Source organism: Lepisma saccharinum, chromosome 4, assembly GCF_977018435.1.
Source record: "Lepisma saccharinum chromosome 4, izLepSacc3.1, whole genome shotgun sequence".
NCBI classification, from domain to species: domain Eukaryota; kingdom Metazoa; phylum Arthropoda; class Insecta; order Zygentoma; family Lepismatidae; genus Lepisma; species Lepisma saccharinum.
Genome location: NC_139232.1, coordinates 114,541,131 through 114,613,219, shown reverse-complemented (window position 1 = coordinate 114,613,219; position 72,089 = coordinate 114,541,131). Strand labels below are relative to the sequence as shown.

General features: G+C 36.2%; 5 protein-coding genes across 6 annotated transcripts; 1 reads left to right on the top strand and 4 right to left on the bottom strand.

Moving 5' to 3' along the window:
* Positions 1–13,249: 13,249 nt before the first annotated feature.
* On the bottom strand, positions 13,250–24,478 carry LOC145987348 (uncharacterized). 2 transcript variants are annotated; one of them, XM_083121870.1, is made up of 4 exons: positions 24,072–24,365; positions 21,277–21,374; positions 19,806–19,940; positions 13,250–13,558 (listed from the first exon to the last, which is right to left on the bottom strand). In XM_083121870.1, the coding sequence occupies exons 2-4, from the start codon at positions 21,341–21,343 to the stop codon at positions 13,293–13,295; spliced, it is 468 nt and encodes a 155-aa protein (XP_082977996.1). In that variant the 5' UTR covers positions 21,344–21,374; positions 24,072–24,365; the 3' UTR covers positions 13,250–13,292. The 2 variants fall into 2 exon arrangements, with proteins under 2 accessions (XP_082977996.1, XP_082977995.1); XM_083121869.1 differs by lacking the exon at positions 24,072–24,365 and adding an exon at positions 24,389–24,478 and having other exon boundaries at positions 13,251–13,558.
* Positions 24,479–25,519: 1,041 nt separating this feature from the next.
* Positions 25,520–31,458, bottom strand: LOC145986813 (uncharacterized). Its single transcript, XM_083121261.1, has 3 exons — positions 31,311–31,458; positions 30,685–30,750; positions 25,520–25,838 (listed from the first exon to the last, which is right to left on the bottom strand). The coding sequence occupies exons 2-3, from the start codon at positions 30,734–30,736 to the stop codon at positions 25,660–25,662; spliced, it is 231 nt and encodes a 76-aa protein (XP_082977387.1). The 5' UTR covers positions 30,737–30,750; positions 31,311–31,458; the 3' UTR covers positions 25,520–25,659.
* Positions 31,459–41,226: 9,768 nt separating this feature from the next.
* LOC145987063 (uncharacterized) lies at positions 41,227–44,515 on the top strand. The gene is made up of 2 exons (XM_083121520.1): positions 41,227–41,881; positions 44,502–44,515. The coding sequence occupies exons 1-2, from the start codon at positions 41,227–41,229 to the stop codon at positions 44,513–44,515; spliced, it is 669 nt and encodes a 222-aa protein (XP_082977646.1).
* A 7,801-nt stretch (positions 44,516–52,316) lies between these two features.
* On the bottom strand, positions 52,317–62,757 carry LOC145986809 (uncharacterized). The gene is made up of 4 exons (XM_083121256.1): positions 62,673–62,757; positions 59,761–59,858; positions 58,279–58,413; positions 52,317–52,692 (listed from the first exon to the last, which is right to left on the bottom strand). The coding sequence occupies exons 2-4, from the start codon at positions 59,825–59,827 to the stop codon at positions 52,424–52,426; spliced, it is 471 nt and encodes a 156-aa protein (XP_082977382.1). The 5' UTR covers positions 59,828–59,858; positions 62,673–62,757; the 3' UTR covers positions 52,317–52,423.
* Positions 62,758–63,808: 1,051 nt separating this feature from the next.
* On the bottom strand, positions 63,809–69,749 carry LOC145986812 (serine protease inhibitor I/II-like). Its single transcript, XM_083121260.1, has 3 exons — positions 69,602–69,749; positions 68,976–69,041; positions 63,809–64,134 (listed from the first exon to the last, which is right to left on the bottom strand). The coding sequence occupies exons 2-3, from the start codon at positions 69,025–69,027 to the stop codon at positions 63,956–63,958; spliced, it is 231 nt and encodes a 76-aa protein (XP_082977386.1). The 5' UTR covers positions 69,028–69,041; positions 69,602–69,749; the 3' UTR covers positions 63,809–63,955.
* Positions 69,750–72,089: the final 2,340 nt, after the last annotated feature.

The following is a 72,089-nucleotide window of genomic DNA, read 5'->3' as shown; positions in this document are numbered from 1 at the left end:
AAACTTCCCCCCTTACTCCACTTCCCCCCGGGTACCGACAAGGGCGATAAAACCAGAGCGTGTGGGTGTGTAACGCGGACGCGATTTTTCTGCCACCTGGTGTGGAAAATAGTAAGCTCATCCCACACGTTGCATTGAAATTTGCCACCCTATGGGGACACGTGAAAAACAAATTTTCCCAAGTAAGGATGCTATCCATCAGGTTCTTGCAAGTATTTCCTATTAGGTAATTCCATTATCGTTCCTCAAAAATTCAAGGGCAGTGATCCGAGGCTTCTAAATGTATTTTCGTAACGATTTCCTTGTGGGGACCGGATTTTGGTCCCCACAAGTCGGTGCGGTCCCCATAAGGTGGATTCACAACTGACGAGTGTCCCCATAAGGTAGCATCTGCAAAAGCACCCACACACACACACACACACACACACACACACACACACACACGCACATACACACACACACACATACACACACACACACACACACACACAAAGCACAGTGCTGAACCCAACTGATCCAGCATAGAATTTTGATTTCTATCCCAAGAAATTTTATATAAATACCAAAGCCAAAAATATTAACACACATACACACATACATATATATACACACACACAGTACAGTGCTGAACCCAACTGATATTTTTATCCAGCATAGAGTTTTGAATTGAAGCCCAGGAAATTTTATATAAATACCAAAGCCAAAAATATTAACACACACACATACATACATACACAAATCACACAGCTGAACCCAACAGATATTTTTTATTGTGTGATTGCTCTGTATAGCTTGGAATGCAAGACCATATTTTGTAATTTTGTAGACTAGAAACTTGACCCTGTGCACCAGAAACAGGCTCTCCACAAATTATGTGAACATCATGGAGTACATAATATATTTTACAATCTCAATTTAAATTCAGGAACAAGAGATTTGGATTTGATGTATCTGGAAATATTTTTGCATCTTGAATCAACCTGCAAACAATATTACATGTTAGGCTGGGCTATTTCAACAGCAGTAAATATTTACCAAATGTTTCAACGTTAAAAAACAATCAGAATAATATATTCCAGGAAATATAGATACCTGAACATGCGAACATATTTTGAAAGAAGAAATATTGCAAGATATATAAAATCAGACCACCTGTTGGATTGTTTTAGGGAAAAATTTGAAAATCTATCAGAGTATGATTTTTTTAAAGTGCAAAATGAAACAGAGGCAAGATGGGTACTTGACAGTGATGTTGGGTTTGGGTATGTGAGCATAGAATTGGGTTCTGAATATGATGATTTTGAATCCAATACATACTGGCATAGAATTGATGCATACCTGTTGCATTGTTATTGGGGAAAATATGTTGCTTTTTTTACAAAAAGTACTTCAAGTTTAGAAAAATTTAGGTTTTACAAATTTTTTCATGATCATAGAATTTATACAAACAGCAGGCGGCCTGTTGATGACACAACAATTTCCATACTTGATGAGGCAGGAAAATTGGATGGTTTATATTTTAATGAATTGATTATGTACCTGCTTAAAAACAATATCAATTCTGGCTCCCTCAATACAAGATGGATTTAAATAATTACACAAAATATTTTTTTTGTAGATGGAACCTCTACCAGATTATAATCTATTCTATGGAGATTATGTTTATACAGGCCCATTGTTTGAGTATAAGAGTAATTTGCTCATCACACTTGACAGATAGGATAGGAAAATTACACAGAGACGTGCTAACAATTTCAAGTTTCTTGAGTGGGAATATGTTGTTTCTAAGATTAGCATTGATTCTGTAGTACAGCATTGCTGTGGAACATGTTAAGTCTATGGATTCTGTCACACCTATTCTAATACAATTAATATCACAAGTACTATTACAAGGCACGCACCGCATAAAATCATAATTCCAAGCGATGGCATGGATTCCACGATTCCATATCAAACATACTGCACTTGGAGCTTCAGCAGTTCGGGACTGTGCAATATATTGTCTATAAATGTAGGAAAAATAATATTGTACGGGTTGCAAACAAAACTCCCAAAGCTTATGTGTTTCAGGTTTTGAAACAGAATCCAAACTGTCTGGAAGTTCATAAAAGTGAAGCTATTCTACAAGCGGGTCTATCTCAGCTTCTGCATGATATATTTGAGCAAGAGGTGATGTGTTTATAATATTTGTTGGGTTGTAATATGTTATTCCATAATTTGACCTATACTGGTGATACCTGGGAATGGATATAATTTTGGCTGAATGAAAATATATCAATGTTCTGTGTGAAGTTTTTCAATTCTCTAAATTGATCCAATCTTGTGCTTATAATTGTTGCTCTTACAAGTTTTGCATATTTACAATCTGTGCAAACATCTTAAACGTTTCAACATATGTTCAACATGTTGAACATATGTTGAAACGTTTATATAGGAACAATTGGCATTGATTGCCACTTTTCAAATCACAATGCCCATTGTTCCTATATAAACGTTTCAACAATCACCTAGTCCCCATGCTTACATTACCATGAATCACAGGTATATCACTATAGAATAGATGCATTTATGCTTCACTGTTATTACAGATCCTATGTAATATGGTTCAGCAAGGCATCTGCTGAATTGCACAATAATTTTCTTGTATTTTTCTACATACCCCAACTTCATATAAATAATAAGGTTTGGTTTAGATTTAATGGTGCAGACATTATAACAGATGGGGAGGGGAATATATATGATGGGGGCAAATGCCTCATGAATATAAAATTCAACAATTCTTCTTATGCTGCATGTTTTAATAAGTTACTCATGTACATGCTTAGTGTGTAGAATTATATGCTATTAACATAGAAATACCTATTGCATGCAAAGTAATGTATTGATAAATTTTTTTAGATATGGCGCCCCCACCTGATTATAATTCATTTTATGGACCATATGTCTACACGGGCCCATTGTCCGAGTATAAAAAAATTTTTATTGTATTTAATGAGGAAGGGCAACCATTTATAGTTGATTCCATTCAAAATTCCAAAAACACTATTCACAGCAAGAATAAGATTCTAGGTCTTGACCATGGTGTTACAAACCTATCACATCAGTGTGTAGAGATTCTGCTTGAACACAACATAAGTTTTGTGGGCAGAACCTGTGCCTTGCTGAACCATATTACATAGGATCTGTAATAACAGTGAAGCATGAATGCATCTATTCTATAGTGATATACCTGTGATTCATGGTAATGTATGCAATCACCCAGCCCTATGCTTACATACCCAAAACTATAATCCCTGTCCATGCATCCACCTAAACTCTATCTCATTCCTAACTGCAAAAAAATCATACTCTGATAGAGTTGAAAATTCATGCCTTATAGAATCAACAAGAATATCAGATTTAATGTACCGTGCAATGTTTCTTCTGTCAAAATATGTTTGCATTTTGGCACCCTATAAAAACAAAATGCCAAATTAATTTACACAGCATATCCCCAAAACAGAATCAATACATTCATACCTGCACTCATACATATTAACAACTGATTGAGTCACAATTAAATTGGCATCTTATAGATTCTATATTGTTCTCAGATATTGTTCCCAATTGTTAAATCTTCACGCATAGATTTGAGATCTGTCTAACACAACTGCTTCCCGCAACTGCACTGGGAATGAAATAGGCTATTTTGCAGAACAATCACTAGGCAAGAGGCATTGCATTTTTGAAATTTTCTGCACATAAAACACATAGATAGTTCGTTCATAGATATAAGATTCTTATCAAAATTGTAAAAAGTTTCAGATTTGAAATCACTACCCCTGTACATAAGATTGTCATCCTCCTGGTGAAATTCTAATGCATTGAAATAGTTTTTATTTGTTATGTCGTATCGGTGCAAACTGAATTTGAATCCGGAAATCGTATAATTTGAGTACCACCTTCTTGTATAATCCACATCGAAGAAAATAAAAAAAAGCCATTGATTCTTCCCCCCTTTATATATTAATATTCCTCAAATAGGGTGATGTCCCCCAGACTCAAATATTTAAATTGCTTCCCACAGTCTAGAACCCATTGAATCTCTGTTTCATTTCTCACACAAAACAAATCAAACTCTGTAATTTGGTGGAATCTGGGCATGATATCATCAAGTACAGACTTGGATCTAATAAATCGGGATAGGCATCTTCTATCAAAATATGTTTGCATCTGAAATTAGAACAACTCTGAGTCACAAATTTGCATGCCGCATCTGCATCTCACATTAAAAAATCCCCACTCCATGATTCTTCCCACACAGTCCAGGCCACGGTATTTAAATTTGTGCCATATGAAATACAGGACCATTTCATTCAGTCCAAACAACAAATATCTAAAATCCTCATAGGTATATATTCTGTCATCCCTATTATGTTGGAAATAAAATCTGTCAAATAATGCCTCACACAACCCTGGAGGATCTGGAATTCATATCAAACATAAATCTGGTGTGCATATATAATCTGTCTGCAAAACAAGATGTTATGGATGGGTTTAAGAAAATGTTTAGGGGAGATCACTTGTACTGGGACAGATCTGATTACAAACGCAATTATTCCTCACCAGACAAGCAATTTGTATATGCATACTCTTATGATTATTTGGACACTATTGGGGGATCCAAAACTGAAAGTGCAAAAGTCAAGTGGCTTTTACAAGATACAGATTTTTCAGAAAACAGGCAACTCAAAAAAGTATTTAAAAACCTGCACATTGTTCAGTTTGTTGGGGGGGGGGGGAATAATAGGAAAATACATGTAAGCCTTAGGGATCAGTTGAGACTCATGCTCCATTATAAGATAATACATCCAATTTTGTATAATATCAACGAGCCTGTAGTTCAATTTTTTAGTTTTTAATTTGTATGTTTTGCCTTTTCAAGCAATAGAGGATCCACCACAGTCCATAAAATTTGTTGAGATTAGAGCATCTAGAAAAAAATAGAAGAAAATTCAGATAAAAAATTGATCTCTATTTTGACGACAAAGTTGATATTGAGAAAATCAGGTCTCAACTCAAGCCAGAATTGAAAAAAAAGCTCTCAATAAAATATGGGAGGCCCATTGTGAAACAATATCAAAATACATACAGATTAAATTTGTACAGTGAGAAATTCCTGCAATGTGTAACAAATATGGGTCACACTTTTCTCCTCTCCCCATATTATGACATGATCCCAAACACAGAAACAGTCACATGGATCCATTTTGATAGTATCCCCACAGATGAGGATAATTTAAAATATGTCACTGTGTATCACAGCTTGTGCTCACCAGAAGATATTCCAGATTTCTGTAAAAATTTGAAGGATCTAGGTGTAAATTTGTACATGATGAATGAGTATCACATCAACCATGAGGCCATGAGTCTCGGCATTACAGCGGAGGATTATGGAACATATGATGTCTGTGTTTAATGCAGTGCATTTTCTTGTTTTTCTTGGCTTATACTTAATATATGCAGCCATTCAATCTGGATGTGCCATGATCAGAACAAATATATAATCAATACAATATCAAGTTTCACCGCATTGCTTCAATCAATTACAATAGTTGTAAATTTGTGTCTCCTTATCAATTATGGACATGATGGATATGGAAGAGAGCATATTTATTGCTAAAAACAATGTTGAATCTCTGCTCGCATTGGATGTTTTAACCTATGATATAACAGAGCTAGGTCCTATTAGGTTTAAGATGTTTGCACAGATTGTAAATATGCAAAACTTGTAAGAGCAACAATTATAAGCACAAGATTGGATCAATTTAGAGAATTGAAAAACTTCACACAGAACATTGATATATTTTCATTCAGCCAAAATTATATCCATTCCCAGGTATCACCAGTATAGGTCAAATTATGGAATAACATATTACAACCCAACAAATATTATAAACACATCACCTCTTGCTCAAATATATCATGCAGAAGCTGAGATAGACCCGCTTGTAGAATAGCTTCACTTTTATGAACTTCCAGACAGTTTGGATTCTGTTTCAAAACCTGAAACACATAAGCTTTGGGAGTTTTGTTTGCAACCCGTACAATATTATTTTTCCTACATTTATAGACAATATATTGCACAGTCCCGAACTGCTGAAGCTCCAAGTGCAGTATGTTTGATATGGAATCGTGGAATCCATGCCATCGCTTGGAATTATGATTTTATGCGGTGCGTGCCTTGTAATAGTACTTGTGATATTAATTGTATTAGAATAGGTGTGACAGAATCCATAGACTTAACATGTTCCACAGCAATGCTGTACTACAGAATCAATGCTAATCTTAGAAACAACATATTCCCACTCAAGAAACTTGAAATTGTTAGCACGTCTCTGTGTAATTTTCCTATCCTATCTGTCAAGTGTGATGAGCAAATTACTCTTATACTCAAACAATGGGCCTGTATAATCATAATCTCCATAGAATAGATTATAATCTGGTAGAGGTTCCATCTACAAAAAAAATATTTTGTGTAATTATTTAAATCCATCTTGTATTGAGGGAGCCAGAATTGATATTGTTTTTAAGCAGGTACATAATCAATTCATTAAAATATAAACCATCCAATTTTCCTGCCTCATCAAGTATGGAAATTGTTGTGTCATCAACAGGCCGCCTGCTGTTTGTATAAATTCTATGATCATGAAAAAATTTGTAAAACCTAAATTTTTCTAAACTTGAAGTACTTTTTGTAAAAAAAGCAACATATTTTCCCCAATAACAATGCAACAGGTATGCATCAATTCTATGCCAGTATGTATTGGATTCAAAATCATCATATTCAGAACCCAATTCTATGCTCACATACCCAAACCCAACATCACTGTCAAGTACCCATCTTGCCTCTGTTTCATTTTGCACTTTAAAAAAATCATACTCTGATAGATTTTCAAATTTTTCCCTAAAACAATCCAACAGGTGGTCTGATTTTATATATCTTGCAATGTTTCTTCTTTCAAAATATGTTTGCATGTTCAGGTATCTATATTTCCTGGAATATATTATTCTGATTGTTTTTTAACGTTGAAACATTTGGTAAATATTTACTGCTGTTGAAATAGCCCAGCCTAACATGTAATATTGTTTGCAGGTTGATTCAAGATGCAAAAATATTTCCAGATACATCAAATCCAAATCTCTTGTTCCTGAATTTAAATTGAGATTGTAAAATATATTATGTACTCCATGATGTTCACATAATTTGTGGAGAGCCTGTTTCTGGTGCACAGGGTCAAGTTTCTAGTCTACAAAATTACAAAATATGGTCTTGCATTCCAAGCTATACAGAGCAATCACACAATAAAAAATATCTGTTGGGTTCAGCTGTGTGATTTGTGTATGTATGTATGTGTGTGTGTTAATATTTTTGGCTTTGGTATTTATATAAAATTTCCTGGGCTTCAATTCAAAACTCTATGCTGGATAAAAATATCAGTTGGGTTCAGCACTGTACTGTGTGTGTGTATATATATGTATGTGTGTATGTGTGTTAATATTTTTGGCTTTGGTATTTATATAAAATTTCTTGGGATAGAAATCAAAATTCTATGCTGGATCAGTTGGGTTCAGCACTGTGCTTTGTGTGTGTGTGTGTGTGTGTGTGTATGTGTGTGTGTGTGTGTATGTGCGTGTGTGTGTGTGTGTGTGTGTGTGTGTGTGTGTGTGGGTGTGTATGTGTGTGTGTGTATGTGTGTATATGGGTGGGTGTGGTCAAGGTCAAGGTCAAGGTCAAGGTCAAGGTCGGGGTCAAGGTCAAGGTCAAGGTCGGGGTCAAGGTCAAGGTCAAGGTCAAGGTCGGGGTCAAGGTCAAGGTCAAGGTCAAGGTCAGGGTCAAGGTCAAGGTCAAGGTCAAGGTCGGGGTCAAGGTCAAGGTCAAGGTCAAGGTCAAGGTCAGGGTCAAGGTCAAGGTCAAGCTCAGGGTCAAGGTCAAGGTCAAGGTCAATATGTGTGTGTGTGTGTGTGTGTGTGTGTGTGTGTGTGTGTGGGTGAGTGTGGGTGGGTGTGGGTGTGTGTGGGTGGGTGTGTCGTGGCCTAGTTTTAAGTGTGGCCAAAAAAAATATCAAGAGGAGCATATTTTTGACAAAATTATGGACAACAATCTCACAGAAGTGCCTTTTGTAAGTATAGGCACATCAATCTGAGGGGGCTCTTCCTTTCTCATGGAATCCATGAGGGTTTTTTTACAAAAATCTTGGATTAGAGGGGGGTTCCACACTTGAGCAAAAAGCTCATATGGACATGTTGAGCTTGTTTTAAGTGTAAGCAAATCTGCTTGAGGGGGGCTCTTCCTTTCTTGGGTTTATAATATCATGTTTTATACTACTTGAAGTTATTTCTATTGCCCAATACTACTTTCAAAAATTTCTTTAGAATGTTGGAATGTGTTTTCCAGAAGTTTCAAGCGCTTCAATAATGACACAATGCGTCCATGAATAATATAAGAAGCTACACATTTCTCACATTTTTGGTGTCCATTCTATTACCTAACTCCGCCTTGAAATCAAGGAGTCTCGGGTTCGATACTCAGTGGAGGCACATAGTCGTTCGGATTCCGTTTTAAACTGTAAGCCCGGTTCTAATTAACCCTTCTATGAATAAAATGAACTTCACATAAAATACTCCAAAACATCTGTTGGCAATTATCTTATGCACACGGTGTATACGATGGAGAGCCCAACATAACTGTATGATCATACACTCATTTATTCTCTATCATATAATCGAAGATGGTAAGGTTCGAATCTTAGTTTTGGCATGGGATGTTAGTTAATCCATAGTACTGCAAGAAAATACACGAGACAAATTCATGACAAGTGTACATTATCAAATAGGAGTGTTTTATGTTTCGTTAACGGCCAGTAATTCGGCCAGCGGAGAAGGCCATTCAAGTCCTTATTCTCTGGTCTTTATTCACGAGCCAAGTTCAGTAATCACAATTATTGTTATTTACAAGAAATTAGGACACTGAGACATATGAAAAGAAATGATTTAATGAGCTGTCCAAATACTTACATCGTCTCATCACACTACATACGTTACCATAACAGCTGACTGTCGCAGTGAGTCGACAGGCCCATCATGCACTGGGTGAAGACAAGAGACGCGCTTGCGACGTTCCGTACACCTAAACAAACAGTAATACTGATGCACTTCTTAATAGACAATAAAGTTTGACTGTAGATCAGAGAGCAAACACATAATGACTTCGCACTGAAGTGAAGAGGAAAGTCTCTCTTGGAGTCTTGTGTTGAAGCTTCTTATGGGTTCAAGCGATGTACCGAAAACTGTTCGAGCAAAGTTTTTCCCTCCTGGAGGGTTGGAGCGATGTATTGGGACTGTTCTTGATGTATCTTGGTTTCACCCTTGATTCTTCGGCTAGGCTGCCACCGGGGTGGAATGCCTTTTTCGTTATTGGTCAGTCTACTATAGCTCCACCCCCACGTGACTTAAAGTTTACACTAAAGAGCGATAATCGCGTATCACGGAAACACAATAACTCCTGGTTTGCGGGTTGATTTGGAGGGCGAAAAGTATCTCGCTCTAATTAATTTTAACTGCTCACAGCTCGGAGAGTTCGTTATAGTTATGCGGACAGTTCGTTAAAGTTAAAGTTATGTGTTCTGTGGCTGTCTAAACTTCACTGAGGCGAAGAGATATTTTCGGGCAGGGTTATAGTTCAAATTTTTCATATCCGTCACATTGACAAGGAAATGTCCAAACTGTAGACTGGTTGGCGCGCTCGCAGAAGTTATGTTGTCTGTTTCAGTCTGTTATGTGCAGATCTGTTGTTTTGATTCCGGGCCTGGGCAGCTGCTTAGTTCCTCGAGAATAGAGGGTCGTTGTTCAGGACGAGGGCGAGCGTCGCGTTGGGATTTTTAAATTTTAAATAGCTTGAAATTTCGTGATCTCGCCGTTGGCCCCCTGCTTCTCCAAATTTCAACCATCAAGCCGAACGTGAATTTATGGTGACAGAGCCGAACGTGGACTGGATAGATATGAAAGTTTATTGCGGGAACACACTGGCTTCCTTCTCTTGAATATCAAATATAGGCCGGACTTCATGGGAAAGAATGCTGGTTCGTTTGAGACGGCTCTCCTTTTCTCAGAGAGCAGAAAAATGAGATCTTGGGGAAGTGAAGAGAAAGACCGATGGTAATGGTAAATGGAAATTGGTATATCGGTCATAATCATTAGAAGAAGACGAAAGAAAAATGTTTGCCCCATTAATTCTCCCTTCTTCGTTACGGTATTCTGAAAGCAACGAGAATATTCTTGATTTTAATGTTCTCACACACACACACACACACACGCACAAGCTTTAATATAGCGCCTTACGTATGAATAAGCCAATGCTTTGTGTTGTATTGATATCCCATGAGAACGACAACCTTTTTAGTATTGTAATATACTGATAATTCGATACATATCACACTAATGAAATATCAAACAATACCCGAATCGAATCCTTTTTCTACAAACACATGAGATATGAGCTAATCACGTAAGCATTCAGTGAAGTTTCTACATCCTCACGTGTACTTCTTTAAATTTACAATCAATTATTGGAATTGCTATTCGCCGTTTTTTACATATTTCAACTTAACTTGCCCATCAATGATGAAATACAGTAGAAGATGAATAAACACAGACATGTATGTCTAACACGAACTTCAAAGCATGACTTAGGACTTCTATACACGTTAATCAAGAAACTCGTAGTTCAATGAGAAAGTTAACGAAAGTCGAAGCTGTTTGTACTTTTGATTAGACTTTGAAATTTCCCGATGTTTTGAGAAATCTCAGAAAAAACTCTAGTTTTCCAGGAGCCAATTACTATTTCTATTGATTTATAATTAGATCATATAAACTTCCACAGTGGTACAATCATCAAATAATGTTTATGAAAAATACAGACTTAACACATTGGGGTCTCACGACGGGCATAGCCCGCAGTGCACTTAAAGTCAATGTGGACGAACGACGGGCATAGCCCATCCTGCGGTATGCAATCGCTTTGCCTATTGAACTACGGGCTATGTTCGTACTTCGTCTCATGTGCGTGTTAATTCAAGCCCCTCTGTTGAAATTCCGACCATTAGATGACTCATGTGCTATTTTTATCTCGCACCTGCGACTGTTTGTTGTCGGGAGTCAAGTTGATGACGTTGCATTTTTAGAATGGCGTCGTTAGATCCAGACTGCATAGCGGAAATTCTGCATGAGGATTCCGCCTCAGAGTTTGAAGTTAGCGACGATTTTGATGATGCAGATGAATTTGAAGATTTGGAAGGTAGGTTATATTCGTAATTATTAATTGTTGACAATATAAACAGTGTTGCAAATTCTAGTCTTTTATGAATGAAGTGAGAAGAGGTAATTTTTTTGGGTTTATTCATCTTGCCTCTTGCTTGATTCTCCTACATTTATTGTTTTGTATAGTGTATGTCAAATGAAAATTTATTTTATTTATTTAGTTTATTTATTTATTTGTTTAATTTTTACAGATTACGCAGAACCAACTGATACATCGTCTGGTCCTGTCCTGCAGCCACTTTTTCATACAAAAGCTAATTACCTGTAATTTGTAATTATTTTTGTAATTATTTTTTGTTATGTGCACATAAGAAGTATTCTTATGCAAGATTCAAAAGATGTATTGATAGTTTATGTAGTTAATTAATGAAATTTCCAGATTACGAACTTAAAATATCTCTATATTAACATTTGTTACAATGTTGTACGTTCTCTTTTTTCACAAAACATTAACATTGCTGAAAAAAATATTCAAAAATGTCTGAAAATGAAAAGAAAATTTAACAAATTTTTGTTTATTGAAAAGAGGAAGTTTTGTAGATTTAAGAAATGTGTGGTAAATAAAAACATATTAAAAATATTTTTTCTATGATTTTTTTAAAAACAACCAAAAACAGCAGACCAGAGGTAAAAATGCTGTATTATGAGGCCAGACCCGAATGTGGTTAACCCAAGCTATAGGATTATACAGTTTTATAGTATCTTAAAGAGCTATAGGTAGGTTTCATGTGACGTCAGGATGCGCACAGCCGCCATGTTTGCAGCCAATTTTATTTGTAGTTTGCAATGAAATATCCACCACGTAGCGTTCGTTACATCTGCAGCAACTGCACGTTTGTTTTAAATCACGAATGTCTGTTAGTATCTCCCACCCGTCCGACTGAATTCCGGATGCTTACAAGGAAGCCACAATGCAACACTTTGTGACGTAGGTGAAACACACATATAGGAATATATACTCTGGTCTTCAAAGTCGAGGAAGCTTATAAAAACAAGTGATCAAAATTTGTAATTGTTTATTACGAATCTGAATGAATACTCAGTTTTTGTCTGTACCTCTTCTAATTCAATAAATAACCTTGAATCCTTATAAGGGTTGATAAAAATCATGATTTTTTTTAAACAGTGTACATTTAAATCATTTTTTAAAAAAAAACACGCTTAATATTGCTTGTAGGATTTTAGGCACCATACATATAGATATGTTTTTCTATATAGATATGCTTCTTCTGATAAACGACCATGTAAAATATTTGAACAGTTTGATTAAAGCAAATTAAAATTATATGTAAATATACATATTTCTGTTTCTGATACTGTATATATCAACCTACCATGGAAATGTTTCTTGAGTGTGTTAATGAAACTATAATAATTTCAGTATTTTTTCCAGTGTCAATAAAACATTCTGAATTTACTGTATGATTGTAACTTAAAACATTTGTTATAGTCTTTGAAGTTGAATTTTGGCAATTTTTTAAATGATAGTTTGCTTAATATCAGCTGTCATCTTTATTTACAGATTAATGATACACTATTTACATGATTAGAATTGTGTATATTATTCTACACAAAATGTTTGCTATTTTTGAATTTTAAATCAAGATAAATTTAAGTGTGTTTACAGTTTACTTATTACATTTCCTTTCATATGTGCTTCACCCTTTCCTTTCTTAGAGCCTAATAAACACCATTAAATGATTTCGAGATTAATGTACTTTCAACACAAGTAATTGTGATGTCTACAAAATCGTTATGTACAATATTCTATGACTTATTTATTTAAATCTTGATTTAAGTCGCGATTTAAATCAACCTGATCCTTGGTTAACCTTGAAAGATAGGAAACCAACGTCATGTAAGAAAAATAAAAGAAAGGCTTTGAAATCCAGCAATTTATTGTCATCAATGCTCAAAATTCAAATTAAAGTTCGCTATGCGAATAGCATGCATGGGAACTTGTATTCTCGCATTGGGGGCAACGCCTCCTTGCAGAATGTCCTGAAGCAGTTGCTGCTGCCTTGGTTGTCGCAAAAGCACACCTCGCAGCCCTCGAACCACTTGGCCCCCAGAATGCACTTCTTCTGCATCGGGCACTGCATCAAGGTGCACGCTATCTGGCCCTTCCTTATGCAGTAGCACTGGTTGCAGTCTCTCTTCCATGCTGTTCCCGGCGTGCAGTTCTCGATGTTCGGGAAGTCTGCGAACAAAATGGTTGCTAAGTTTCGCATTGTTTACACAAATATCAAGGAATGAATTAGAGTTGACCCGGGTATCGGTATCTGCCGATACCAGTGGTATCACACTCTCGGGGAGTCCAATTATCCTGAAAATTATGAAAAATTCGAAGTTTCTTTTTACTTTGCACTTTGTTAACATAACAACTATACTCTATCCCAGGAATCTCTGAAGCAAGACCGCGCATAATGGTAGATAAGGGGAGAGAGAGCGAGTGGGGTCATTCCATGTCAAATCAACCAATTTTAAAATAATTGGTTGTATGACCATTTTATAAAAAAATCATTTTTAGTTCATAGGTTCGTATATGTTTCTAGATATCAAAACCAATGTTCTAAAAAATTTACTGTCCTTACTTCTTCTGGGGCGGCCATTTTTTCCAACATGGCGCATGGCTTTTTTTGATCATTTAGCATACTGAAACTTGAATATCTCAAAAACTATGAGAGCTAGAGACCTGAAATAAAATTCATTTTGTAGCTAATGAAGTATATTTTCTATGATATTCAAGTATACTTTGCTCAAAATTGCATCCTAAGTACGAATATTATGGTAGAAATTTGGGTAACAATAGTTTAAAGAATTTGCCATATTTGAGCCCATGCTGAAGAAAAGGGTTCCATTTCTAAGCAATGATATTTTGACCTATACTTGTAGGTAGGTCTAAACATTAAAAACATTTAAACCCTTAGACTATACCACTTCATTAAAAAAAATCTGGCTTAACAATCCATTTTTCTAAACTATTGTTGCCCAAACTTCTACCATACTTTTCGTACTTTGGATGCAATTTTGAGATAAATTTTATTTCAGGTCTCTAGCATTACAACTCCACGTAATCCCGTTCTCTCGCACATGTTCATTGGTCGAACTCTCTCGAGTCACTTCTCGCGCAGAGACTTGCTTTCGTTCGCTCCCTCCAAAGATTCCCGCGACAGAGAAAAATGAAATATTCTGATGCAATTCTTGACTATTTTAAAGCAAAAATCGTAGTATATTGATGCATAGGATTGGAGTGGAATACTTACACACTAATAGAGTAGAAGGTCTAAATATGGGCGAAGGTTTAAATATGGGTTTTGGAGTTATCAGCGCTCCCGGGTGCTGCAGCCTGGTAGAGGCTAAGGGAACTCGTTATCTGGCAAGGACAAAGGTTCGGCGCCAATTCGCAAGAGAAAGTGGTGGTTAGTTTCGCCCTTGGACGCATTATAGAATTGGGACCTCCGAAAACCTTTTGCAGGTATGTTTTAACTCAGCGTTTTCTGAATTCTCATTTGCTTTGTATAGGTTATGATATTAGCGGTACATAAAACAAATGTGGGCTTTTATGATGCCATGATTTGTTTGTGAAATATGTACCACAGAGAGTGAAAATAAATTGAAGAAGAAAATAGCATGATGGTCTAAATATGGGCTATGACATGAGGTCTAATATTGAGATCACATTTTCAACAAATATTTGGATGTTTTTCCCATTCCGCGTGATTTTCAAAACAACAGATTATTCATAAATATGAATTTTATAATGTTTTAGCGATAAATGACTGTTTTTTAAAAAATTAATCGCTTTTTGTGATATTGCCACTAGTCGCCCATATTTAAACCACAATTTTGAAATACAACATTTTACCATTTTTTGGAAATTGCTTTTTTTAAAAAAAAATGAGATCTTCTATACTTTAGCATGCTATTATATTTAAGTACATATTTCATAGATATGCATTTTAAAGGCAGGTGCTTGATATATTATTTTTTCCCCTCCGAAGATTACAACATAAAAAGGGGGCCCATATTTAGATATTTTCCTCTAGTAATTCATATATTTGAACAATTTTTAATTATTACAATCTTCAGATATCGGTATTAGTTCAAACTGGTATTGGCTCAGCTCTAGAATTAATAATAATTCGTGGTTGTTTTTTTAGTAGGGTTTGTAGATCGACGACCTAAACATTCTCAAAAGGTCCATAAAATAACGTTAAAATTATTTTTGAAATTACTTATAAAGACAGTATTTGTTGAAGTACTTGAAAATGTTCATAGGCGTTAACTTAATGGGGGGAAGTGGGCACTTTCACCCCCAAATTTTCAAGTTTAATAAAATTTACAAGTTAGGGAATCTGAGCAGCGAAGTAATAAAGAGTAATATTTTTGATTTCGCAAACGTCACAGTTATTTAGCAAATAATCCTGGACGCTGTTTTAATGGGATGGAATCTCTTCCCACAAAGTTAAGTCCCGGATTTGATTCTACCCCCTCAAAAATAGGTCCCAAGTTACGCCCACGAAAATGTTGACAGAAACTGGGCGTGTCGTGGCTAAAAGTACTGAAGGAAAAAAGGGTGGAAGATTGGGACACTAATTGTTATGTGCAGCAGACAGACCGACAACCGGGCGCCAAGAAGACGCCTGCGTGTTCTCTTATCTCACTTTTCACTTGAGTTGGAGCGAGTTATGGATTTCCCGTTGTAGAATTTTGTGGGAGCAAATATGACTAAATGCACAAAGCACTCACTCTCTATGTACAACTATCTATGTATGGTGCAACTGAAAGCAAACTGATAACTGATTGTGGTTATCGCGTTCAAGGTCCCGAAAAAAAAAAAAAAAAAGCTCCGCTGGCCACGTTTTAACTCAGACCACCTCACAGAGCCCCCCCACCCCCTCCCCCGGGTTGTTACATTTCTAAAGCCCGCAGCACACGGAACTGGATATCCAGTAGGTATGCCCTAGTTGGCGCTGGACTTGCTATCAATTTGCTAGTTTTCGCCTCACTTGTCGATAGACTTTTGTTCCCATACGAGGGAAGTTGTAATGGCGGCCGCGTGAGGAGTAAACAATGTATCACTTCACATTTTTAAAAGCCGATAACTATTCAACCGAGAGGAATAACGTTTCGTATAAAACATTATTAGGTACGAAACAATGGCGCTGCTTAAATACATACTTTACAACGTTTACTGTGTACGTATGGAAGCATATTTTAGTTGTTTCAAATGTAAACACCGTGCACTCAGCATAGTCAACGCGCCTTTCATGCTGTATACATTATACATTGCTGGAGTAACAGTCGGAAACCAAAGACAAAAACGCTCTTTTGCACACTCACAGATTATCTTCACATGGCGGAACTTTGCTCTGATTGGCTGTTCCACAGAATCCAGTCGAGGAAAGCAAGTAGCAATTAGAACATGTCCTATTCCTCCAAACCAGTCAAGCAGTCAGTCAGGCGGCCATGATTGCTACCTAGAAAGTTAGTTCAGCGCCAACTAGGGCATTCCAACTAGAAATCCAGTTCCGTGTGATAGGGGATTAAATCTCCTCAAGTGGACTTATTCATTTACTTGCGTAGCTTTATATTTTCTCATTTCATTTCATTTAATTTCTTTATTAGTCTATCACAGGGCCGAACTCCCATTTATGCCCAACATAATGTACACAAATACAATTTTAAAAATGCAATTTTAACAAATGTTAATCATGTTAATGTTAATACATAAAATAATGTTAAGATTTATGATAGCATAACAACATATAAATACAGTTAAAACTCTTTCACAAATCCGATAAAATATAATGTTTTACAAAATTTTGCGCCTGATAGCATAACATGAATAAAAAAATATATCCAAATCATACACTAAGGATAATTCATTAAACGATTCCTGAACTCTTATTATTGGCGAGTTTTTGTGTATGTTTAATCTTGAAAATGGCGTGTAGAAAGGTGTTCTGTTCCTCGCTCCAAAAAGTGTTACATGGAAATTTATTCTCTCTAACAGCTCAGAACATAGCCAATCTTGTCTTAATAATTTACGTAAAAACATTAGATCATTAAAAACTCTTCTGTCTTTCAAGGTATTGATACCAAAATGGCTACATAAAGTTACATAATTTCTATTATGATATTCAATATCGCCATTTGACCATTTGCATTTGTACCTTTTCTGTTCACGGATAGAGAGTAATGATGTATTGAGATACATATCATCATACTGTGACATTTTATATCCATCACCCCACCTCAAAACTTTCGTTCTGTTTTAAAATAATGAAAATAATATTCATGATATTTGTCTCCCCTATTATTGAATGCTGTTCCCTTATCTGGACCATGACTTCTAAAATAATCTTTCCAGAATTGATTCTGTTCTCATCTTTTTCCTCGCCATTGCTTGCCATGGATTTACTTTCTCTGAGACATCTCCATGAAACAGATATCGTGTCTATTTTGAATATCCAGCCACCGCACACTCGTCACGAACTAGCAGACATGCAAACTTCATATCTTACATAACCTAATTTTATTTTTAATTTCGTTATAAATTGATGAATACGTATATTGAGAATAGGAATATTGAGCGGCGGCTACATGGCACGTGGAACTAGCATAGCCCCCACATATTTGGACCAGAAACAGAGAGATATATATATACCGTGCGTCCATTTCCTTGCGAGACCGAGAGATCGGGAGAAGTGTGGCGGGCGGCGCCAGCGGAGATGCCGAACGTTTCGACCAGTAACGTTCCGCTTATTTTTATGGGCATATCTTTAGCATGCAGATATTTATATTAATATTGCCAAACGAGCACTAACCTGTCTTAAAAGAGTTGTTGAAAGTGATGTCCACCTACATTCACACATTCCTGGCATCGTTTGATGAAATTTTGATTCACACGCAAAACTTCTTCTTCCGTAATTCTTCCAAGTTCTTCCCTTATATTGTCTTTTAGTTCGTCGATACTATGAGGGTTATTTCGGTAGACTCTATTTTGACACGCCCACCTCCTGTGGAACACGGCGGCGTAGAGGTTTGTTTGGAGAGCGTCGCTGCCCCAATTCATTCGAGTTTTTCTTCGGTTAGAATCCGTCGTTTTTGCTTAAGGGTTCTAAAATTTAACGATCCAGTCTAACCGTCTCTCTACCTGGGGGTGAAACGCCAGGCAATTTCTGTGCAAATTGCCTACACACGTCTCGACACGAGTCTGTTTTCACGTAAGTGTCATACATAAAAATTCTTTGTTATAACGTGAACTTTGCGGCTGGCATTTCAATCACCTCACTTACACACAACACACACACACACTACAATTACACAAAAAGTAGCACGGCAAGTAACCAAAAACCACACTCATTCACACAGTACGAAATTAACACGCTCTTGGTTCAAGGTCTGTTCCTCACTCCAATCGCAGCTCTGTCCAGGGTACCCGTAGTCGCGAAGGAAAGAACAACTCAACCTCGGAGCTTTCAGATTGCAAACAATGCTCACGAAGACCGATGACTTTTAACGGTTTAGTCTGCAACGTAATCGTGATACAGTGTTGCACATTCGAAACCTCCAAACGATTCCGAGCGAAGCAAACGCTTTCGAGGGTAACCTTAAGCGAGGCGTTACTAGTCTAAAATGTGGGCATCTCCGCTAACGCCACCCGCCACACTTATTCCGATCTCTCGGCCTCGCAAGGAATTAGACGCACTGTACGTACAGGGTGGGGCAGAAAAACGTAGACGATATAAATTTGGGACCATACCGACATCTTTGTAGGTGGCGTGGTGAAACACACATCCCTGTGTAGAGCCTTCAGTCGTCGTACAACGTTGGTGGGAAGAGCATAGAGCGTTTGCTGTGGAATGTTCTTTAGAAACAACGACCCCGCTACTGTAACTAAGCGTGTTTACCGACAGCATTTTAACATCGGAAGGAATGGAGAGGTTCCGATAAGCCATACAATACTAAATTGTGTTACACAATCCAGGACTGCTGCATCCATTGTCAGTAAGAGGCCTCCTGGTCTCAAAATATCATCGAAAAACACGCTTAGTTACAGCAGCGGGGTCGTTGTTTCTATGGCGCCAAATTTAAATCGTCTAAATTTTTCTGTCCCATCAAACACAAGATCAACAAGAACTAACTAGCACAGACTAAAAACGGGGATGTAATCAAAGTCAACAAGACTAATGCAACGTCAGTCAGGTATTTAAGATAAAACTTCATTAAAGGAGAAGATGAAAATTAGGCCCTCTTTACCTACAGAATGGATGTCTTCTGGTTATAGTTCCCGAACATATTATTTCCCGAACATCGCCAACCCTGAGTGGTATATTACATGTACATTTACTAGCAGTGAAATTTCAGCATACCAATAAACGAGATGGTTTTGTAAAATATGATACACAAAGGGAACCAAGTAGATTTTGTGGTCTTACCATGTGTAGCAGGGCACTTTTTGTCAGTGCATCTTTTCACATTAGGCTTATCACAGTAACAAGTGTTGCAGTCTTCTTTCCAAGATGTCCCAGGCAGGCAAAAATCATCCTCAAGCTTCTTATACTTCGTTACAACTGAAATTAATAATTTATCCAATATTAATTCCATAGTTTCCTAAAGCAGTATGACCTACGCTACATGTAGTCAGGAGGAATAAAACTGAAAACTAAAGTGAGAATTGTGAATTTTGTATGAAATTTGCCAAGTATGTTATTTATATCTATTTAGTGATTTTAAGCGTTGTGGGTTTCGCGTACAGTTTAGAGAAAACTCTGTAATATCAAGAAAGTTTTGTCTTAAAACATCTTTAAAACAAAAAAGGAAAATGAAAACAGATTCAAAAGTTACAAGCTAGAAATGGTTTCTGGCGCCATTCATGCCTGCCAACAATTAAAATCACTAAATAAGTATACCAATAACATAACAATTTTTCCAAGTTATATACTTTTACATATAAAATGTATAGATTAGTTAAATTGTGACTTAAACCTCCTGACTAATATGTACTATTTCTCAATATTTCGGAATATTTCATGATAAGAGTGACATGGGCAGGTTTCTTCCTAATGGCTAAAAGAACTATTTCTTCCTTCAACTTTCTTCTATGATTCGAATCAAGAGGTGAATGTCATCAGTATGTCAGATTCCGTCTTGATTTCATTTTAGGCGTAGGCAAAATATTTTGTCGTCAAATTCAGTCCGCATTTCTAACACTCGAATTCTTTCTTCAAATGTGTAATTGTTAGAGGCATGCATATTTCGTTTTTGATGAAAACACGAAATGTGAAATAATACATTATAATGTCAATTTTTCATGTTTCTGAAAGGTGTGAAGGGCATTTTCCTACCCTGTTTTGTCACGAAATGATGCGAAAAGAACTGAAAAATGCGATATAGACTCTTAAACACAAAATTTAGAGTATACGTGTATTTACCGATGCGACACTTTATGAAGTTTGAATTATCCTGTGAGTTATGCAATTCACGTAAAATTAAGTAATTCTGCTGTAAATATTTGAGAAGAAAAAATGGACTACTTTATACAGAAATAAACTTAATATTCTGATAACTACATAAAATGTGTTATTAGAAGGGATATGTTTATTTTGTGAAGTAAGTTCAGTTTTAAAATTAAATTTAGGATTATATTCACAATTTTAAAACCAAAATGTAATTTTATGTACCACTTTTAATCCGATTTTCACCGCTATAACACCAAAATTTCATTTCAGTTACCGCTTTTGAACCCGAAATCGACTCTATTTTTGTACCGAAATTTTGCTTTTTTATTTACCAAAAATATGTGCCTCTAGTAATTGTTGTTAAAGAAAACAGACCATGGAACACCTAGATGGACTACAATACTGGTTATTATTATACAACTTGCATTACAATAAACCGTATACTTACGTAGAGAGAGGCTACATTGAAATAACGCTGATGCACACAAAAATTTTGCAATCCAGTTCAGAAACATATTTGGAAATTAATTTCCGATAGAGGCGTACCTGGAATTATAGAAAATTCTTAGTGAGATGACGTCACAGAGATTCGGGTAATGGTCGTTTGACAGTTGAAAAGAGCATTTCATTATGTTTGTAATTTAATAATCTGTTTCGTATTATTATCGCCGAGAATTACTTAAAGAAGTAGATTGTATCCGAGAACTTCCGCACCCTAGACCAAATGGTAAAATTAACTGTGTTTTATGCTGTTGAAGAATGGCTGGATACCAAGTTACCGTGGTTGTCGCAGAGGATCCGTTGAACGACTGTATACGCCGTATTCCCTCTGGTTAACCTTAGTCATTAGCGCAGTGGTTCTCAAACTGTGGTACGCGTATCTCCAGTGGTACATGAAGTACTTGAATGGTGTACGCAATCAGCTCAGAGAGTGTTTTTTGGTCCATGGTGCACCTAAAAATCAAGTGACGAAATAGACTAAATTGGAGCCGAATTTTCAAAGTTTCAAGTGCACAACCAGACATCAAGAAACTGTATCAGGCTATACAGGCACATCAATTTCAAAACAAACTCTGACAATTTACAATAAAAACTAAAAAATTGTGCCAGACAGTTTCTTTACAAACTTACTTTTGTTCTTTACTTTTTCAATAACTCTGAAAAAAATATGAAAATTATAGTTTTTTTACTTTTTAGCATACATGTGTTTCGAATTTTTATTTTTGTAACTAAACAATCATACAGATTGTAAACGTAGAAACACCCAAACGTAGAATTCTAATGTTTATTTGTCTGCCATGTAATTTTATTCTATTGCACATACACACCTCCAACATATCAAGAATGCCCCACCAATCAGTCAGGCAAAACAATTTCCCAAAACCCACTATTCGAAGAGAACCTATTTTGGGGATATATTAGACGCTTAGTTACGACCAAGGTGGACTGATGTATATCAGGTGATTGTTTTGAAAAAAAAATCACTGATTTAAATCACTTGAAAAAATAATTTACAGAATAACGTAATGAGGATTTTGCAGATATCAGAATCACTTTTGGTGAAAGTGCATTAATCTCGTAATCATTTAATGATGATTATTAGGTTCTAAGATAGGAAAGGAAACAAAATATATGCACTGCTGGGGCGAAGCTCATACGAAAGGAAATGTTATATGTAAACTGTAAACACATTTAAATTTATCTTGATTTAAAATTCAATAATTTTATAGGCAAAAATAAGCAACCATTTTGTGTAGAATAATGTACAATATAATAATCATGCTAAACCGTAAATAGTGTAAACCTTAAACTGTAAATAAACACGATAGCTGATATTTTGCAAACTATCATTTAAAAAATTGTCAAAATTCAGCTACAAAGACTATAAAAAAAGTTTAATTACAATTATATAATTAATACACGCATAATTTTATATTTTCACTAGAAGAAAATTTACTCAAATTATTAGGAGTTTCACTAACACACTCAACAAACATTTCCATAGTAAATTCAAACAGAAAAATGTATATTTACATATGATTTTTTATTTGCTTTAATCAAACTGTTCAAATATTTTACAGGGTCGTTTGCCACAAAACGCCTTTCTACTCGTATAGAAAAAAACATATATGTATGATGGTGCCAAAAATTATACATTCAATTTTAAGCGTATTTTTTTAAAAAATATTAAAAAAATAGATTTTAATAAAAAGAATCACCAAAAATGATTTTTTAATAATAATCATGATTTTTATCCATCCTGGTTACGACTAAATGGTACAGTGAGAAGAAAGTTTTAAGAACTGCTGCATTAGCGTATAACTTGTGCTACAATGCTTCTACTTATTACGGTCAAATACTTCTATCTTGCTGACTTTCAGGCACTCAATATTTGCTTTTTCTGTTCATTTTTTCGCTTTTTTTATATATAAAAAAATGCCATATTTTTAATTTTAGTGTAATTATCAATATTATTATAGTCCTTAACAGTATACAAACCGACAATAACGCTGCACTGGAGCCTATATAACACTATTGTATCAACCATTAAAATTCGCGTTTAATATTTTATTTTTAAAATGCCATCTCTTTTATATCATCATCATCTTACCATGAATGAATGATTCTCTTTCATTCATATATTTTAATGGGAACATAATCTAAAGTTAATAAATAATTAATTCTTTAGCCTTCTTAAACTCGAAGGTTTCTGGCTGCAGCAACACAAGCCTTCCATCTGTTCCTATCTTGAGCAAGATCTATATACTCTTTTCCATCCCTACCGATTTCCTTTAAATCCATCTCAACGTTGTCCCTCCATCTTCGTCTTGGTCTTCCTAGAGGTCTCTTACCACCAGGTTTCCCAACAAGAATCCTTTAAACTCTTCTTTCCTCTCCCATTCGTGCCACATTCGAGCCTATCTAAGTCTTCTCGATTTTATTATTATAATAATATCTAGACAGGAATACATATTATGTAGTTCTAAATTATGTAACGTTCTCCACTCACCTGTCTCTTCATCCCTTTTAAGTCCAAATATTTTTCTAAGGACTTTATTTTATCTTAATTTACGTCCAAATGTAAGGGACCAAGTTTCACATCCATATAATGCCACAGGCAAAAAAAATCGTAATTTCTTTTTTTAGTTTCTTAGACATTATACGAGATGATAAATTACAAGCATTTCCTGAATTAAATCTTGTTCTTATTTCCTATCATTTTCTTTTGTTAGTGTTACTCACCAGTACTTGAATTTGGAAACTGATTCAAAAGCTGTCTAAGCTTTGAAATATACAAGGCCTATTCACTTAATCTTTGATTGATTGAATGATTTGGTGTTTTAAGTCCACTTTATGCACAGGAAGGCTAATCGGGACTGGACCTACAGTTTAAAGTGGGATCCGAAGCACTTGTGCCCCCACCAGGTATCGAACCCGGGACCCCTTGATTGCAAGGCGACGACGCTACCACTCACTTAATCTTGTAATGACATAAACTGAAATCTTGCCATCCGGTCATCTCAAAAGTTTGCTGGAACAGAGGAATTCTTTTCTCTTACCCTTGAAACGCCTGTGTTGTTCTGCGTAGAGAAATAGCTCTTTGTGGAGACTGCTTCTTTACATTGGGCAAGAGAAGTTACGACCTCCACAGCTGTAAAAGCAAAGTAACCATAAATATGGTACATGGGATTTCAGAGTTTAAACTGCCATTGGCCAATATCGTAAACCCAAAGAAAATTACCAGTTTACGTCTCGGTTCACTTCTCCTTGCCAATATATTGTCGTATCCCTTTCTTTATAAGCGTTTGTAACCATTAAAAAACATTGGCGGAAGTTGTTGACGCAATCGATTTTTGTGGTTCTTCGGTTTGATTCCCGGCAGGGACACACTTCTGTACTACAGATTCCACCGATGTACTTGGGGGAGAGACCAGTATGTGTTCGGTATCCATACCTCCCCCTTCCCCGGAAACACTTGCCAAGCCCAAGCGACATGTGTAGCTTGTGTCATTCTGGTACGAAAACGTGAATTTATTTCGGTGTGACAAATGTCGCTACTCACATATAAACTCCATAAAGGAGACATGAATTTAAGATTTTAGCATAAAGGTAAAATTAATCAAGGAATTCGTTAGGGACGAATATGTCATGTGGACTAAGATAGGTGCATTTACTCTCAAATACAATATCTTCGATAGTCTTCTAAGCAATCACACTTCAACGTTACGTCTATCAAAATCCACCGGCCTCCGTGCCGTAGTGGTTATTACAGCGCGCTACGACGCCAGGGGTCCCGGGTTCGAATCCCGGTCTGGGCGTGGGCGTTCTTTGTGATTGTCCCTTCATCAATTTCATCGCCTCGTCCCTCATCTTCATCTTCACGATTAGCTAAAAGTGACGAAGTAAAATAAACAAAATCAATGAAACAATTCTATCAAAGTCCACCTGGTATTTTAACTGGATTTTTCCATATTCAATAGTCTGGAAAATGTAGCAAATGCTACGTTGTATGCCGTGACGGCTGTTAAAAATATTTAGCTATAAAATTGATATCCTCCATTTTGGAAAATGTCCGCCATCTTGAATCTCGATTCATATTTTTTTCTGAGGATGTTACTCTGATAATATTTTTATAGTGTGGGGCAACAGACCAGATCAAAGGAAACCTAAATACTAACATGGTGTTGTTGCTTTGTGCTAATTTATTTGTGCATTTTAAATACATCATAAACACGGATATAGTAATGTATAGACACGTCGTCCATCACAGCATGATGCAGAGGCTCTGTGGGTGAGTGGCGATAGTCGAAGGGATAACTCAGTGTTGTGGCTACTGAGCTTTTTTATTGACGGGTGTTTGAGAAGTGTGGGGTCTCGGGGGGAGATTGACGCAGGCCTTGAGGGTGCAGATGGCGATTCCCTTCTCTGTGCAGCGGCAGTCGTTGCAGCCCTTCTTGTACATCGTCCCTGGAGTGCAAGTCTTGTTCTTGGGAAGCTTTGGAGCGGAGACTGAAAGAGACACAAATAAGCATTCATTACCCTACTGTGTTAATCTATCTCTCTCTCTCTCTCTCTCTCTCTCTCTCTCTCTCTCTCTCTCTCTCTCTCTCTCTCTCTCTCTCTCTCTCTCCTTCTTTCTCTGTTGCTCTCTATTTCTATCTCTCGCTTCCTCAGTATCTTTCTCTCCGTTCTCTGTCTCTCCTCCTCTCCCTTTTTCCTTACTCTATCTCTTTTTCTTTCTCTGTCTCTCTGTTTCCCCATTTCTCCCTCTCTCTTCCTCCCCCTCCCTCTCATTGAGATTAAACCTTCCAGTACAAGTTTTCTATCACTTAATAAGTAATACCGTCCTCGACCAATGGGCTAGCAGGCCATATTGAATAACAATTTATTTATTAACAATCTATAATTCATCTTTCATAGCCTATAATAACACCACAAAATATAGAATGCACTTTTGATTTTTATTAAACAATCAGAATTTGTTTTCTCTCTCATACTGCTTCTGTATAAAATGATACACATAAGAATAAAATTTCTTTGATATCTTTGGAATATGATAGAAAATGAAGAGAATTTAATGAGTATGGGGATCGTCGTCCGTTTTAACATATATCAAAGAGAGGACACTAAAGAGAAGCGGAGTGAAGCACATGAATAAGGTTGTGGTTTCCAGTTTCCGCCAGAAAATAAAAGTTCCATGGTGATTGTCGTTCGCCTGTTTCGTCTAAGCTAGTGTTGCCCAAACTTATTTATATACCTCATGGGCCAAATTACACTATATAGGCCGTACTTACTAAGTTTCAAACGTAATGCATTACATACTAAGTGTAGTTTATAAGTACGTACTACTGTCGGCTACATGGGGCTCGCGATCCGTAGTTTGGACGAGCCTTGTCTAAAGCCCTCTATCCACTTGCTGCAAACCAGCGTATCGTGTCCCCGTTCCGTATCAATTTATTCGAAAAAACTTGCAATGCTCCGTTTCAAAATGTGAGAAAAGATACGCAACGGACCCGATCGCTCATTTAGCGGTTTTTCCCCGTCACATAAAACAAGGATACGATACGCATGGAGGGGTAGCGTAGACGGGCATGCGCACGTTCCGTTGCCTCGTTGCATCATCCTTCAGTGTTTAGTGAGCTTTGTGAATGACAGTACGTCCCATTGTCAATTTATTTTCTTTATTATCTTTATTATGGAGTGGGATAAGGAAAATACTATTGCATTTATTGATATATATATATACCGTGCGTCCATTTCGATCTGCAGCCGAGAGATCGGGAGAAGCGTGGCGGGCGGCGCTGACGGAGATGCCGACATTTGCGGCCTGAAATGCCCGCTTATTTTTATGGACATATGCAGACATTTATATAAATATTGCAAAACGAGCACTAACCTGTGTTACAAGAGTACGGTTTTAATTTTAGTAGCTTAGTGACTGTATGTGCCGATGATTTTGACACGCCCACCTCTTGTGAAACACGGCGTAGAGGTTTGTTTGGAGAACGTTCTAACGCTGCACCAATATCATCGAGTTTTGCTTCGGTTAGAATCCGTCGTTTTTGCTTAGGTGTTTTAAAATTTAACGATACAGTTTCTCGTAATTTAAGGACAAGATGTCTAACCGTATCTCTGTGTGGAGTTGAAACGCATGGGAATTTCTGTACAAATTACCTACACACGTCTCGACATGAGTTTGTTTTCACGTAGGTACGTGTCATACATAAAAAAATCTTTGTTCTAACGTGAATCTTGCGGCTGGCATTCCAATCGTCTCACTGACACGTCACACATACACACTACAATAACACAAACAAGTAACTGCAAGTAACCAAGAATAACACTCTTGCGCACAGTACGAAATTAACACGCTCTTGGTTTACATTGCTCGCCACTATATTTACAACTCTGTCTTCATCTAGTCGCGAAGGAACAAAAAACTCGAGCTCGGAGATTTCGGATTGCAAGGAAGCTCACGAACACTATTGACTTTTAACGGTTTCTTCTACAGCGTAATCTTGATACAGTGTTGCACATTCAAAACCTCCAAACGATCCCCATCGGCACAAAACTCTTTCAAGGATATAAACTTAAGCAGGACTTTACTGGTCAAAACTATGATTAAAATGTTTTATTATCTGTGGCTCTTAACATCGTTTCTAAAGCGTATTTTTTTTGTGTATATAAGAGCAGAACTTGGATGAATTACAGAAGAACTTTTGCGTGTTATAACACAGTGCTCGTTTTGCAATATTTATATAAATGTCTGCATATGTCTATAAAAATAAGCGGGCATTACAGGCCGCAAATGTCGGCATCTCCGTCAGCGCCGCCCGCCACGCTTCTCCCGATCTCTCGGCTGCAGATCGAAATGAACGCACGGTATATATATATATGTATATGCATCCGAGTAAAGTTTTGTATAATCCGCTGATCTGCTGGAACCGCAAGTCTGCCAATAAGCTGTTTCCACTGTACAGTTCACGGTTCGCGTACATATTTGTCATCCACCAATCTGGTGATTTGCGTTTTTTCTTTTTCGATAAAACGTAATTAATGAAAATATACGCGGCTGCTGCCACTTGCTGCAGTGTACTCATCGTCATTTGAGACCAGACTGTGAACCGTATCGCACTCCCATATCAATCATGCTACAGGGTAGATGATACGGAACGCAGTGATGATACGCGAAAAATCGGGGTCCGTATCGTATCAATGATTGGTACGGGACGGGGATACGATACGCTGATTGGAACAAGTGGATACCGGGCTTTAGCCAATCACCCTCATCGTCTTGACTAGAGTACTGCATGGAACCACTTTCGCTCGCCCGTACTCGTTCGAGTCTCTCACGCTCGAGCGTTTACAATGGAATATACGGGGTGACTGGTAATTAGATGTATTCCCTGAAAGGGGTTAAAGTAGAGACAATTTGCAATAAATTTGACCATATGATACCCCGTCCGAAAATTAGTAGTTCTCGAGATAATCGATTTTCTATTGTTTCTTTAAAAAATGACAATTTTCCACATAAAAATACGAATTGAGAAGAAACTGCTCATTGTATGGAACTTATTTCAGCATTTTCTGATAGCTAACAAATATGTGGTTCGTTGAAAAAAAAAGTTTTTCCCAAATAACAATCACATGTAAGTACCGGGTGGGTCTAAACTAACAAGTGATGATAAAAAAATGCACTCTTAGTTTACTTGGCAACGTATTAATAACAAAAATGGTATGACACGAAGCGTACAAATTACTTAAATTACTTCCTTGTGTCATCAGCTATCCAACAAGTTACAATTGTTGCAAACATTCACATTTGTGTACAAGAAATAATACTTTGTTCATCTTCATGTGGATGGAATCAATGAACAATACAATTAAAGAACATTACACGTCTTGCTCAAAGTGGGCAACTCCGTTACGAATGCAGACACGCTGGTTTTTACGGACATTTGATCTCGTAACTCGTGATGTGATGGTGTCCTTGATGTGTTGGCCAGCTGTTAAGATCCTCTCCCTTAGCTCTTCTTGCGAGTTTACCGGTGTCTTGTAAACTAAGTCTTTCATGTGGCTCCAAATGTAGAAGTCGCAAGGCGTCAAATCGATCGGGGGATCGAGCTGGGCAGCCATCATGCTTGTAAATCATGTCACGTCTTGTAACTAGAGGCACATCTTCCAACAACATTGCCATCCCGTTCCTCAAAATATGTTCATATGTGATGCCATTTAAGATTTGGTGCAGGAAAAATGGCTCGATCAAATGATGTTTGATGACGCCCATCCATACTTCTGCCTGGGCGTGCGACAGTGTATGGATGAAAATTACCGAAAGAAATATATTGGCCGAGGCGGACCGATTCCCTGGCCGGGATCTATCATCAAATCAAAATACATCTAATTACCAGTCACCCTGTATATATACTTCTAATAACCTTGGGAATATCATTTTAATGTGGCAATAATCGTATGTAAGATATACGCCTTGGTAGTTTCAGCCCACAGTCATCTTTCATTTTCATATAAGGGCTGTCTCAGAAGTATTTTCGTTTTTAAAACTATTAAAATAAATACTTAAATTTTTTGTATAAAGATAAATTTATTACCAAAAGAAAGCTTAAACATTAGATTTTTATTTGTGAAAAAGAGTGTTGGACAAATGGTGACCGTTCATGTTTTCATATTCAATTATTCTTGAACTAAAGTTTTCGATCACTCGCCGAAGCATTGCACGAGGATTAGTATTGGTTTCATCCGTAATTCTTTGCTTCAATTCTCTCAAATTTTGTGACATTGGGGTGTACACCTTACTCTTACCTTACCATAAAAAGAAATTTAATTAAATTTGCGCTTGGGACGTCTCTCATTCCTGCCAGGTTATAATGATGCCGGAACAAACGATGTTATAGGTAGGAAAAAACTTGGGATCCTCATAAATATTGTTAAACACATAAAACCTATGCTCATACAGTAAGATATGAACTCTACAAATATAGAATAAAAACTATTTACAAGCATAAAATACTTAGGCAAAAAAATTATAACTTTTTGATTAATTATATTATTTTCTGTGTTCCTACAAATTCTTTCATCGTCACTTCCCATAAATATTCATGATTACTTATTGCTCAGTACAATCGAGATTTCAAACATTTACTCTTAAATCCACATGCGTCTATAGGTTTAAATTGTATCCTCTTAAATATTTGATATGCATCATTTTACATTGCATGAAATTGAAAAGTGATGAGAAGTTTGAACAACTATATAAATATATCGATAATTTTGTATAAGGTGTAATGAAAATCAACAGTGTACATTTCAATTCACTATATATGAACATAAGACTTACAGGCAATTATGTTCATCGCAAGTAGAACACACAAAGCAAAGAGGAGACGCATTTCTACTTCGGTTTCTGGAAAGAAACAATTTATGTGTAAATATAAAAATAGTGCAAGCATAAATCGTTAAGAAGCCTAAATAAATACAAGTAATCTTTTTATATTTCCAAATAGAGTTCTTTCTAATACGTTCACTTTCCATTTTATTTTTACTAAAAGTATGATGTATTTTCGTCATAACCGTTTGCGTTCATCGACTGTACTTGATTTGAATTTAACAAACATGCTGTCTGATATTAAGAATTTGAAGTTATTTCTGTTTTCCAATATTGTTTTCAAAAATTTACATGGATTGTTGAAATGTGCTTTCCAGAAGTTGCAATAGCTTCAATAATAACACAATGCGTTGCATTAATAATAATAATAAAAAACCGGAGCAGCTACAAATTTCTCAACTTTTCTGTGCATGCAAGGCCAATTCCATTTCCTAACTCCAGTTGTAAACAAGGAGACCCGGGATCCATACCCAGTGGAGGCACATAGCTGTTCGGATCCCAATTTAAACTGTAGGCTCTGTTCTGATTAGTTTCTCTGTACATAAAATGAAATTTAAAAATACTCCCAAAACACGTACCTGTTAAACAACTGCTGACAATTAACCAATTTCCACTAATTTCTTAGTTACACAACGTATACGATGGAGATCCCTACGCTCATTTATAGTCTTATCAAAATAAGAAGACGAAAGAAAAAAAACATTCCTAAACAATTCTCCCTTCTTCGTTACGGTATTCTACAAGCAACGAAAATATTATTGCTTCTATTGTTATTTCTCTCACACACACATACTTCTGGTACTTATTTTAATATAGTACCATGCATATCGCACTAATAAAATATCTAACAATCCTTTTTCTACAAACACATGAGATATCAGCCAATCACATAAGCATTCAATACAATTTCTATATCGTCATACTTACTTAGTGATGGAATTTTTTTTACAGCTCTCAACTTGCCCATGAATGATGGAATTAAGTACAAGATGAAAAAATTAAATTACTTATTTATTAATCAAATTTAAATTATTTCATCTCTATTTTGACTGGCAAAATATCATGCCCCAATATTCTTATGAAATTGGCCTGACAATACCAGTATAATATATAGTGTTATATAGTGCTATAAGCTTGTATCAAAGTCCAGAAAGCTTATGAAAGTAAATGATCAAAATTTGTAATTTTCTTATGCAGGTTTTAATGATCTTAATTAGACGGTGTCAACATCTTAGCGATGAATTCGAATTTGTAGATAGACGAAGACGAAGTTACATAACATAGAAATACAAAGTGTAACAACAAACATGCATTAAAGTTGACCTTAACCGGTAAAAATCAACAAATTTCTCTCCCACCGCATGTTTATTTCCAAAGGAGAAGGTATTATATATCATAAATGTTGGACTTTCCATGTACGTACATACTTCCATGTACGCCCGTTTATTTGAAATAAATCGTTACAGGCCTGTTGCGGTGGTTAGCGGGGGCAGTTGCCCTTCTCCCAACGTTTTACTACTTTTGCCCCCGCCCTATGCTAAACCTTATGTATTAGGGGAAAAAAATAAAATGTCCATGTCCCCCAGTTTTGGATCCAATCGCCGAGGTCCTTCAGTACCCTCATTTTGGGAGGCTAGTAGTGTCTGTCCTCATTACAGACATTTCCCGTGGTTGATTCTCCACGTTTCTCCAAGTGAGGTGCATTTCTTCCAATGTTTACAAAACTTCTACATCTACACGTATTAGAATCCTTCGCCCATCTTACCCCTGGTTTGCAATTCTTCGAGAGGAATTCCTCTTCACTAATGCAGTAGACTGAAAGGAAGAGTACACACCGTTAGATATTATATTTGACTTGTACTTCTTCACATCTAATACAGAATACAAATATGCATGATTGAAGCACATTAATTAACGTCATTAAATTGTTATCATTCCTGGGGTCAAGACACAAGCAGTGTTACCAGAAGGGAAATGTCCGTTGTGTATAGATAATTGCATTAACAAATATATTTTTCATGGATATTGTTTTTTAGGGCAACTTTAACGAGACGTTTCAAAGCTACAAATCATAAGTTACTATTTTTATCACAGTTTGAAGGTGTTACATGAAGGTTATCCAAGGTTCACAAGATATTTATAACCCGTTCATAACATGACACTTTATTATCAATTTGTCCTTAGATGATAAATGAAATAAGTTCATTCATTCATTCATACTTTATTGGTTTTAGCTGTTATACCAGCTCAACACCAAATGTCCTAAAAATAAGTCATACATGTAACATGATACTGTTACATTGAATTACAAATTTTGAATATATACTGTTTACATATATCTACATCAATATCATGCAAAATCTAAAATTGATAATAAATACCATTCTTACATCTGATGACTATATCAAGTTACAAATTTTGAATATTTACTATTATCATATGTCTATATTAATATCATGGAAAAATCTAAAAATGATAAACACAATTATTACATCTGGTAACGATATTAAAGAGGATAAAGAAGTTGGGAGAAGTATTCCTTTTTTTATTAGATTCTTGAATAAGTTGGGAGAAGTTCCTTTTTTTTATTAGATTCTTGAATAAGATCTCCCTTTGATTGGTATAAAAAGGACATTGAAGTATAACATGATGAGCATCTTATCTTCCTGGTCTAGATTGCACTTGCACATAGGTGAATTAACTAACTTTATTTTCTATAAATGGTGATTTAAACGAATATGACCTGAATTCAATCTTAGTATTAAAACTAAAAACTTTCTGGGTATATTAAATGCATTAAACCACGGAGTCTTATTGTTAAATTTAATACATTTTTGTATGAATGACCCATATATGTGAATTTTTGTTTAACACCCATATCTCCCAATCTTGTTGAATTTTGTTTTTAACTCTTGGCAACATATCTGTGTATGATAATAATATATTCGTTCTGTGATCCATTATTCTTGCTTCTTTAGCACTTTTATCTGCCACTTCATTATAATGGAACCCTGAATGTGCTGGTATATATGAAAAATTAATTGTCCTTCCCTCTGTAGTTAACTTATCATATAATCTTATTATGTAAAGCACCAATGCTGATGCCTTATATAACTTTTTATACGAAGATTGTATACTGTATAAAACACTTTTAGCATCTGTTAATATTAGTATCCCAATGATCTCCTCAAGACTTTTCTTTCTAAACTATCTATCTTGCATAGAATTCCTTCTGTAGCATTTCCATATATGCTGCATCCGTATTCTAGCTTAGGCTTAAAAAAGTTCTTGTAACATAACAGCATTATATGTGGGCGTTACCCCCACACCCCCTATACGCCTTCATGGCGTAGTGCTATGCACAGGGGAGCACTTTACCTTTTTTTTTTAACATAACAGCATTATATTATTCTTGGTTGAGCACACCAATTCGTATTTGCTAAAATTTGAGCATGTTGAAATTATTTTCACCATAAGCTTGTAAATACCTTAAATACATCCACGTCAATTTTCTATCAAAATTAATTCCTAAATATTTTATTTTATTTTGAAATGGAATACCAGCAATTTGTGTCAACGTATTTGGATATTTATGTTCACTTTGTTATTAAAACATACAGCAGCTGACTTGTTCTGTGATATGATAAAGTTCATTCCCTCCAGCCAACATTTCACTTTATAAAAATTATTTTCTATTTTCTGAATACCATCATATGGATTACAAAATGATCCTAATATACACAAGTCATCTGCATACTGAATTATTTTTATTGCAGAATTATGAAATTGAAATATTCCTCTCATATATATATATATTAAATAATAATGAACTCAGTGGACTTCCCTGAGGTAATCCTTGTGAAGTGGCACGGGGCTCTCTAAGTGTGTCCTGAAACCAAAACAATATTTTCCTATTTATCATCTAGTTCCATATTATCTTCATAATTATTTTCGGAGTATTTGTCTGATTTAACATATCAATTAATACGAGGCGCATCCAGAAAGTAAGTTTCCCTATTTTTTTAAAAAAAACCAACACAGTTTCAGGAAACCATTTATTGGCAACAGGTACAGCAAAGGTTCAGCTATTTTTCAACATAGCAACCACCAGAATTGAGACACTTGTCGTATCGTGGTATCAACTTTTGGATCTCACTGTCGTAGAACTCTGCCGCCTGTGAATGGAACCAGCGTGTGACAGACGTCTTCAGCTCTTCGTCTTTGCCAAAACGCTCACCGGAGGACAGGAATTTCTTGAGGTGCAAGAAAACGTGAAAATCGCTGGGAGCCAGATCAGGACTGTAAGGTGGATGATCAAACAACTCCCAGCCAAATTCCGTCAAAACAGCTGCTGTGCGTCGAGCCGTATGTGGACGAGCATTGTCATGGAGGAGCACAACACCTGCAGTAAGCATGATACGCCTCTTGTTTTGAATGGCACGTCGCAATTTCCTTAGTGTTTCACAGTAATGGTCAGCGTTCACCGTTTCACCTCTGGGGAGGAAGTCAATGAGCAAAATGCCCTTCCTGTCCCAAAACACGGTGCACATCACTTTCTGTACCGACAGCGTCTGTTTGAATTTCTTCTTGACCGGAGATCCACTAAGCCGCTAATGCATTGACTGCTGCTTGGTTTCCGGGGTGAAGTGCGAAATCCACGTCTCATCGCCCGTGACGATCCTGTCGAGGAAATCATCGCCGTCATCATGGTACCGTTGCAGGAATGTCAGAGCTGCTCCTGAACGTTTCATTTTGTGTTCGGGTGTCAGGTTTTTCGGCACCCACCTGGCACACAATTTTTTGAACAGCAGGCGCTGCGTGACAATCTCATGCAACACGGATCGCGATATCTGCGGAAAAAGGCTACTCAACTCCGTAATCGTGAAGCGACGGTTCTCTACGATGCGCTGCCGCACCAGCTCAACCAGATCATCAGTGATGAGGGACGGACGCCACTGCGCTCTTCATCATGGACACTTTGACGACCTTTCGAAAACTGCCGACACCAGCGACGCACCATCTGCTTACTCATAATGTTCGGCCCATAGACCTCACAGAGCTGACGATGAATGTCAATTGGCGCAATGCTTTGTGCATTCAGGAACTTTATCACCGACCGAACCTCGCATGCGGCGGGAGAAGGAATACGAGCCTGGCATATTATTGATACGTCTTAGCTCTGCTGCGCATGCGCAATTTACACGGCTCATTATGTTTACTTTCACGGGAAAAAATAGGGAAACTTACTTTCTGGATGCGCCTCGTATATGAGGATCAACGCTATCATAATCACCTTGTATATCTATAAAGTGAGAAAATGTATATTGTTTCTTATCCATTACGTTACCCACACACCCCCTATACGCCTTCATGGCGTGGTGCTAAGCACAGGGGAGCACTTTACATTTATATATATATATATATATATATATATATATATATATATATATATATATATATATATATATATATATATATACACATTGCATTTAAAACATGCAATGTTGATGTTGCTAATACATCAATACAACCCTTGTTCATCCTAAAACCAAAGTGGAAAAAATATTGTCCTTTCTCAAAATACCACTCTAATCTTTCTACTAATAATCTTTCAAATATCTTCTCAATTGTAGGAGCCAAGGTAATAGGTCGATATGATGCAGCTTCTTTTGGATCTTTATTTGGTTTGGTCACTGTCGTAACCAGGATTTGTTCTGGGAGCGGCTGGAATTGTACAAGTGGATAGTAAATAGATGTTTTTTAGTAAGGGGTGACATACACAGTATGATATTTCGTATTTTTAGAACTTTCCACTCTAAAAATTTGCAATCGTGGGTCATTTTAAGAAAGGTTTTTCCCTACTTCTTTGCTGCTTTTTTTTTTTTTGAAAATGTTGATTTTTTTTCAAAATTTCGGAGGGGACTGTAGCTCTATCAGCCCCCCCACCCACAGATCTTCTTACGCCAGTGGTTTAAGTATAGGTAGTATCACATGTGTTTTCCAGTTTTGTGGCACATTTCCAGAGGCCTGCATAGTCGGGCTTTTGCCTACGGTACCCGCTGCCCGCTTTCCCGCGAGAACAGGTATACCTGCTCTCCGGCCCACGGCAACGAGTCCACTTGTAGTCTTTACCCGGGTACCTCGTCTTCGAGGCGATCTGCGCTTACAAGGTAACTGGGCATTCAACGAGACCCGAACGCCTGCAAAACCTGCTGGAAGGAAACAGCCCTCCGGCAGGGTGTTGCTCCAGGCGTTTCTTGACCACGTGGACAGCTGCAGCCAGTGTTGCCTACTTACGTAGCTCCTAAATCCTACGAAGTCCTAGGAGGAGCTCTCTCCTCCAAGGAGAATTTATATACTTAGCGATTTCAGTTCAGTGTAAGCAGTTTTTGTCTTATTGCCAGGAAATGCACGCAATATTACAGCTCCATTTATTTAAATGAATGATCGAGCAAACAAAAATCTCCTCACTGAAAACTAATTGTTTTTTATTGCATAGTGTCTTAACTAGGCACGCATTATCGCAACCAGAGGGGGGCACGGGGCATTGCTCATCAACCTTGGACGGAAATTAAATCTAGAAGAGGGGCAAGGGTGGGGGGCAAACATTAAAGTACAAGAAAAAAACAGGCTAGCAGAATTTAAGAGTAGCAGGGCTAAAGGATATTCAAGATGGAATTAGTTTTCATATTTTTCTTGCTTTTCCTTCCAGACGGCCAAGGGCACCTGCAGAGGGGGAACGGAAGTGTAATTGCAACCCCTTGATTTCAAATTTTATGAAAGTAGAAATATATTATAATATATTATACAGTCTCATCAAGTTCAATGCCGTAGTTAGGGAGTAGCGGGAGTCGGCCCCTGGGCGCCGAACGATCTTATATTATTTAGGGTTTCTCTTAATTCTTGCAAAATAATTTTTGAATAAAATTCATCACTGAAATTTATATTATTTATCTCTGTTTTTTTATTTCTTACATAACAAGGTGTAAACTATTTTTCAAAATGTTCTTGCCAAATTGTTGTTATAGGTGAAACTCTAGTTTTGTGTCCTTTCCTAAGATAATTTATATTTTCAAAATTGTGTTCGTTTTAACAGATGGTGATAATGATTCACAGAATCCTTCCCATGCTTACCTTTTTGCTTTATTATAGACACCTTTTGTTTTATCTATTATTTGTTTTAAATTTATCCAATTATTTGGCAAAGGTTGTTCAGCAAATATTTCAGACAATCTTATTCTTTCTTCTTTTACATCTTGACACTCATCATTCACCCAACTTATAGTAGGAAAGTTGTTTTCATTATTAATTTTCTTCCATTTAGCTACAATATCCATTCAATACGTTATTAATTGTAAATAACGTTGACACATTATATCTTGTTATCTTTCCTATAATTTGTTGCATTGAAATTAAGATGTTCTGTTTCTTCCTAGAATCATTTAAATCACGAACTGATTCAATCATGACTGGTAAAAGGTCCAACATTGACTGGTATATGTCTACAAAAAAACTGTTTTTCGATCTGAATATTATGATCTCCTTTACAATTTGTAAATGTTTCACTCATTTCGCAGTTTCCCTCGTGATAATCTTGGCCACATTTATAAAACATTTTTTTACCCTTGCACTGTTGTTCTGTTTGGGCAAATCTGAAACATCTATTACATTGTAACACTAGTTTCACACGTGGCACTACCTCAACTATTTGTTTTCCAACTGCTATGTCCTCTTAAAAGTCGCACATAAAACTTGAGTAGGTTCAAGCTTAAATGACCCATCATTCCGCCATATTTTTTACTTAATTCTTTCCATCTTAGCACTAGCACTGGGCTTTCTATACTGCTTTCAAAATATTGCATTTCAAACTCTGTGGGAATTCCAAACACCAGGACTTCTTTCCCCACTAAAGATTTAGGAATTCTAGCATCTACTCCTAACTTGTCTAATAACACTTTATTTTTCACAAAATTATTAGCTTCTTGTGACGTGTTGTATAATACTCGAACTCTATTTCGTCCACTTTGACCTACATACTTTACTTTCACATTATTATCCATTAACATATATCCAACTTTAACTGGATGCAAATTTCCAAACTGTTGATTTCTACTAAATAATTAAGGTTCGTTTGCGCCTGTCATATTGGTATATTTTTTCTTCATGATTGGAAATGTGTTCCGTCTAGAACTTTTGTTTCACATTTCATTTTGTGATGTATTCTTCTTTCTTTTATTCGGCCCATTTACTTTGTATGAAAGATCCATAAGATGATTTCCATCGTGTTCTTCATGTTTTGAATCAGATGATATTATATACTCAATATTATCACTGGTTATAGTATTATTGAATATCACACTATGTCCGTCCTCAACAATTCCCTTTTGATCCATTGCGATAAATAAACGAGTCAGTTAAAGCACATCTCTTATACAAACCAAAGGAATATTGAACGTTTTAAATTGTAATTGATTTGATTATTTTCAATCAACTTTTGTCCCTTTCTTTCACGATAGATAATAAACACTCTTAGTCTTTCTGCACAAGTTCTTCAATTAATTCCATAACACTCGATTCAATCTCACTAAGACAAGGCTGCAACACTCGGATTGAATAAAGTAAAAGCTATTTACATAATCTAGAATCTCAAGATCACTTTGATAGCGTTCAATCCAACCGCAATACTCAAATGCACACCAGAAATAAAAAGAGATCTTTATAAATGATTTTAAACTGTGTATAACAATGCTAATACATTGATTGATTGATTTGGTGTTTTAAGTCCACTTTATGCACAGGATGGCTAATCGGGACTGGACCTACAGTTTAAAGTGCGATCCGAACCACTTGTGCCTCCACCAGGTATCGAGCCCGGGAGGCTCCAATGCTAATACAGTAGCATATAAACTGTGCAAATAGAAAATAAAACTATGGACAGACATATGAGACCAAAGCATTAACTTTTTGATGAAGTACATTATTTTTTATGTTTTTAGCCTCAGTCTATTAACATAAGCTACAAATTCTTTTCTTGTTACTTCACATAAATATTTAGGATTGGTTAATGTTCAGCACAATCGAGATTTCAAACATTTGCTTTTAAGTCAATGTGCGTCTAGGTTTAAAATATATCCTCTCAAATATTTGATATCCAACATTTTATATTGTATAAAATTGAAATTTGATGAGAGGTTTGAACAAGACTATGTAAAATATATCGATAATGTTGTGCAAGATGAAATAAAAAATTAACAGTGTACATTTCTATTCACTAAGTTAAGATCAGAATGTAGGACATACAGACAATTATGTCCATCGCAAATAGAACACACAAGACAAAGAGGACACGCATTTCTACTTCGCATACCCCCACCTAGTGGTTGCAGGACCTTGTAGGTGGTGGTGGGGCTTGCGTTCTCTGATGATCCCCTAGGCTATACCGGCGGTAGCATAGCTACTGGCAGGGTCTCCCATGCCGGGCAGGCTAGCAGGTAAAGAGCCAGACTAAGAAGCAACCTAACGGTCAACGGCTCCGAAGGCGGAAGAAGATGGATGGTCATCTCAACGGCTGAGGAGGCGGAGGAACCTAGAGGAGTAATACCTCTATAAAAAACCTTGGTCCATCTGGCTCCGGATGGTAGCACCTTGTAAGGGCCCCTTGCCAGGGTTACGGTGAAGACCTCAACGACATCTGTGGCGGAGAAGGAGACCTTCGGAACGGTAGAGATGGCGGAAGAGGCAACCCACCCTCTTGGGAGAAGAGGGAAACCACTGCCTTGTGGAGAAGGGGAACTTCAAAGGCTAAGGGAGTAAACCCCGAAAGAAAATCCTGGTCCCCCAGGTTGGGGGTTGGAGTGAGAGACTTTAACTCTACCCGTAAAACGTAGAGCAGAACAGCTAAGAACAGCTAAGCTATGCTCACTGCAAGCCCAGAGGCAGAAAGGAGGCAGCCCCTCCACTGGGCTAAAATGCTGTAGGCCAATCCCCTGCACATTTGAACCTACAATGATTAAAAGAAGAACAAGAGAGCAAGCCGGACAGATCACGACGACGACGAATTGGCGAGGATATGGCTCAGTGAATGTCGGAACATGGAATGTAAGGGGTCTAAATGGGAAAGAATGTGAATTAGTAAGAGAGATAAAGGAAACAAAAGTCAAATACCTTGCAGTTACAGAAACAAAGAAGAAAGGTAATGGAATTGAAGAACTTGATGAAAACTTTCTTCTATTCTACAGTGGAGTACCAAAACAAGAAAGAGCAAGATCAGGAGTGGCATGTATGATACATAAAGATAGAAAGGAAAATGTCAAGGGATGGAAATTTATAAATGAGAGAATAATGACAGTAGACATTTTCGAGCAGAAAGAATTAACTCTAGTGATTGTATATGCCCCTAACGAGAATGAAACTTCAAACAACAAAGATCAGTTTTATGAAATACTACAAAGAACTATTGAAGACATAGATAAAGAAGTTATTATCCTAGGAGATATGAATGCCAGAGTGGGAAATAAAACTGATCGATGGGGAAAAGTAATAGGAAAGTATGGAGAAGAAGTTATAAATAACAATGGAGAGAGACTATTGGAACTCTGCATAATAAATGATCTGATTATCACCAACACTATGTATATACATAAAGACATACACAAATATACTAGAGAAGAACCAAGTAGAAATGAAAAATCTATAATAGATTACATCATTGTGCGGAGAGATATGAAAAAGTTCATAAGAGATGCAAGAGTTAAAAGAGGGCCAGAAGTAAACACTGATCATAAACTTCTCATATTAGATATGACCATAGGGGTTAAAAGTAAGACATCAAGGATGAATAGAAGGAAGAAAACGATAAATTACAACATAAGAGAGAAGATAAAGGTATACAAGTTGAAAGAGAAAAAGGTTCAAGAAGAATTTAGAAAGAAAGTGAAAGAAGAACTAGCGAATGAGCAGGTAGAAGAAAGAGAAGAGGACTTAGAAAAACTCTGGAGTAAATGGAAAGGGGCAATAATATCTGCAGCTGAACAAGTATGTGGCACATCTAGAGTAGGAAGCAAGAAGAAGATAACAAATTGGTGGAATCCAGAAATAGAAGCAGAGGTAAAAGATAAGAAAGAAAAATGGAAGAAATACCTGTCTGTGGGTACTCTGGAGGCATTTGAAGAATATAGAAAGCAGAGGGATAAAGTGAAGAAAGTGGTTCAAGAGGCAAAGAAAGAAATGTGGGAGCAATTTGGAAGAAATATGGAGCAAAATCGTAAGGAAAATCAAAAACTTTTTTACAAAGTTTTGAAGAACATGAGGAAACAAAAAGATTGCCCTTTAAAATTTATATATGATGAAAATAAGAAATTATTAACAAATTCTGAAGAAATAATGAAAAGATGGAAAAACTACTTCCAAAAATTGTTAAGTGAAAACGAAAGAAACATACCAAATGAAGAGGAGGAGGAGGAGGAGAGAAGACCTGAAGAACCAGATATACTAGATGTAGAACAAGAAGTAATCACACGGGAAGAGTTAAAGAAAGCTATTAGTAGAATGAAACTAGGAAAGGCAGCTGGTCATGATGGCATTGCACCAGAAATGATCAAGTATATGGGAAAGGAAGGAGAAGATCTGTTGCTCAGAATAATAAATGTGGCATGGAAGGAAAAGAAGATAGTGAAGGATTGGGAAATATCAATACTAATACCAATATATAAGAAAGGAGATAACAGGGAATGCGGAAATCACAGAGGTATTTCACTACTCAGTGTGCCTGGCAAAGTCTATTCAAGAATTTTGGAAAGTAGACTAAGACAAGAAATAGAAGATAAATTAGAGGAGACACAAAGTGGATTCAGACCAGGTAGAGGTGTCCAAGATCACATATTTACAATAAGGCAAATAATAGAGAAAGTTATAGAATACAATAGAGAATTATACCTATGCTTTATAGATTTGGAAAAGGCTTTCGATAGGGTGCCATGGCAAGAGCTATGGAAAACCCTAAAGAAAAACAATGTAAACAAACAATTAGTAGATGCAATACAAAGTTTCTACAGAACAAATAGATGTTATGTCAGAACTGGCAATAACAGATCAGAGGAATTCATAACATCAACAGGAGTAAGACAAGGTGATATTTTATCCCCATACTTGTTTATCATTCTAATGGATGATGTTCTGAAAGAAATAAAACTAAAGATGAGAAAATTCAAAGTAGGAAATTGGAAACTGAAAACTGTAACTGTATCTGAACTTTTATATGCAGATGATATTGTATTGTTTGCAAATTCACAAGCAAACCTACAAAGAAATTTAGAAATAATAAATCGTAATATGTCAAAGAAATATATGAAAATAAACAAAGATAAAACAACTGTGTTAAGGATAGGGAGAATAGAAAAACCCTGCATAATCAGCCTTGAAGATTCAGAGCTAAAACAAGTACAAAGTTTTAAGTATCTAGGTGTTACAATCAATAGTAATGGAAAAATAGATGAAGAATTAAACACTCGAATAAAGAATACAAACAGATTATACTATGCCATAAACAAAGGATTTTTAGGGAAAAAGGAAATAAGCCAAAAAACAAAAATGATTCTGTACAAATCAACTTATGTACCAACATTGATATATGGAAGTGAATCCTGGATAATTAATGAAAAACAAAAACAAAACTTACAAACAGTAGAAATGAAATATTTGAGGAGAACAGTGGGAAAGACCAGAAGGGACAAAATCAGAAATCAAACAATCAGAATAACATTAAACACACAACCAATATATCAGGATGTTGAGCAAGCACAACTCAGATGGTTTGGACACCTCAGCAGAATGCCTGAACATCGAATACCTAAACAGGTATGGGAAGCAAGAATGGGAGGATTGGATGCAAAGAGACCGAAAGGAAGACCACGTAGGACATGGAATGAGGGAATGAAGGATATCTTGAGCAGGAGGAACATCACGTGGAGTGAAGGAAGGAAGTTGGCAGAAGATCGTGACAGATGGCGAGCTCTCTACAAAACCTCGACACCAATCGGTAGAAGAGGATCGGAATAAGTTTTTTTTTTTGTTTTTTTTTAAGATATTATATACTCAATATTATCACTGGTTATAGTATTATTGAATATCGCACTATGTCCGTCCTCAACAATTCCCTTTTGATCCATTGCGATAAATAAACGAGTCAGTTAAAGCACATCTCTTATACAAACCAAAGGAATATTGAACGTTTTAAATTGTAATTGATTTGATTATTTTCAATCAACTTTTGTCCCTTTCTTTCACGATAGATAATAAACACTCTTAGTCTTTCTGCACAAGTTCTTCAATTAATTCCATAACACTCGATTCAATCTCACTAAGACAAGGCTGCAACACTCGGATTGAATAAAGTAAAAGCTATTTACATAATCTAGAATCTCAAGATCACTTTGATAGCGTTCAATCCAACCGCAATACTCAAATGCACACCAGAAATAAAAAGAGATCTTTATAAATGATTTTAAACTGTGTATAACAATGCTAATACATTGATTGATTGATTTGGTGTTTTAAGTCCACTTTATGCACAGGATGGCTAATCGGGACTGGACCTACAGTTTAAAGTGCGATCCGAACCACTTGTGCCTCCACCAGGTATCGAGCCCGGGAGGCTCCAATGCTAATACAGTAGCATATAAACTGTGCAAATAGAAAATAAAACTATGGACAGACATATGAGACCAAAGCATTAACTTTTTGATGAAGTACATTATTTTTTATGTTTTTAGCCTCAGTCTATTAACATAAGCTACAAATTCTTTTCTTGTTACTTCACATAAATATTTAGGATTGGTTAATGTTCAGCACAATCGAGATTTCAAACATTTGCTTTTAAGTCAATGTGCGTCTAGGTTTAAAATATATCCTCTCAAATATTTGATATCCAACATTTTATATTGTATAAAATTGAAATTTGATGAGAGGTTTGAACAAGACTATGTAAAATATATCGATAATGTTGTGCAAGATGAAATAAAAAATTAACAGTGTACATTTCTATTCACTAAGTTAAGATCAGAATGTAGGACTTACAGACAATTATGTCCATCGCAAATAGAACACACAAGACAAAGAGGACACGCATTTCTACTTCGGTTCGTGCTTTCTGGAAAGAAACAGAATTTATGTGTAAATATAAAAATAGTGCAAGCATACATTGCTGTATAGGACTAATATATTTTTGTAATATTTTCCAAATAGAGTTATTTCTAATCCGGTCACTTTCCTTCTTATTTTTACTAAAAGTATTGTGAAATGTAAGAAGTATTTTCATCATATCCGTTAACGTTCATCGAGTGTTCGTGATTAGATTTTAAGAAACATATTGTGTGAAATTAAGAAATTGAAGTTATTTATATTGCCCAATACTACTTTCAAAAATTTCTTTAGAATGTTGGAATGTGTTTTCCAGAAGTTTCAAGCGCTTCAATAATGACACAATGCGTCCATGAATAAAATAAGAAGCTACAAATTTCTCACATTTTTCGTGTCCATTCTATTACCTAACTCCGCCTTGAAATCAAGGAGTCTCGGGTTCGATACTCAGTGGAGGCACATAGTCGTTCGGATTCCGTTTTAAACTGTAAGCCCGGTTCTGATTAACCCTTCTATGAATAAAATGAACTTCACAAAAAATACTCCAAAACATCTGTTGGCAATTATCTTATGCACACGGTGTATACGATGGAGAGCCCAACATAACTGTATGATCATACACTCATTTATTCTCTATCATATAACACTGGTCAACAATGAAAAATTTTCAAGAATAGAAATGTGTGTTTCTTATGTATTTTGACCCCCTAAGCACGAAAATGTTATTAGTTTCTGTGTAGCACCCACAGTTTTAAAAATATTTCATTATATAAGAATTGTTATAATAAGCAATGCTATACATACATATTACGCTTGACAGGAAGATTGTGTCATTTGTTCCCGCATGTTAAGTTCCCCCAACTGGTACCACATATTGTCTGTGTGAACTGTTCGTCTCGTCTGAATGATTGGATGAAGAACAAAGGTAAAGTTGCAATGCCTTTTGCTATCCCGATGGTATGGAGGGAACCGACTAATCACGTAGATGATTGCTATTTCTGCATGATTAAAATAGCAGGGATGAAGGGCAAGGATAGAAAGAAGATCAAGTAGCCCAACATCAAGTCAGCTATTCGACCCGTAGTGCACAGTTCCTCCTTACCTGTCCCCGTTCCTCCAGAGACATGGTCATTGGACGATGAAACCCAGGTCGATGCTAATACAGACACGAATGAAAGCTCTGATTTCGATTACGAAGAAATGACGCCACATCTTCTGACACAAAACGATTTGAATGATCTTGTTAGGGACCTGAATCTTTCTAAGGCACAAGCTGAACTTCCGGGTTCGCATCTGAAACAGTGAAATTTACTACAGAAAGATGCTAGGGTTTGTTTCTTTCAAAATCGTCAGGCTGCCTTCACACCATTCTTTGTCATGGAAGACTCACTCTGTTACTGCAATGATGTGAATGGTCTATTTAATGCTATGGGACTGAAACATATACCAGTGGAATGGCGACTATTCGTTGATGCCTCCAAAACTAGCCTCAAAGCGGTACTCCTGCACAATAGCAATGTTTATCCTCCTATTCCCGTAGCTTATGCCACTAAAATGAAGGAAACATACAGCAGTATGGAACTTTTGTTGAATAAAGTTCAATATAACATCCACAAGTGGCAAATCTGTGCTGACTTTAAAGTAATTGGGATACTTACAGGATTACAATCAGGGTATACAAAGCATTGCTGTTTCCTTTGTGAGTGGGATAGCCGTGATCGAAAAAGTCACTACGACACAAGGATTTGGCCTGCCCGTACACAAATGGAACCTGGTTGCAAGAACGTAGCAAACGTTCCTTTGGTGAACTTGAAAGACATTTTGTTACCACCACTTCACATAAAACTTGGACTTATGAAGTCATTCGTTGTTGCAATGGACAAAGATGGACCTGGTTTTATGTACTTACGTCAGAAATTCCCTGCGTTGAGTGAAGCCAAAGTGAAAGCTGGTGTGTTCGTTGGCCCTCAAATTAGATGGCTTCTTCACGATCCTGATTTTGTCACAGCTTTGAGCCCTCTTGAACTGGACTGCTGGAATTCTTTCAAAAAACTGTGTTCTGATTTTTTTGGAAACAAGAGAGCAGACTATAGTGATGTGTTTGTCAACGAACTACTACAGTCTTACCGATATCTCAGTAGTAACATGTCTTTAAAAATGCACGTTCTCCACTCACACTTGAATTCTTTTCCTGCTGGTGCTCTTGGACAAGTCTCCGATGAACATGGGGAATGATTTCATCAGACCATATCTACATTGGAGCAACGCTATCAGGGGCAATGTGCAACAAGTATGATGGCTGACTACTGTTGGACACTACTGCAGGATAGTAGTGGCACCCATAAGAGGCGCAGCAAACGTCCAAAAGTAATCTAGGTATGTATAAAAAATATTTCACTAGCATTTTATGGACTTTTGTGTTGATATATTAGTATTTAGAGACAAAATCATATTGTTTGAGCATCATAGAAACCTAATAGCATTACATAGCGAATAGTACACTTTACACAAAAACTGAGGGTGCTGTGGAAAAACCAATGCCAGATTCGTGTTCAGCAGGTCGAAATACATGGGGATAACCCATTTTGGTGCTCGAAAATTTTACAAAGTTGAATTTTGTAGACCAGTGTAATCGAAGATGGTAAGGTTCGAATCTTAGTTTTGGCATGGGATGTTAATTAATCCATAGTACTGCAACAAAATACACGAGACAAATTCATGACAAGTGTACATTATCAAATAGGAGTGTTTTATGTTTCGTTAACGGCCAGTAATTCGGCCAGCGGAGAAGGCCATTCAAGTCCTTATTCGCTGGTCTTTATTCACGAGCCAAGTTCAGTAATCACAATTATTGTTATTTACAAGAAATTAGGACACTGAGACATATAAAAATAAATAATTTAATGAGCTGTCCAAATACTTACATCGTCTCATCACACTACATACGTTACCATAACAGCTGACTGTTGCAGTGAGTCGACAGGCCCATCATGCACTGGGTGAAGACAAGAGACGGTCGCGAGCCGCGCTTGCGACGTTCCGTACACATAAACAAACACTAACACTGATGCACTTCTTAATAGACAATAAAGTTTGACTGTAGATCAGAGAGCACACACATAATGACTTCGCACTGAAGTGAAGAGGAAAGTCTCTCTTGGAGTCTTGTGTTGAAACTTCTTATGGGTTCAAGCGATGTACCGAAAACTGTTCGAGCAAAGTTTTTCCCTCCTGGAGGGTTGGAGCGATGTATTGGGACTGTTCTTGATGTATCTTGGTTTCACCCTTGATTCTCCGGCTACGCTGCCACCGGGGTGGAATGCCTTCTTCGTTATTGGTCAGTCTACTATAGCTCCACCCCCACGTGACTTAAAGTTTGCACTAAAGAGCGATAATCGCGTATCACGGAAACACAATAACTCCTTGTTTGCGGGTTGATTTAGAGGGCGAAAAGTATTTTTTTTTGCCCCAGGAATTCTCCCTTCTTCGTTACGGTATTCTGAAAGCAACGAGAATATTCTTGATTTTAATGTTCTCACATACACACACAAGCTTTAATATAGCGCCTTACGTATTAATAAGCCAATGCTTTGTGTTGTATTGATATCACATGAGAACGACAACCTTTTTAGTATTGTAATATACTGATAATTCGATACACCATCACACTAATGAAATATCAAACAATACCCGAATCAAATCCTTTTTCTACAAACACATGAGATATGAGCTAATCACGTAAGCATTCAGTGAAGTTTCAACATCCTCACACGTACTTCTTTAAATTTACAATCAATTATTGGAATTTTAATTGCTATTCGCCGTTTTTTACATATTTCAACTTAACTTGCCCATCAATGACGAAATACAGTAGAAGATGAATAAACACAGACATGTATGTCTAACACGAACTTCAAAGTATGACTTAGGACTTCTATACACGTTATTAAAGAAACTCATAGTTCAATGAGAAAGTTAACGAAAGTCGAAGCTGATTGTACTTTTGATGAGACTTGTTTTGAGAAATCTCAGAAAAAAAACTCTAGTTTTCCAGGAGCCAATTACTATTTCTATTCATTTATAATTAGATCATATAAACTTCCACAGTGGGCCTCCCCGATGGCGCAGTGGTAGCGTCGTCGCCTTGTAGTCAAGGGGTCCCGGGTTCGATACCCGGTGGAGGCACATGGCTCAGTGGTTCGGATCCCACTTTAAACCGTAGGTCCAGTCCCGATTAGCCTTACTGTGCATAAAGTGGACTTAAAACACCAACTCAAACCAAACCAAACTTCCACAGTGGTACAATCAAATAATGTTTATGAAAAATACAGACTTAACCCAAGCTTTAGGATTATACAGTTTTATAGTACCTATTTCATGTGATGTCAGGATGCGCACAGCCGCCATGTTTGCAGCCAATTTTATTTGTAGTTTGCAAAATCCACCACGTTGCGTTCGTTACATCTGCACCAACTACACGTTTGTTTTAAATCTCGAATGTCTGTTAGTATCTCCCACCCGTCCGACTGAATTCCGGTTGCTTACTTGAACTGGTCTTTAAGCATGGCTGTCGAAGCCACAATGCAACACTTTGTGAGTAGGTGAAACACACATATAGGAATATATCATTACCTTCTCAATATGAAAGCCTCATGGCTTGCTTCAGTCACGTGACTAAACGTCATCAACTGGAGGCGAGATAGCCGCCATGTTCGATTTGCTTCTTCAGAATCAATGTTGGACATTTTTAGTGAATATGGAATTGTAATGCAAATTTAGGAACTGTAATCGAGTTTACATGACGTGTAAATATGCTTAAATGTTGAAGAGGTATGGTGTAAGTGCTCAATTGCAGAGGAAATTATGATGAAAAAGATGAGAGTAACGTTCACATTTCTTCAACATGTTGCTGAAAATGAGAAATGTTTAGGGCAATTCCATGTGATTCGGTCCCTACGAAAAGATACAAGTTAAGTAACAAAGGTTTTATACTCATAAATAAATAAGAGTAATAGTTCATGATGTAAACATTTCATGTGTACAGAATAGGCATCTAATATACTCTTAAATGTGGTCATGTTTTATCTCTTGTCAACATTTTTTTTTTTTAGAAATATCAAATAATTTACCCTGAATTATTACAAACGTTGGTTAACGTTAAGAATATTGTTTATGACTGCAAATTAATTTGTTTCAAGATTTAGCCAACGTTTAAAATATTACGTTCGTGTTTACTAAAGCAATTTAGTGTAAATTTTATGTAAGCATTCGATAAAATTTTCATATTAATTAGCCTACACAAATTTTCAGTTTCAAAATGTTATTAATGAAAGAAAGCTATACAACAGAGCAAAGTTGATACATGTGTACATTTACATTCTTATTTTATCTCGCTTTATGCTTCTTTATGCTAATCGGAGGCTAATGGAAGATATGTTGTGCATTCAAATACAAGGGTAACAAGAACTTCGATGAAATATTCGTGTGTAATACTATCAAAGAATATATTACTTACGTTTCAAATACAAATGTTTTCACATACAAAGCATTTTGTTACCTAGCTATGTTAATATGAACTACAAATGTGTTAAATTTTATAAAACTGTTTCATATGAACTGCTTTTAATTTTTTGTCTTTGTGAAGCTTCAATTTTCGTAACTTTGATTATTAAATCAGTGATTTATATAATAATTTATTAACATTCTTCACGATGTTATTAACAGAATGTAAAAACAGTGTAAGGAAATATTCCAAATGTTTATATCCCAAGTGAACGCTAAGATCGAAATATTAGTCTGCTTTTTTTCAATGAAACTCTTAAGTTATTGTTACAGATCTTACTAACGACAATGAAAAGATTCAATTTGTTTATTATCTTTCGTTCAATACAGTCAATAGGATCGAAATTATAATATGACAAATGATTTAGGTTTAGTCTTCATTAACATAAATGTTACATTGCCCTTGTACCAATTGTTTCGCTTTTGCTGCAAGGATATAGAAATTAAGCTTTTGTATTGCGATTATATAGCTAAGCAGAATATCTGCATTATCTGGTTGATTAATTTTGGGTAAAGGTAAAGACAATTTAATTGATTAGGTAACTTGGAAAGTTTACGGTCAACCTAACATGTTTTTTTTTATTTAATCAATTGATTTTACATACAAAAGTTCGTATAAAAGCGGTTATCAGTTTTACTGTAGCTGACAAATATTCCCGATAATATTTTTCAAAGATATACAATGTTCAAATTTTTCCGACAGGAAGTTTCTAACGGTTTTCAACTCTTTCATTGTGCTATGGTAGGAATTTTTGTGGTGGCTTGAATGAAGATTTTGGTGCAAATATTCAATATTATACATTTTTCTTCTATATTCGTCGGGAGGGTAAATGTCAAAATTTAACTTCATAGAAGAAATAAATATACCTTAATTATCTTCGGTAAAATTACGAAAAGGGGTTTTACAGCGTTAAGACGATCGCCTCCAGATGATGACGTCTTGACTGAGCGATGTGGCCTGAACCTCAAGATGGTCTTGAATATATACTCTGGTCTTCAAAGTCAAGGAAGCTTATAAAAGCAAGTGATCAAAATTTGTAATTGTTTATTACGAATCTGAATGAATACTTAGTTTTTGTCTGTACCTCTTCTAATTTAATAAGTAACCTTGAATCCTTATAAGGGTTGATAAAAATCAAGATTTTTATTTAAAACAGTGTACATTTAAATCATTTTTTTATTATTTTTAAAAAACACGCTTAATATTGCTTGTAGGATTTTAGGCACCATACATATAGATATGTTTTTTTTATATATATAGATATGCTTTTTTTGATAAACGACCATGTAAAATGTTTGATTAAAGCAATTTAAAATTATATGTAAATATACATATTTCTGTTTCTGATACTGTATATATCAACCTACCATGGAAATGTTTCTTGAGTGTAGTAATGAAACTATAATAATTTCAGTATTTTTTTCCAGTGTCAATAAAGAATCTGAATTTACTGTATGATTGTAACTTAAAACATTTGTTATAGTCTTTGAAGCTGAATTTTGGCAATTTTTTAAACGATAGTTTGCAAAATATATGAGCTGTCATGTTTATTTACAGTTTAATGATACACTATTTACAAGATTAGAATTGTAAATATTATTCTACACAAAATGTTTGCTATTTTTGCTATAAAAAGTATTGAATTTTAAATCAAGATAAATTTACAGTTTACATATTACATTTCCATTCATATGAGCTTCACCCCATCAGTAAATATATTTTGTTTCCTTTCTTAGAGCTTAATAAACATCATTAAATGATTACGAGATTAATGTACTTTCAACACAAGTAATTGTGATGTCTACAAAATCGTTATGTACAATATTCTATGACTTATTTATTTAAATCTTGATTTAAGTCGCGATATAAATCAACCTGATCCTTGTTAACCTTGAAAGATAGAAAACCAACATCATGCAAGAAAAATAAAAGAAAGGCTTTGAAATCCAGCAATTTATTGTCATCAATGCTCAAAATTCAAATTAAAGTTCGCTATGCGAATAGCGTGCATGGGAACGTGATGTATTCTCGCAGTGGGGGCAACGCCTCCTTGCAGAATGTCCTGAAGCAGTTGCTGCTGCCTTGGTTGTTGCAAAAGCACACCTCGCAGCCCTCGAACCACTTGGCCCCCAGAATGCACTTCTTCTGCATCGGGCACTGCATCAGGGTGCACGCTATCTGGCCCTTCCTTATGCAGTAGCACTGGTTGCAGTCTCTCTTCCATGATGTTCCCGGCGTGCAGTTCTCGATGTTCGGGAAGTCTGCGAACAAAATGGCTGCTAAGTTTCGCATTGTTTACACAAATATCAAGGAATGAATTAGAGTTGACCCGGGTATCGGTATCTGCCGATACCAGTGGTATCACACTCTCGGGGAGTCCAATTATCCTGAAAATTATGAAAAATTCGAAGTTTATTTTTACTTTGCACTTTGTTAACATAACAACTATACTCTATCCCTGGAATCTCTGAAGCAAGACCGCGCATAATGGTAGATAAGGGGAGAGAGACCGAGTGGGGTCATTCCATGTTAAATCAACCAATTTTAAAATAATTGGTTGTACGACCATTTTAGAAAAATTTCATTTTTAGTTCATAGGTTCGTATATGTTTCTAGATATCAAAACCAATGTTCAAAATAATTTACTGTCCTTACTTCTCCTGGGGCGGCCATTTTTCAAACATGGCGCATGGTTTTTTCTTATCATTTAGCATACTGAAACTTGAAGATCTCAAAAACTATGAGAGCTAGAGACCTGAAAAAATATTCATTTTGTAGCTAATGAAGTATACTTTCTATGATATTCAAGTATGCTTTGCTCGAAATTGCATCTTAAGTACGAAAATTATGGTATAAATTTGGGTAACAATAGTTTAAGAAATTGCCATATTTGAGCCCATGCTGAAGAAAAGGGTTGCATTTCTAAGCAATGATATTTTGACCTATACTTGCAGGTAGGTCTAAACATTAAAAAACATTTCAACCCTTAGACTATACCACTTCATTAAAAAAATCTGGCTTAAAAATCAATTTCTCTAAACTATTGTTGCCCAAATTTCTACCATAATTTTCGTACTTAGGATGCAATTTTGAGATGAATTTTATTTCAGGTCTCTATCTCTCATAGTTTTTGAGATATTAAAATTTCTGTAAACTGCTACATGAGCAAAAAAGGACATGCGCCATGTTGGAAAAATGGCTGGCCCCAGAGAACTAAGGACAGTATTTTTTTTAAAACATTGGTTTTGATATCTAGAAACACGTACAAACCTATGTACTAAAAATGATTTTTTTCTAAAATGGTCATGCAACCACCATTGGATGATTTAGTATGGATTAACACTGTCGGCGGAGCGAAGCAGTACACGTTGCTTCAAAGGCTGGTAGCTGCAGTCGCATTTTCAACTCCACGTAATCCCCTTCTCTCGCACGTGTTCATTGGTCGAACCCTCTCGAGTCCAAAGATTCCCGCGACAGAGAAAAATGAAATATTCTGATGAAATTCTTGACTATTTTAAAGCAAAATTCTTAGTATATTGATGCATAGGATTGGAGTGGAATACTTACACGCTCATAGTAATTCATATATTTGAACAATTTTTAATTATTACAATTTTCAGGTATCGGTGTGAATCGGTGAGAGTATCGTTATCGGTATTAGTTCAAACTGGTATTTGCTCAGTTCTAGAATTAATAATAATTCCTGGTTGTTTTTTAGTAGGGTTTGTACAGTGGGATCCATAAGTAATACCAAGCAAATTGTCCATCACCATATTCACTCATTTTGTGTTACATAATGAGAGCTTAAATAATTGAAACAAAACACCAAACAAGCTGCTGACAACCTCTGTACTAGCATACATAAAAATAATTTCTTAAAAACACCTAGGATACAAGAAAAGAATCAATGAAAATAGTAGTGGACAATTTGCCGAGCAATACTTGTGAATCCCACTTTACATATATCGACGACCTAAAAATTCTCAAAAGGTCCATAAAAGAACGTTAAAATTATTTTTGAAATTAATTATAAAGACAGTATTTGTCGAAGTACTTGAAAATGTTCATAGGCGTAACTTAATGGGGGGAAGTGGGCACTTGCACCCCCAAATTTTCAAGTTTATTAAAATGTACAAGTTATGGAATCTGAGTAGCGAAGTAATAAAGAGTAATATTTTTGATTTCGCAAACGTCACAGTTATTTAGCAAATAATCCTGGACGCTGTTTTAATGGGATGGAATCTCTTCCCACAAAGTTAAGTCCCGGATTTGATTCTACCCCCTCAAAAATAGGTCCCAAGTTACGCCCACGAAAATGTTGACAGAAACTGGGCGTGTCGTGGCTAAAAGTACTGATGCAAAAAAGTGTGGAAGATTGGGACACTAATTGTTATGTGCAGCAGACAGACCGACAACCGGGCGCCAAGAAGACGCCTGCGTGTTCTCTTATCTCACTTTTCACTTGAGTTGGAGCAAGTTATGGATTTCCCGTTGTAGAATTTTGTGGGAGAAAATATGACTAAATGCACAAAGCACTCACTCTCTATGTACAACTATCTATGTATGGTGCAACTGAAAGCAAACTGATTACTGATTGTGGTTATCGCGGTCAAGGTCCCGAAAAAAAATCTCCGCTGGCCACGTTTTAACTCAGACCACCTCACAAAGCCCCCCCCCCCCCCGGCTTGTTACATTTTTAAATCTCCTCCCGTGAACTTATTCATTTACTTGTGTAGATTTATATTTTCTCTTTTCATTTAATTTAATTTCTTTATTAGTCCATCACAGGGCCGAAGTCCCATTTATGCTGAACATAATGTACACAAATATAATTTTAAAAATGTAATTTTAACAAATGTTAATAATGTTAATATTAATACATAAAATAATGTTAAGATTTATGATATTGTGACAACATATAAATACAGTTAAAAACTCTTTTTACAAATCCAATAAAATATAATGTTTTACAAAATTTTGCACCTCATAGCATAACATGAATAAAAAAATATATCCTAATCATACACTAAGGATAATTCATTAAACGATTCCTGAACTCTTATTATTGGCGAGTTTTCGTGTATGTTTAACCTTGAAAATGGCGTGTAGAAAGGTGTTCTGTTCTTCGCTGTAAAAGGTGTTAGATGGAAGTTTGTTCTCTCTAACAGCTCAGAACATAGCCAATCTTGTCTTAATAATATACGTAAAAACATTAGATCACTAAAAACTCTTCTGTCTTTCAAGGTATTCATACCAAAATGGCTACATAAAGTGACATAATATCTATTATGATATTCAATATCACTTTAAACACAACCATTTGACCATTTGCATTTGTACCTTTTCTGTTCACGGATAGAGAGTAATGATGTATTGAGATACATATCATCATACTGTGACATGTTATATCCATCACCCCACCTCAAAACTTTCGTTCTGTATTAAAATAATGAAAATATTATTCATGATATTTGTCTCCCCTATTATTGAATGCTGTTCCCTTATCTGGATCATGACTTCTAAAATAATCTTTCCAAGAATGATTCTGTCCTCATCTTTTTCTCGCCATTGCTTGCCATGGATTTACTTTCTCTGAGACATCTCCATGAAACAGATATCGTGTCTATTTTGAATATCCAGCCACCACACACTCGTCACTAATTAGCAGACATGCAAACTTCATATCTTACATAACCTAATTTTATTTCTAATTTCATTATAAATAATGAATACTTATATTGAGAATAGGAATATTGAGCAGCGGCCACATGGCACGTGGAACTAGCATAGGCCCCACATATTTGGACCAGAAACAGGGATATATATACTTATATACTTATACTTATACTTATGTATATACCGTGCGTCCAATTCCTTGCGAGGGAGAGAGATCGGGAGAAATGTGGCGGGCGGCGCTAGCGGAGATGCCAACATTTTCGACCAGTAACGTCCCGCTTATTTTTATGTACATATCTTTAGCATGCAGATATTTATATTAATAATGCAAAACGAGCACTAACCTGTCTTATAAGAGTTGCTCAAAGTGATGTCCACCTACATTCACACATTCCTGGCATCGTTTGATGGAATTTTGATTCACACGCAAAACTTCTTCTTCCGTAATTCTTCCAAGTTCTGCCCTTATATTGTCTTTTAGTTCGTCGATACTATGAGGGTTATTTCTGTAGACTCTTAATTTTTAAGACTCTGTACGGTTTTAATTTTAGTAGCTTAGTGGCTATATGTGCTGATGATTTTGACACACCCACCGCTTGTGAAACACGGCGTAGAGGTTTGTTTGGAGAGCGTTCTAACTCTGCCCCAATTTCGTCGAGTTTTTTTCGGTTAGAATCCGTCGTTTTTGCTTAGGGGTTCTAAACTTTAACGATCCAGTTTCTTGTAATTTAAGGATAAGACCTCTAACCGTCTCTCTACCTGGAGGTGAAACGCCAGGGAATTTCTGTGCAAATTGCCTACACGTGTCTCGACACGAGTCTGTTTTCACGTAAGTGTCATACATAAAAATTATTTGTGCTAACGTGAAGTTTGTGGCTGGCATTTCAATCGCCTCACTTACCCACAACACCCCCCCCCCTCACACACACACACACACTGCAATAACACAAAGAAGTAGCACGGCAAGTAACCAAGAACCACACTCCCATGCAGAGTACGAAATTAACACGCTCTTGGTTCAAGGTCTGTTCCTCAATCCATTCGCAGCTCTGTCCAGGGCACCTGTAGTCGCGAAGGGAAGAACAACTCAAGCTTTCAGATTGCAATCAATGCTCACGAAAACCATTGACTTTTAAAGATTTAGTCTGCAACGTAATCTTGATACAGTGTTACACATTCGAAACATCCAAACGATTCCGAGCGAAGCAAACGCTTTCGAGGGTAAAACTTAAGCGGGACGTTACTGGTCGAAAATGTCGGCATCTCCGCTAGCGCCGCCCGCCACACTTCTCCCGATCTCTCGGCCTCGCAAGGAATTGGACGCACTGTACGTACAGGGTGGGGCAGAAAAATTTAGACGATTTAAATTTGGGTCCATACGGACATCTTTGTAGTTAGCGTGGTTAAACACACATCCCTGTGGAGAGCCTTCAGTCGTCGTACAACGTTGGTGGGAAGAGCATAGAGCGTTTGCTGTGGAATGTTCTTTAGAAACAATGACCCCGCTACTGTAACTAAGCGTGTTTACCGACGACATTTTGAAATCGGAAGGAATGGAAAGGTTCCGATACACCATACAATACTAAATTGTGTTACACAATCCAGGACTGCTGCATCCATTGTCAGTAAGAGGCCTCCTGGTCTCAAAATATCATCGAAAAACACGCTTAGTTACAGCAGCGGGGTAATTGTTTCTAAAGAACGTTCCACAGCAAACGCTCTATGCTCTTCCGACCAACGCTGTAAGACGACTGAAGGCTCTACACAGGGATGTGTGTTTCACCACGCCACCTACAAAGATGTCGGTATGTCGCCAAATTTAAATCGTCTAAATGTTTCTGTCCCATCCCGCGCAAGATCAACAAGAACTAACTAGCACAGACTAAAAACGGGGACGTAATCAAAGTCAACAAGACTAATGCAACGTCAGTCAGGTATTTACGTTAAAACTACATGAAAGGAGAAGATGAAAATTAGGCCCTCTCTACCTACAGAATGGATGTCTTCTGGTTATAGTTCCCAAACATATTATTTCCCGAACATCGCCAACCCTGAGTGGTATATTACATGTACAATAACTAGCAGTGAAATTTCAGCATACCAATAAACGAGATTGTTTTGTAAAATATGATACACAAATGGGAAACCAAGGGTAGATTTTGTGGTCTTACCATGTGTAGCAGGGCACTTTTTGTCAGTGCATCTTTTCACATTAGGCTTATCACAGTAACAAGTGTTGCAGTCTTCTTTCCAAGATGTCCCAGGCAGGCAAAAATCACCCTCAAGCTTCTTATACTTCGTTACAACTGAAACAAATAATTTATCCAATATTAATTCGATAGTTTCCTAAAGCAGTATGGCCTACTCTACATGTAGTCAGGAGGAATAAAACTGAAAACTAAAGTGAGAATTGTGAATTTTGTATGAAAAAGTATGAAATTTGCCAAGTATGTTATTTATATCTATTTAGTGATTTTAAGCGTTGTGGGTTTCGCGTACAGTTTAGAGAAAACGCTGTAATAACAAGAAAGTTTTGTCTTAAAAACATCTTTAAAACAAAAAAAAGGAAAATGAAAACAGATTCAAAAGTTACAAGCTAGAAATGGTTTTTGGCGCCAGTCATGCCTGCCAACAATTAAAATCACTAAATAAGTATACCGATAACATAACAATTTTTCAAGTTATATACTTTTACATATAAAATGTATAGATTAGTTAAATTGTGACTTAAACCTCCTGACTAATATATAGTATTTCTCAATATTTCGGAATATTTCATGATAAGAGTGACATGGGCAGGTTTCTTCCTAATGGCTAAAAGAACTATTTCTTCCTTCAAATTTCTTCTATGATTCGAATCAAGAGGTGAATGTCATCAGTATGTCAGATTCCGTCTTGATTTCATTTTAGGCGTAGGCAAAATATTTTGTCGTCAAATTTAGTCCGCATTTCTGACACTCGAATTCTTTCTTCAAATGTGTAATTGTTAGAGGCATGCATATTTCGTTTTTGATGAAAACACGAAATGTGAAATAATACATTGTAATGTCAATTTTTCATGTTTCTGAAAGGTGTGAAGTGCATTTTCCTACCCTGTTTTGTCACGAAATGATGCGAAAAGAACTGCAAAATGCGATATAGACTGTTAAAGACAAAATTTAGAGTATACGTGTATTTACCGATGCGACACTTTATGAAGTTTGAATTATCCTGTAAGTTATGCAATTCACGTAAAATTCAGTAATTCTGCTGTAAATATTTGAGAAGCAAAAATGGACTACTTTATACAGAAATAAACTTAATATTCTGATAACTACATAAAATGTGTTATTAGAAGGGATATGTTTATTTTGTGAAGTAAGTGGTTTTAAAATTAAATTTACAATTATATTCACAATTTTAAAACCAAAATGTAATTTTATGTACCACTTTTAATCCGATTTTCACCGCTATAACACCAAAATTTTATTTCAGTTACCGCGTTTGAACCCGAAATCGACTCTATTTTTGTACCGAAATTTTGCTTTTTTTATTTACCAAAAATATGTGCCTCTAGTAATTGTTGTTAAAGAAAACAGACCATGGAACACCTAGATGGACTACAATACTGGTTATTATTATACAACTTGCATTACAATAAACCGTATACTTACGTAGAGAGAGGCTACATTGAAATAACGCTGATGCACACAAAAATTTTGCAATCCAGTTCAGAAACATACTTGGAAATTAATTTCCGATAGAGGCGTACCTGGAATTATAGAAAATTCTTAGTGAGATGACGTCACAGAGATTCGAGTAATGGTCGTTTGACAGTTGAAAAGAGCATTTCATTATGTTTGTAATTTAATAATCTGTTTCGTATTATTATCGCCGAGAATTACTTAAAGAAGTAGATTGTATCCGAGAACTTCCGCACCATAGACCAAATGGTAAAATTAACTGTGTTTTATGCTGTTGAAGAATGGCTGGATACCAAGTTACCGTGGTTGTCGCAGAGGATCCGTTGAACGACTGTATACGCCGTATTCCCTCTGGTTAACCTTAGTCATTAGCGCAGTGGTTCTCAAACTGTGGTACGCGTATCTCCAGTGGTACATGAAGTACTTGAATGGGGGTACGCAATCAGCTCAGAGAGTGTTTTTTGGTCCATGGTGCACCTAAAAATCAAGTGCCGAAATAGACTAAATTGGAGCCGAATTTTCAAAGTTTGAAGTGCACAACCAGACATCAAGAAACTGTATCAGGCTATACAGGCACATCAATTTCAAAACAAACTCTGACAATTTACAATAAAAACTAAAAAATTGTGCCAGACAGTTTCTTTACAAACTTACTTTTGTTCTTTACTTTTTCAATAACTCTGAAAAAAATATGAAAATTAAAGTTTTTTTTACTTCTTACCATACATGTGTTTCGAATTTTTTATTTTTGTAACTAAACAATCATACAGATTGTAAACGTAGAAACACCCAAACGTAGAATTCTAATGTTTATTTGTCTGCCATGCAATTTTATTCTATTGCAGATACACACCTGCAACATATCAAGAATGCCCCACCAATCAGTCAAGCAAAACAATTTCCCAAAACCCACTATTCGAAGAGAACCTATTTTGGGGATATATTAGACGCTTAGTTACGACCAAGGTGGACTGATGTATATCAGGTGATTGTTTTGAAAAAAAAATCACTGATTTAAATCACTTGAAAAAATAATTTACAGAATAACGTAATGAGGATTTTGCAGATATCAGAATCACTTTTGGTGAAAGTGCATTAATCTCGTAATCATTTAATGATGATTATTAGGTTCTAAGATAGGAAAGGAAACAAAATATATGCACTGCTGGGGCGAAGCTCATACGAAAGGAAATGTTATATGTAAACTGTAAACACATTTAAATTTATCTTGATTTAAAATTCAATAATTTCTATAGCAAAGATAAGCAAACATTTTGTGTAGAATAATATACAATATACTTAATCATGCTAAACTGTAAATAGTGTAAACCTTAAACTGTAAATAAACACGATAGCTGATATTTTGCAAACTATCATTTAAAAAATTGTCAAAATTCAGCTACAAAGACTATAAAAAAAGTTTAATTACAATTATATAATTAATACACGCATAATTTTCTGAAATTATTAGGAGTTTCACTAACACACTCAACAAACATTTCCATAGTAAATTCAAACAGAAAAATGTATATTTACATATAATTTTTTATTTGCTTTAATCAAACTGTTCAAATATTTTACAGGGTCGTTTGCAACAAAACGCCTTTCTACTCGTATAGAAAAAAACATATATGTATGATGGTGCCAAAAACTATACATGCAATTTTAAGCGTATTTTTTTAAAAAAAATATTAAAAAAATAGATTTAAATAAAAAGAATCACCAAAAATGATTTTTTAATAATAATCATGATTTTTATCCATCCTGGTTACGACTAAATGGTACAGTGAGAAGGAAGTTTTAAGAACTGCTGCATTAGCGTATAACTTCTGTTACAAAGCTTCTACTTCTTACGGTCAAATATTTCTATCTTGCTGACTTTCAGGCACTCAGTATTTGCTTTTCTGTTCATTTTTTCGCTTTTTTATATATAAAAAAATTCCAATATTTTTAATTTTAGTGTAATTAGCAATATTATTATAGTCCTTAACAGTATACAAACTGACAATAACGGTGCACTGGAGCCTATATAACACTATTATATCAACCATTAAAATTCGCGTTTAATATTTTATTTTTAAAATGCCATCTCTTTTATATCATCATCATCTTACCATGAATGAATGATTCTTTTTCATCCATATATTTTAATGGGAACATAATCTAAAGTTAATAAATAACTAACTCTTTAGCCTTCTTAAACTCGAAGGTTTCTCGCTGCATCAACACAAGCCTTCCATCTGTCCCTATCCTGAGCAAAATGAATCCAATCTTTTTCATCCTTATCGACTTCCTTTAGGACTATCTCAACGTTATCCCTCCATCTTCGTCTTGGCCTTCCTACTGGTCTCTTACCATCAGGTTTCCCAACAAGATACCTTTAAACTCTTCTTTCCTCTCCCATTCGTGCCACATTCGTGCCTATCTAAGTCTTCTCGATTTTATTATTATAATAATATCTAGGCAGGAATACATATTATGTAGTTCTAAATTATGTAACCTTCTCCACTCACCTGTCTCCTCATCCCTTTTAAGTCCAAATATTTTTCTAAGGATTTTATTTTCTTTAATTTACGTCCAAATGTATCCATATATATAATGCCACACGCAAAATAACTTTCGTATTTTTTTTTTTTAGACATTATACGAGATGATAAATGACAAGCATTTCCTGAATTAAATCTTGTTCTTATTTCCTATCATTTTGTTTTGTTAGTGTTACTCCTCAGTACTTGAATTTGGAAACTGATTCAAAAGCAGTCTAAACTATAAAATATACAAGGCTTATTCACTTAATCTTGTAATGACAAGTACATAAACTGAAATCTTGCCATCCGGTCATCTCAAAAGTTTGCTGAAACAGAGGAATTCTTTTCTCTTACCCTTGAAACGCCTGTGTTGTTCTGCGTGGAGAAATAGCTCTTTGTGGAGACTGCTTCTTGACATTGGGCAAGAGAAGTTACGACCTCCACAGCTGTAAAAGCAAAGTAACCATAAATATGGTACATGGGATTTCAGAGTTTAAACTGCCATTGGCCAATACCGTAAACCCAAAGAAAATTACCAGTTTACGTCTCGGTTCACTTCTCCTTGCCAATATATTATCGTATCCCTTTGTTTATAAGCGTTTGCAACCATTAAAAAAACATTGGCGGAAGTTGTTGACGCAATCGATTTTTGTGGTTCTTCGGTTTGATTCCCGGCAGGGACACACTTCTGTACTACAGATCCCACCGATGTACTTGGGGGAGGGATCTGTGTGTGTTGGGGATCCAGACCTCCCCCTTCCCAAGAAAGACTTGCCAAGCCCAGCGACATGTGCAGCTTGTGTCATTCTGGAACGAAAACTTGAATTTATTTCGGTGTGACAAATGTCGCTACTCACTTCGGCATGTAAACTCCATAAAGGAGACATGAATTTAAAATTTTAGCATAAAGTTAAAATTAATCAAGGAATTTGTTAGGGCCGAATATGTCATGTGGACTAAGATAGGTGCATTTACTCTCAAATCCAATATCTTCGATAGTCTTCTAAGCAATCACACTTCCACGTTACTTATATCAAAATCCACCGGCCTTCGTGGCGTAGAGGTTAGCACAGCGCGCTAAGACGCCAGGGGTACCGGGTTCGAATCCCGGTATGGGCATGGGCGTTCTTTGTGATTGTCCCTTCATCAATTTCATCGCCTCGTCCCTCATCTTCATCTTCACGATTTACAAAAGTGACGAAGTAAAATAAACAAAATCAATGAAACAATTCTATCAAAATCTACCTGGTATTTTAACTGGATTTTTCCATATTCAATGGTCTGGAAAATGTAGCAAATGCTACGTTGTATGCCGTGACGGCTGTTAAAAATATTTAGCTATAAAATTGATATCCTCCATTTTGGAAAATCTCCGCCATCTTGAATCTCGATTCATATTTTTTTCTGAGGATGTTTCTCTGAAAATATTTTTATAGTGTGGGGCAACAGACCAGACCAAAGGAAACCTAAATAATAACATGGTGTTGTTGCTTTGTGCTAATTTATTTGTGCATTTTAAATACATCATAAACACGGATATAGTGATGTATAGACACGTCGTCCATCACAGCATGATGCAGGGGCTCTGTGGGTGAGTGTCGATAGTCGGTGCTTCAAGTGATAACTCAGTGGTGTGGCTACTGAGCTTTTTTATTGACGGGTGTTTGAGAAATGTGGGGTCTCGGGGGGAGATTGACGCAGGCCTTGAGGGTGCAGATGGGGATTCCCTTCGCTGTGCAGCGGCAGTCGTTGCAGTCCTTCTTGTACATCGTCCCTGGAGTGCAAGTCTTGTTCTTGGGAAGCTTTGGAGCGGAGACTGAAAGAGACACAAATAAGCATTCATTACCCTACTGTGTTAATCTTTCTCTCTCTCTCTCTCTCTCTCTCTCTCTCTCTCTCTCTCTCTGTTGCTCTCTATTTCTATCTCTCGCTTCCTCAGTATCTTTCTCTCCGTTCTCTGTCTCTCCTCCTCTCCCTTTTTCCTTACTCTATCTCTTTTTCTTTCTCTGTCTCCCCATTTCTCCCTCTCTCTTCCTCCCCCTCCCTCTCATTGAGATTAAACCTTCCAGTACAAGTTTTCGATCACTTAATAAGTAATACCGTCCTCGACCAATGGGCTAGCAGGCCATATTGAATAACAATTTATTTATTAACAATCTATAATTCATCTTTCATAGCCTATAATAACACCACAAAATATGGAATGCACTTTTGATTTTTATTAAACAATCAGAATTTGTTTTCTCTCTCATACTGCTTCTGTATAAAATGATACACATAAGAATAAAATTTCTTTGATATCTTTGGAATATGATAGAAAATTAAGAGAATTTAATGAGTATGGGGATCGTCGTCCGTTTTAACATATATCAAAGAGAGGACACGAAAGAGAAGCGGAGTCAAGCACATGAATAAGGTTGCGGGTTCCAGTTTCCGCCAGAAAATAAAAGTTCCATGGTGATTGTCGTTCGCCTGTTTCGTCTAAGCTAGTGTTGCCCAAACTTATTTATATACCTCATGGGCCAAATTACACTATATAGGCCGTACTTACTAAGTTTCAAAGGTAATGCATTACATACTAAGTTCAATTTATAAGTACTACTGTCGGCTACATGGGGCTCGCGATCCGTAGTTTGGACGAGCCTTGTCTAAAGCCCTGTATCCACTTGCTGCAAACCAGCGTATCGTATCCCCGTTCCGTATCAATTTATTCGAAAAAACTTGCAACGCTCCGTTTCAAAATGTGAGAAAAGATACGCAACGGACCCGATCGCTCATTTAGCGGTTTTTCCCCGTCACATAAAGCAAGGATACGATACGCATGGAGGGGTAGCGTAGACGGGCATGCGCACGTTCCGTTGCCTCGTTGCATCATCCTTCAGTGTTTAGTGAGCTTTGTGAATGACATAACGTCCCATTGTGAATTTATTTTCTTTATTATCTTTATTATGGAGTGGGATAAGGAAAATACTATTGCATTTATTGATATATATATACCGTGCGTCCATTTCGATCTGCAGCCGAGAGATCGGGAGAAGCGTGGCGGACGGCACTGACGGAGATGCCGACATTTGCGGCCTGAAATGCCCGCTTATTTTTATGGACATATGCAGACATTTATATAAATATTGCAAAACGAGCACTAACCTGTGTTACAAGAGTACGGTTTTAATTTTAGTAGCTTAGTGACTGTATGTGCCGATGATTTTGACACGCCCACCTCTTGTGAAACACGGCGTAGAGGTTTGTTTGGAGAACGTTCTAACGCTGCACCAATTTCATCGAGTTTTGCTTCGGTTAGAATCCGCCGTTTTTGCTTAGGTGTTTTAAAATTTAACGATACAGTTTCTCGTAATTTAAGGACAAAATGTCTAACCGTATCTCTGTGTGGAGTTGAAACGCATGGGAATTTCTGTACAAATTACCTACACACGTCTCGACACGAGTTTGTTTTCACGTAGGTACGTGTCATACATAAAAAAATCTTTGTTCTAACGTGAATCTTGCGGCTGGCATTCCAATCGTCTCACTGACACGTCACACATACACACTACAATAACACAAACAAGTAACTGCAAGTAACCAAGAATAACACTCTTGCGCACAGTACGAAATTAACATACTCTTGGTTTACATTGCTCGCCACTATATTTACAACTCTGTCTTCATCTAGTCGCGAAGGAACAAAAAACTCGAGCTCGGAGATTTCGGATTGCAAGGAAGCTCACGAACACTATTGACTTTTAACGGTTTCTTCTACAGCGTAATCTTGATACAGTGTTGCACATTCAAAACCTCCAAACGATCCCCATCGGCACAAAAGTCTTTCAAGGATATAAACTTAAGCAGGACGTTACTGGTCAAAACTATGATTAAAATGTTTTATTATCTGTGGCTCTTAACATCGTTTCTAAAGCGTATTTTTTTGTGTATATAAGAGCAGAACTTGGATGAATTACAGAAGAACTTTTGCGTGTTATAACACAGGTTAGTGCTCGTTTTGCAATATTTATATAAATGTCTGCATATGTCTATAAATATAAGCGGGCATTACAGGCCGCAAATGTCGGCATCTCCGTCAGTGCCGTCCGCCACGCTTCTCCCGATCTCTCGGCTGCAGATCGAAATGGACGCACGGTATATATATATATATATATATATATATATATATATATATATATATGCATCCGAGTAAAGTTTTGTATAATCCGCTGATCTGCTGGAACCGCAAGTCTGCCAATATGCTGCTTCCACTATACAGTTCACGGTTCGCGTACATATTTGTCATCCACCAATCTGGTGATTTGCGTTTTTTCTTTTTCGATAAAACGTAATTAATGAAAATATACGCGGCTGCTGCCACTTGCTGCAGTGTACTCATCGTCATTTGAGACCAGACTGTGAACCGTATCGCACTCCCATATCAATCATGCTACAGGGTAGATGATACGGAACGCAGTGATGATACGCGAAAAATCGGGGTCCGTATCGTATCAATGATTGGTACGGGACGGGGATACGATACGCTGATTGGAACAAGTGGATACCGGGCTTTAGCCAATCTAGTATGTTCCATGCAGTACTCTAGTCATCGTCTTGACTAGAGTACTGCATGGAACCACTTTCGCTCGCCCGTACTCGTTCGAGTCTCTCACGCTCGAGCGTTTACAATGGAATATACGGGGTGACTGGTAATTAGATGTATTCCCTGAAAGGGGTTAAAGTAGAGACAATTTGCAATAAATTTGACCATATGATACCCCGTCCGAAAATTAGTAGTTCTCGAGATAATCGATTTTCTATTGTTTCTTTAAAAAATGACAATTTTCCACATAAAAATACGAATTGAGAAGAAACTGCTCATTGTATGGAACTTATTTCAGCATTTTCTGATAGCTAACAAATATGTGGTTCGTTGAAAAAAAAAGTTTTTCCCAAATAACAATCACATGTAAGTACCGGGTGGGTCTAAACTAACAAGTGATGATAAAAAAATGCACTCTTAGTTTACTTGGCAACGTATTAATAACAAAAATGGTATGACACGAAGCGTACAAATTACTTAAATTACTTCCTTGTGTCATCAGCTATCCAACAAGTTACAATTGTTGCAAACATTCACATTTGTGTACAAGAAATAATACTTTGTTCATCTTCATGTGGATGGAATCAATGATCAATACAATTAAAGAACATTACACGTCTTGCTCAAAGTGGGCAACTCCGTTACGAATGCAGACACGCTGGTTTTTACGGACATTTGATTTCGTAACTCGTGATGTGATGGTGTCCTTGATGTGTTGGCCAGCTGTTAAGATCCTCTCCCTGAGCTCTTCTTGCGAGTTTACCGGTGTCCTGTAGACTAAGTCTTTCATGTGGCTCCAAATGTAGAAGTCGCAAGGCGTCAAATCGATCGGGGGATCGAGCTGGGCAGCCATCATGCTGGTAAATCATGTCACGTCTTGTAGCTAGAGGCACATCTTCCAACAACATTGCCATCCCGTTCCTCAAAATATGTTCATATGTGATGCCATTTAAGATTTGGTGCAGGAAAAATGTCTCGATCAAATGATTGTTGATGACGCCCATCCATACTTCAGCCTGGGCGTGCGACAGTGTATGGATGAAAATTACCGAAAGAAATGGATTGGCCGAGGCGGACCGATTCCCTGGCCGGGATCTATCATCAAATAAAAATACATCTAATTACCAGTCACCCTGTATATATACTTCTAATAACCTTGGGAATATCATTTTAATGTGGCAATAATCGTATGTAAGATATACGCCTTGGTAGTTTCAGCCCACAGTCATCTTTCATTTTCATATAAGGGCTGTCTCAGAAGTATTTTCGTTTTTAAAACTATTAAAATAAATACTTAAATTTTTTGTATAAAGATAAATTTATTACCAAAAGAAAGCTTAAACATTAGATTTTTATTTGTGAAAAAGAGTGTTGGACAAATGGTGACCGTTCATGTTTTCATATTCAATTATTCTTGAACTAAAGTTTTCGATCACTCGCCGAAGCATTGCACGAGGATTAGTATTGGTTTCATCCGTAATTCTTTGCTTCAATTCTCTCAAATTTTGTGACATTGGGGTGTACACCTTACTCTTACCTTACCATAAAAAGAAATTTAATTAAATTTGCGCTTGGGACGTCTCTCATTCCTCCCAGGTTATAATGATGCCGGTACAAACGATGTTATAGGTAGGAAAAAAATTGGGATCCTCATAAATATTGTTAAACACATAAAATCTATGCTCATACAGTAAGATATGAACTCTACAAATAGAAAATAAAAACTATTTACAAGCATAAAATACTTAGGCAAAAAAGTTATAACTTTTTGATTAATTATATTATTTTCTGTGTTCCTACAAATTCTTTCATCGTTACTTCCCATAAATATTCATGATTGCTTATTGCTCAGTACAATCGAGATTTCAAACATTTACTCTTAAATCCACATGCGTCTATACGTTTAAATTGTATCATCTTAAATATTTGATATGCATCATTTTACATTGCATGAAATTGAAAAGTGATGAGAAGTTTGAACAACTATATAAATATATCGATAATTTTGTATAAGGTGTAATGAAAATCAACAGTGTACATTTCAATTCACTATATATGAACATAAGACTTACAGGCAATTATGTTCATCGCAAGTAGAACACACAAAGCAAAGAGGAGACGCATTTCTACTTCGGTTTCTGGAAAGAAACAATTTATGTGTAAATATAAAAATAGTGCAAGCATAAATCGTTAAGAAGCCTAAATAAATACAAGTAATCTTTTTATATTTCCAAATAGAGTTCTTTCTAATACGTTCACTTTCCATTTTATTTTTACTAAAAGTATGATGTATTTTCGTCATAACCGTTTGCGTTCATCGACTGTACTTGATTTGAATTTAACAAACATGCTGTCTGATATTAAGAATTTGAAGTTATTTCTGTTTTCCAATATTGTTTTCAAAAATTTACATGGATTGTTGAAATGTGCTTTCCAGAAGTTGCAATAGCTTCAATAATAACACAATGCGTTGCATTAATAATAATAATAAAAAACCGGAGCAGCTACAAATTTCTCAACTTTTCTGTGCATGCAAGGCCAATTCCATTTCCTAACTCCGTTTGTAAACAAGGAGACCCGGGATCCATATCCAGTGGAGGCACATAGCTGTTCGGATCCCAATTTAAACTGTAGGCTCTGTTCTGATTAGTTTCTCTGTACATAAAATGAAATTTAAAAATACTCCCAAAACACGTACCTGTTAAACAACTGCTGACAATTAACCAATTTCCACTAATTTCTTAGTTACACAACGTATACGATGGAGATCCCTACGCTCATTTATAGTCTTATCAAAATAAGAAGACGAAAGAAAAAAAACATTCCTAAACAATTCTCCCTTCTTCGTTACGGTATTCTACAAGCAACGAAAATATTATTGCTTCTATTGTTATTTCTCTCACACACACATACTTCTGGTACTTATTTTAATATAGTACCATGCATATCGCACTAATAAAATATCTAACAATCCTTTTTCTACAAACACATGAGATATCAGCCAATCACATAAGCATTCAGTACAATTTCTATATCGTCATACTTACTTAGTGATGGAATTTTTTTTACAGCTCTCAACTTGCCCATGAATGATGGAATAAAGTACAAGATGAAAAAATTAAATTACTTATTTATTAATCAAATTTAAATTATTTCATCTCTATTTTGACTGGCAAAATATCATGCCCCAATATTCTTATGAAATTGGCCTGACAATACCAGTATAATATATAGTGTTATATAGTGCTATAAGCTTGTATCAAAGTCCAGAAAGCTTATGAAAGTAAATGATCAAAATTTGTAATTTTCTTATGCAGGTTTTAATGATCTTAATTAGACGGTGTCAACATCTTAGCGATGAATCCGAATTTGTAGATAGACGAAGACGAAGTTACATAACACAGAAATACAAAATGTAACAACAAACATGCATTAAAGTTGACGTTAACCGGTAAAAATCAACAAATTTCTCTCCCACCGCATGTTTATTTCCAAAGGAGAAGGTATTATATATCATAAATGTTGGACTTTCCATGTACGTACATACTTGTACGCCCGTTTATTTGAAATAAATCGTTACAGGCCTGTGGCGGTGGTTAGCGGGGGCAGTTGCCCTTCTCCCAACGTTTTACTACTTATGCCCCCGCCCTATGCTAAACCTTATGTATTAGGGGAAAGAAAATAAAATGTCCATGTCCCCCAGTTTTGGATCCAATCGCCGAGGTCCTTCAGTACCCTCATTTTGGGAGGCTAGTAGTGTCTGTCCTCATTACAGACATTTCCCGTGGTTGATTCTCCACGTTTCTCCAAGTGAGGTGCATTTCTTCCAATGTTTACAAAACTTCTACATCTACACATATTAGAATCCTTCGCCCATCTTACCCCTGGTTTTGCAATTCTTCGAGAGGAATTCCTCTTCACTAATGCAGTAGACTGAAAGGAAGAGTACACACCGTTAGATATGATATTTGACTTGTACTTCTTCACATCTAATACAGAATAGAAATATGCATGATTGAAGCACATTAATTAACGTCATTAAATAGTTATCATTCCTGGGGTCAAGACACAAGCAGTGTTACCAGAAGGGAAATGTCCGTTGTGTATAGATAATTGCATTAACATAGCAGCATTATATTATTCTTGGTTGAGCACACCAATTCGTATTTGCTAAAATTTTAGCATGCTGAAATTATTTTCACCATAAGCTTGTAAATACCTTAAATACATCCACGTCAATTTTCTATCAAAGTTAATTCCTAAATATTTTATTTTATTTTGAAATGGAATACCAGCAATTTGTGTCAACGTATTTGGATATTTATGTTCACTTTGTTATTAAAACATACAGCTGCTGACTTGTTCTGTGATATGATAAAGTTCATTCCCTCCAGCCAACATTTCACTTTATAAAAATTATTTTCTATTTTCTGAATACCATCATATGGATTACAAAATGATCCTAATATACACAAGTCATCTGCATACTGAATTATTTTTATTGTAGAATCATGAAATTGAAATATTCCTCTCATATATATATATTAAATAATAATGAACTCAGTGGACTTCCCTAAGATAATCCTTGTGAAGTGGCACGGGGCCCTCTAAGTGTGTCCTGAAACCAAAACAATATTTTCCTATTTATCATCTAGTTCCATATTATCTTCATAATTATTTTCGGAGTATTTGTCTGATTTAACATATCAATTAATACGAGGCGCATCCAGAAAGTAAGTTTCCCTATTTTTTTAAAAAAAAAACAAACACAGTTTCAGGAAACCATTTATTGGCAACAGGTACAGCAAAGGTTCAGCTATTTTTCAACATAGCAACCACCAGAATTGAGACACTTGTCGTATCGTGGTATCAACTTTTGGATCCCACTGTCGTAGAACTCTGCCGCCTGTGAATGGAACCAGCGTGTGACAGACGTCTTCAGCTCTTCGTCTTTGCCAAAACGCTCACCGGAGGACAGGAATTTCTTGAGGTGCAAGAAAACGTGAAAATCGCTGGGAGCCAGATCAGGACTGTAAGGTGGATGATCAAACAACTCCCAGCCAAATTCCGTCAAAACAGCTGCTGCGCGCCGAGCCGTATGTGGACGAGCATTGTCATGGAGGAGCACAACACCTGCAGTAAGCATGCCACGCCTCTTGTTTTGAATGGCACGTCGCAATTTCCTT

What these genes read in the sequence shown, in the direction of transcription:
- LOC145987348 (XM_083121869.1), bottom strand. Translation starts at nt 21,343, where the DNA reads ATGTTTCTGAACTGGATTGCAAAATTTTTGTGTGCATCAGCGTTATTT. An exon ending in TCAATGTAGCCTCTCTCTAC is followed by an intron (nt 19,941 to 21,276) that starts GTAAGTATACGG and finishes TATTAATTTCAG; the next exon opens with TTGTAACGAAGTATAAGAAG. An exon ending in AAAGTGCCCTGCTACACATG is followed by an intron (nt 13,559 to 19,805) that starts GTAAGACCACAA and finishes TTTTGTTCGCAG; the next exon opens with ACTTCCCGAACATCGAGAAC.
- LOC145986813 (XM_083121261.1), bottom strand. Translation starts at nt 30,736, where the DNA reads ATGCGTCTCCTCTTTGCTTTGTGTGTTCTACTTGCGATGAACATAATT. An exon ending in TGCGATGAACATAATTGCCT is followed by an intron (nt 25,839 to 30,684) that starts GTAAGTCTTATG and finishes TGTCTCTTTCAG; the next exon opens with TCTCCGCTCCAAAGCTTCCC.
- LOC145987063 (XM_083121520.1), top strand. Translation starts at nt 41,227, where the DNA reads ATGAATGCCAGAGTGGGAAATAAAACTGATCGATGGGGAAAAGTAATA.
- LOC145986809 (XM_083121256.1), bottom strand. Translation starts at nt 59,827, where the DNA reads ATGTTTCTGAACTGGATTGCAAAATTTTTGTGTGCATCAGCGTTATTT. An exon ending in TCAATGTAGCCTCTCTCTAC is followed by an intron (nt 58,414 to 59,760) that starts GTAAGTATACGG and finishes TATTTGTTTCAG; the next exon opens with TTGTAACGAAGTATAAGAAG. An exon ending in AAAGTGCCCTGCTACACATG is followed by an intron (nt 52,693 to 58,278) that starts GTAAGACCACAA and finishes TTTTGTTCGCAG; the next exon opens with ACTTCCCGAACATCGAGAAC.
- LOC145986812 (XM_083121260.1), bottom strand. Translation starts at nt 69,027, where the DNA reads ATGCGTCTCCTCTTTGCTTTGTGTGTTCTACTTGCGATGAACATAATT. An exon ending in TGCGATGAACATAATTGCCT is followed by an intron (nt 64,135 to 68,975) that starts GTAAGTCTTATG and finishes TGTCTCTTTCAG; the next exon opens with TCTCCGCTCCAAAGCTTCCC.